Source organism: the organism of the source record quoted next, unplaced genomic scaffold, assembly GCF_019419815.1.
Source record: "Pyrus x bretschneideri cultivar Hongxiangsu unplaced genomic scaffold, Pyrus_bretschneideri_v1 Contig39, whole genome shotgun sequence".
Taxonomy (NCBI): Eukaryota; Viridiplantae; Streptophyta; class Magnoliopsida; order Rosales; family Rosaceae; genus Pyrus; species Pyrus x bretschneideri.
This window is the reverse complement of record NW_025999712.1, coordinates 56,434-125,462: the sequence shown is the minus strand read 5'-3', so window position 1 is coordinate 125,462 and position 69,029 is coordinate 56,434. Positions and strand designations below refer to the sequence as shown.

At 36.8% G+C, this 69,029-nt stretch overlaps 9 protein-coding genes and 1 non-coding gene across 28 annotated transcripts in view; all 10 read right to left on the bottom strand.

Moving 5' to 3' along the window:
- The window catches only part of LOC103963309 (protein NETWORKED 4B), a 4,931-nt gene extending 76 nt beyond the window's left edge, over nt 1-4,855 (bottom strand). The window contains exons 1-4 of the mRNA XM_009376117.3: nt 4,542-4,855; nt 3,320-3,381; nt 2,760-2,871; nt 1-2,138 (exon numbers count right to left, since the gene is read on the bottom strand). The exon at nt 1-2,138 is cut by the window's left edge and continues 76 nt beyond it. Coding sequence (XP_009374392.2) covers nt 241-2,138; nt 2,760-2,871; nt 3,320-3,334 — 2,025 coding nt within the window. The 5' untranslated portion in view covers nt 3,335-3,381; nt 4,542-4,855 and the 3' untranslated portion in view covers nt 1-240. The remainder of the gene's footprint in view (nt 2,139-2,759; nt 2,872-3,319; nt 3,382-4,541) is intronic.
- Nucleotides 4,856-15,693: 10,838 nt separating this feature from the next.
- Nucleotides 15,694-19,304, bottom strand: LOC103963310 (eukaryotic translation initiation factor 2 subunit beta). The gene is made up of 10 exons (XM_009376119.3): nt 19,173-19,304; nt 18,905-18,960; nt 17,987-18,095; nt 17,844-17,899; nt 17,708-17,762; nt 17,518-17,612; nt 17,265-17,410; nt 16,733-16,875; nt 16,447-16,532; nt 15,694-15,923 (listed from the first exon to the last, which is right to left on the bottom strand). Exons 2-10 carry the CDS (start codon nt 18,950-18,952, stop codon nt 15,846-15,848), a joined length of 816 nt encoding a protein of 271 aa, XP_009374394.2. The 5' UTR covers nt 18,953-18,960; nt 19,173-19,304; the 3' UTR covers nt 15,694-15,845.
- LOC125468659 lies at nt 16,179-16,263 on the bottom strand. Its single transcript, XR_007251042.1, has one exon. It is a non-coding gene; the product is annotated as a small nucleolar RNA SNORD34 (small nucleolar RNA).
- A 7,745-nt stretch (nt 19,305-27,049) lies between the features above and the next one.
- LOC103963311 (pathogenesis-related genes transcriptional activator PTI6) lies at nt 27,050-28,229 on the bottom strand. The gene has a single exon (XM_009376120.3). It carries the CDS (start codon nt 28,169-28,171, stop codon nt 27,254-27,256), a length of 918 nt encoding a protein of 305 aa, XP_009374395.3. The 5' UTR covers nt 28,172-28,229; the 3' UTR covers nt 27,050-27,253.
- A 4,580-nt stretch (nt 28,230-32,809) lies between these two features.
- On the bottom strand, nt 32,810-35,761 carry LOC103963312 (ubiquitin-conjugating enzyme E2 28). 4 transcript variants are annotated; one of them, XM_009376121.3, is made up of 5 exons: nt 35,619-35,761; nt 35,338-35,447; nt 34,736-34,863; nt 33,670-33,774; nt 32,810-33,212 (listed from the first exon to the last, which is right to left on the bottom strand). In XM_009376121.3, exons 2-5 carry the CDS (start codon nt 35,405-35,407, stop codon nt 33,069-33,071), a joined length of 447 nt encoding a protein of 148 aa, XP_009374396.1. In that variant the 5' UTR covers nt 35,408-35,447; nt 35,619-35,761; the 3' UTR covers nt 32,810-33,068. The 4 variants fall into 4 exon arrangements, with proteins under 4 accessions (XP_009374396.1, XP_009374397.1, XP_048420737.1 ...); XM_009376122.3 differs by having other exon boundaries at nt 35,338-35,415; XM_048564780.1 differs by lacking the exon at nt 35,619-35,761 and adding an exon at nt 35,543-35,613 and having other exon boundaries at nt 35,338-35,415.
- Nucleotides 35,762-36,975: 1,214 nt separating this feature from the next.
- On the bottom strand, nt 36,976-37,716 carry LOC103963362. The gene has a single exon (XM_009376178.2). It carries the CDS (start codon nt 37,714-37,716, stop codon nt 36,976-36,978), a length of 741 nt encoding a protein of 246 aa, XP_009374453.2.
- A 540-nt stretch (nt 37,717-38,256) lies between these two features.
- On the bottom strand, nt 38,257-42,011 carry LOC103963321 (probable inactive receptor kinase At5g58300). 2 transcript variants are annotated; one of them, XM_048564384.1, is made up of 3 exons: nt 41,572-42,011; nt 39,896-41,252; nt 38,257-39,129 (listed from the first exon to the last, which is right to left on the bottom strand). In XM_048564384.1, the coding sequence occupies exons 2-3, from the start codon at nt 41,172-41,174 to the stop codon at nt 38,504-38,506; spliced, it is 1,905 nt and encodes a 634-aa protein (XP_048420341.1). In that variant the 5' UTR covers nt 41,175-41,252; nt 41,572-42,011; the 3' UTR covers nt 38,257-38,503. The 2 variants fall into 2 exon arrangements, with proteins under 2 accessions (XP_048420341.1, XP_048420342.1); XM_048564385.1 differs by having other exon boundaries at nt 39,896-41,249.
- A 4,344-nt stretch (nt 42,012-46,355) lies between these two features.
- LOC125468139 (disease resistance protein RGA2-like) lies at nt 46,356-56,356 on the bottom strand. 15 transcript variants are annotated; one of them, XM_048564690.1, is made up of 15 exons: nt 56,003-56,356; nt 54,969-55,915; nt 50,002-52,639; nt 49,698-49,859; nt 49,525-49,594; nt 48,812-49,032; nt 48,596-48,672; nt 48,090-48,130; nt 47,922-47,994; nt 47,734-47,809; nt 47,532-47,631; nt 47,323-47,396; nt 47,101-47,184; nt 46,795-46,869; nt 46,356-46,666 (listed from the first exon to the last, which is right to left on the bottom strand). In XM_048564690.1, exons 1-4 carry the CDS (start codon nt 56,175-56,177, stop codon nt 49,852-49,854), a joined length of 3,768 nt encoding a protein of 1,255 aa, XP_048420647.1. In that variant the 5' UTR covers nt 56,178-56,356; the 3' UTR covers nt 46,356-46,666; nt 46,795-46,869; nt 47,101-47,184; nt 47,323-47,396; nt 47,532-47,631; nt 47,734-47,809; nt 47,922-47,994; nt 48,090-48,130; nt 48,596-48,672; nt 48,812-49,032; nt 49,525-49,594; nt 49,698-49,851. The 15 variants fall into 15 exon arrangements, with proteins under 15 accessions (XP_048420647.1, XP_048420646.1, XP_048420649.1 ...); XM_048564689.1 differs by having other exon boundaries at nt 47,922-48,130; XM_048564692.1 differs by lacking the exon at nt 48,090-48,130.
- Nucleotides 56,357-57,876: 1,520 nt separating this feature from the next.
- LOC103963319 (26S proteasome regulatory subunit 6B homolog) lies at nt 57,877-61,974 on the bottom strand. The gene is made up of 6 exons (XM_048564696.1): nt 61,365-61,974; nt 60,147-60,377; nt 59,778-59,936; nt 59,424-59,576; nt 58,888-58,971; nt 57,877-58,372 (listed from the first exon to the last, which is right to left on the bottom strand). The coding sequence occupies exons 1-6, from the start codon at nt 61,863-61,865 to the stop codon at nt 58,238-58,240; spliced, it is 1,263 nt and encodes a 420-aa protein (XP_048420653.1). The 5' UTR covers nt 61,866-61,974; the 3' UTR covers nt 57,877-58,237.
- Nucleotides 61,975-63,339: 1,365 nt separating this feature from the next.
- LOC103963318 (root phototropism protein 2) lies at nt 63,340-66,973 on the bottom strand. The gene is made up of 5 exons (XM_009376132.2): nt 66,756-66,973; nt 66,497-66,566; nt 65,843-66,220; nt 65,026-65,751; nt 63,340-64,202 (listed from the first exon to the last, which is right to left on the bottom strand). Exons 1-5 carry the CDS (start codon nt 66,815-66,817, stop codon nt 63,705-63,707), a joined length of 1,734 nt encoding a protein of 577 aa, XP_009374407.2. The 5' UTR covers nt 66,818-66,973; the 3' UTR covers nt 63,340-63,704.
- Nucleotides 66,974-69,029: the final 2,056 nt, after the last annotated feature.

The window sequence follows — 69,029 nt, the reverse complement described above, 5'->3', positions numbered from 1 at the left end:
GCAAATTTCTGCCCTCTCCACCATTTTTCAGGGCAAATTAGTGACTCAAATGGGTCCTTAAGACAGGACCCCTCTGCATCTATATGTATACTACACTACACAAACCTCACATTCATTCGACCATGAGAGATCATGGCCTATAGCTCATCACTCAGCTGGCCATTTCCGACCCCGATACAAAAAAAGGCACTCAAAAATTTATGTATTATACAAACGATGACAGCATGTTTTGTGTTTAGCTTAAGTTGCCAAAACTGGAATTCCCTTGTTTCCCATGCACGCCTGTCTAAGCCTACGGTATCCGTTCCTGTAATGTTCGAGCGAGAAGCATAGCTGCCTTATAGCTTCTCTTTTTTCTTCTGCTCCTTCCATGATCACAACTCTTTGCCTCTGAATCTCCTCTTCGAGTTCCTTTGCTCTTTCTGTCAGCTCCTCCACCTGTTTACGCTCCCCTTCAGCCCCGTTGAGCAGTTCTTGATGTTCCGTCTGCATATGCTGCAAGGTCTTGTTGATCTCATTGATCTGATCGTCTCTTGAACTCACCTCTGCCTGTAGTGTTGTGGCTTTGGTGCTGAGCTCATATCTTTCTGTTTTCATTGCATCAAGGGCCTTGTTTAAATTCTCCATTTGGTTGCTTCTCTCAAGGATGTCTGCCTTCAAATGTACGATCTCGCCATTCAGTCTCTCCTCCATTTCTGCTTTTCCAGACTTCATCTGTCTGATTTCGTCTTCCAACAACCGAGCACGAGATTCCCAGTCTTTAATTTGCTCCTCTAAACGTGTCCGTTCTAATTGCAATCGAGATATTTCAGCCTTAACCTGTGCTTTCTCGGGGAAAATCTTCTCCTCGGCATCAGACACTGCTATTTTCAAATCCATGACTTCATTATCCCTGTCTGTTAAACTATTTTTCAACCTTGAAATTCGTTCCTGCAGTTTGGACACCTCTCGTTTCTCTGTGTTGAACTTCGTTTTCCACGAAGAAATATCCTTGTTAGCAGATACAAGTTGACCCTGCAACCGTCGGATTTCCTCAGAGGCTTTATTACTCTCAAGTTGCTGTCTCAAACTTGCAATCTCTTTTTCTGAATGTTGAAGTCTATCTTTTGTGGCTCTAAGTTCTTTCATCAATGCCTCAATCTTGCTATCTGGGTCTTGAACTTCTCCCGACCCACCAACCCTTTTATGAATCTCTGACAATTCATCTATCTCCCTGTCTAGCTCACCCTCATGTATCTTGGCCTCTTTCGGTTTTGATAATTCAAGTGCGAGCTTAAGACCATTATTATGTTGCGGAGACTCTGGTTCAAGTGCAAGCTTAAGAACATTATTATGTTGTGCAGCCTCTGGTTCAAGTGCAAGCTTAAGACCATTATTATGTTGTGCAGACTCTGGTTCAAGTGCAACCTTAATACCATTATTATGCTGCGGAGACTCGTACCTTTTGAGCTTGATGTTCAACCTGGCAATCTCTTCTTCCGATTCCCGCAATTTTTCATTTGTGGTTGTCAGCTCCTGCTCATATTCTGCAATTTTTGCAGGAAATTCATCGGAATGATCAGGTTTTGTACCTGTGAATGAACTGTCTACACTTTCTTCCTGCAGCATCCGGAGCTTCTCCTTCACTTCACGAAGCTCAATTTCCAATTCAATTATCTTTCTCGTCTGCCCATGATCAAGACCATTTGACAAGGGAGTTGAATAATTGTTGACTGAAGAATCATCAGATTCTGGCTCGGAATCGGTTAATGAAGATGATTCGTCTCCCTCTTTCTGGTAATTATCTGAGCCGTTTCCACCAGGGCCAAGGAAGAAATCAAAGCCAGCAGCACGAGGGCCAGATTTCCGACGACCTAGTCTTCCAGGTTGGACATCAGGAGATGGCACTGCAGATGGGAGTTCTGAACCAATGTCAGAAAGGCATGAACTCTGGGATTGGAGATCTGAGGGTGCATTCTTCCGCAATTCTCCTGTCACATGATCATAACGTTCGGCCAGGGACCGGTACAAGCGATAAAACTCTTCAACATGAGCAATCAATTCAGGCCTCTTTTGATAATACATTTCTGCCTTTTTTGCAAATGTATCCCCATCCTCTTCAACCAGCTTCAACATCCGTTTGATGCTCCGATCCATCTCTGAGGAGAAAGCTCGTTTGGTCATTTTCATGAGAGGCATTTTGGTGAAAAATCGATTATAGCAATCACCACTTTAGAACTTTGACAAAAAAAATCAACTCTTTAGATATTTAAACATGCATAATTTGGAAAACCAACTTCCTCCACCGGTTTGGGTAGTTGGGGTTGAATAACCCCTATACCATTAGACCAGGAGAAGTAACACTAAAATTATACAACCGTAGTCCGATTTACCCATTTTAACCTTGCCTTCATTTAGAATGTGCAACAAGAAATCTTTGATAACGTATAAGAAGAAGAAAGCATTAGCTCAAAATAGTAAAACGAATCTGACTTAACCTAGAATTCCTCGTAAATAAGTCAAAACCAAATATAATACCGATGCTCGAATTTAGCTAGGTCAAGCTGAATGAAATCTTATAAACGGATTACTATTTTTTAAATTTAACCTAGGCGTAATATCTTTCATTTTCTATGAGAAACTAGATATGAAGCATAATATTGAGGAAATTCATCATTAGACATCTCTTTCCTATGCCTTTGTGGCATTGCATGCGACATCTTAAAAATAAATAAATACAAAAGTTACAAATTAGACCAAAAGAGGTGTTTGTTGCTCACCCTCGAGATTATCTGCAAGCCACTTAGAGTTCTTGGGACCGATGTGACTATCCCACCACCACGAATGAGACTTTCTTGATTCAAACCTCTGCATAGTCTTATTGGACTCAACCTGAAAGAACATCTGCTATTTAGACGCTTGACTCTACGATGCAAATGTTTCATTCAACACTAAACCTTCGTGATGCTAACAATTTGTGCTCTGATCTAGGTTTTGCATATATCATATTAGTATAAAAGTCACCAAAATGACATTCACCGCTAATAGTAAGCTTTCCTACTGCAATTTTAACATATTCATTTTTATTGGCATGTACCACTATCCCACCAACCATGTTTAAGTTGACAACACTCTTTCTATCCATAACATAATGCTGCAGCAGGGCTGATCTGTCATTCCGACTTAGTTTGACACGATCAAATTTAACTCAAATTCATCTGGACAATGTGATCATGGCATACGCATATGAATCGTTCGGTTCTCTAACTACAACAACATATCAGAAACTGCAGAATTAGCAAAGCTGGTGTTTGCTGGAATTCTGAATTTCAGTTCTTACCAAGGAGTTGGCCATTTGCTAATGTTGTTGAAACTTTGAGTTGATACTTTCGCTACAATAACCTGTGTCCCAAGCCCACATACAAATTAGTTCACAACATCAGTATTTACATCTAATGTCAAAAAATCGAATCAGAAGTTACACACTTCACCTAAATTGACAGAAGGAGCTCTCATACTAGGATAATAGTATAGATAAATTACCATAGATGTCTTTTTTCTTACTCAAAGATATTCTAAACTGCTCTAATCTATGGGAAGGGGAATTCGAACTTGAGTTGGTAAAGGTAGGCAAATGTCCGGAGAAAGGTAACGTTCTACTGTAAAACCAATTGGCTATATGGAGGAGAGTAACCCAACCTCTTGTAAGCCCTTGCAAGGTTTCTCTTTTCACTAACATAAGATTCTTTTACCTTCACATCTTGACAATGTCAACTGGCATAACTCATGTATGCTATCGTAGATGTCATTTACACACTTCATGAAAACAATGCCAGCAAAAGCTGGACTCCAAAGAGGGAAAAACAAGCCAAGTTCAGTTGGGCCTACAGAACTGGAAAGTGGGCCGACACACTGTTTTATGGGCCCATAAACTGTCCTAATAAAACAAGAAAAGGAATAAAGTAAAAGAAAGGAAAAAATCTGAATCTATAGGGGTTTGGTGGGGAATGAAAAGGAAAAAAATAAATAAATAAAAAATCTGAATCTGAATCCGCGGGAAAGGAATGCATATGTCGGAAACAAAGACAGTCCAGGCTCCAGCTAATTGCCCCACATCCCTCACCTTCCATTCCAACAGGGGTAAATTTGGTAGATGGAGAGTTAATAATTACTCAATTATATATTATATATAAATATCTTAATTTACCACCAAAGAAACAAGAAACAAGAAATTATAAATAAAAGATAAAAATTCAGCAATTATTATTGATCCTGAACTTGTAATCCAAATCAGAAGTGGCTGGAAATTGTATAGTTTGATTGTGAGTATACATGCATGTATAAGAACTTCAAGAAACCCGATAAATTGTAGACTTCAAGAAACCCGTGAACTTGTAAATTCTGATTTAAGCTAACTGCATGTATAAGAACTTCAAGAAACCCGAGAAATTGTAAATTCTGATTTAAGCTAACAAGCTAATAAAACCAGCAGAATCACATAAAGCAGCCATCTTTATGACCAAAATCAAATACCCAGATGGAAAATTCATTAAAATTCTCACCTTTGAGCTTTGTTCTTGCGGACTGAAGAGAACAGATCCCAGTGCTTGAAGGAAGAGAGAGAGAGAGAGAGAGAGAGGAGAGTGTTTGGGAAATGTGAAAATTTGGGTTTGAGGCTCCACTCCACAAAAGTTTCAAATGGGAAAGAGAGACAGCTTTTTTGTTCCCTTTTGATCTTGTTTGCTTCTTCTCCCAGCTCTCTCAAATGGAGCTGAGATTAGGAAAAGTTGTATGGAAAATAGAATGATTCAACAAAGTCAAAATCACTTATTTTTTTATTTGAATATTTTGGTATTTTTGGACAAGAAAATCAAATAAACAATTATGGTGTCTAATCACTTTGTCAATTGACAAAGTTCGAAGAGGCAAGGCACTAACATGTGACATGTGACCCTTCTCAACGTCCTGCATCGTTGCCCTATACCTGCCGTCCGTTTCAAAATTTACATTTTTTAAGGATATTCCTATTGATACTTTTTTTTTTTTTCTTGTTACACATTTTTTTTAATTATAGACGTCAGATCAAATAAATAAGAAAGATTAAATGACAAAATTAACAGTAAGTGTGTGACAAAATTAAGAAAAAATGTGTGAAAAGTAAAAAAAGGTATGTGAATAGCACCCATTCTTTTTAATTCTTTTGGTCAATAGTTTCAATTTTTCTTTTATTTTTGTTGGTTATTATTTTCTAGTTGACATAGAATTATCAAAATTCTATATGCCTCCTATCTTTATTGAATTCTTCCACTTGCCCTCACCGCCCAAAATTTTGATTTCTTCCAAATTTACATCAAGTATTAAGTTTTTGGTCCAATTGATGTGGACTCATTTTCCATCCCCATCTTTACTTAAGGCATCGTGGGATTAATAATCTGCATAATAATTTAATGTTGAATTTGTTCTTCACTAGAGTCAAATTTAATGTGGTTCAAATTTGTCTTTAGAGAAAATTAAATCTAAAACCTCTCACTTACAAGTAAAGAAGTATATCACTAATCTGTAGTACTAAATTATATAAAATGTCACATTTTTGTGTCATATTTGAGCACCACATGATATCCTTAGCATTACTATTTCTTACTCTATCCTCATCGATTAAATGTAGCCATCAGATTTTGTCTCTATTGGAAATCAGGAAAAGAAAAAAAGAGACATGATATGATCACTGACCAAACAATGGACAACAATTGTGTTAAGAAACATTATCCATAAGTCAGTCTCAACTCTCAATTATAGGAATTTTTGTTCCATAGCTACCTACGTAACACAACCCACTTGGTCTTCTAGTTCCTGCTTAATTTAATCACATGCAAAATGATTTATGAGATTGTCATAACTTATTACTTTGGTTTTTAAGATTTGATATCGATAAGAGTGGTCTCTGAGATTATCACCTTCATTTTGGCCATTTTGTGAAAAATCTCCGTTAAATTGAAGAAACCACCAATTCAAGTAGAGGAGTTGATTTGACAAAAAAATACCCTCAATTAAACGGAGATTATTCAAGAAATGACCAAAATGATTGACGGTGGATAATTTTAGAGATCATTTCTATCGATTTTAAATCTTAGAGATCAAAGTAAGAAGTTATACCCATCTCAAAAAGTACTTTGACTAAAAAGTTTGAAAGAAAATAAAAGATCAGATATTTATACATGCACAAAGCATTGAAACTTGAAAGAGATAAGGCCAGGGAAACAAAAACAAAATTTGAAGCTAATATGTCAGGAGGAAGATCAATGGTAGAGAAGGAGAGGACAAAGAGTGGAATAATACTAAAATACCCTCATCGTCATCATCATCACGTGGTTCTAATCCATGGCATAGGGCCTGGAGCTTGGTGCTGATACAAGATCAGGTGTCTAATGGAAGCTTCAGGCCACAAACTCACATGTCTTGACCTCAAAGGTGCTGGTATTCATAAACCATCCTCACTGTCCAAGACTATAACCAGCCTCTCACTGATTTCTTGTCCGGGAAATGAAATGGTGCGTATTGTGCATGCATGAGTTTTGCTAGAGACAACTGTTACTCACGTGAGTCGGCTGTTAATGAGAGCGAGTCACACCGTTAAACCCACGCTCATCAACCACTAAAAGTTGACACGACAAAAGATAAGCAATATAATGTTTGATGGTCTCACACGGCTAAGACTGTTCTCTTATTTTTCTGTTATTTTAAGGCAAACAAAAACACAATATAGCAAGGTAATGTATTCATATTCCATTTCGAATCATCATCTCTGTAATTTATATGGATTCATAAAAGATTTTATATCGTTTGTAAAAACGATGCATTCATATATTCTAATATTCTTTGGCATTGAATTATGTTTCAGGACTCAACTTTAGCTTCAATGCTGCCGAGGCCAGCACCTGTTATGTCGTTGAAAGAAGCTCGATTAGAAGGAAAAGAGGACTGCTGAATGTGTGCCGAGAGTATACATCAAGAACATGGATGACCATGCATGTTCTAAAGCCTGAGCTGGAAGATGCCATGATCAAGAGATGGCCACCGTCCCAAGTCTTTGTTCTCCACAGCGATCATAGCCCCTTTTACTCCACCCCCATTTTGCTCTTTGGTTTGTTGGTTAAAGCATTGGCTTCCATCAAATGTGCTTAAAATTTTGAATTGCAAGTTCTCGCTTAATTTTTGTCACGTTTGTTAAACCATTGGCCTTAATCACATAAGGAAGTTCATGAACTTTCAATTAGAATGCGACAATTGAGATGGAAATTGACCAATTTTAATGACATGGATTGGATCGTAGTTGTAATTTTAGGGATCGATGAAAACACAAAATAAAAAATTTCAGGTTTGTTGGAGAATACAAGAATCATGCATTTGGAAAGTTGACAAAATAAAATACAATAATATATAATGAATGATTTCACTTCTAATGATATTGATGCTTTTTGTTATAAAACTCCCACCTCAGTAATGTTGTACGTAAAATTTAGTATCGGTGCAATTAGTAGTAAGATAATAACTTTTCTTTTTAAAATCTTAACAAAATATGTGAACACGAATTAAAAGGAGAATATTATCCATATCCTTCTAAAGCCCAACTATTAGACCACTTGTTATTATCATCTCGGACACAAAGTGCCAAAATAGCTAGTTGTCTTATTTTGTCTTCTGAAATTTACACTTTGTTTTATTATCCTTGGTTAAATCAAACTAATCGATGTTGCTACATATATACTCAGCATATCCTGAAAGCGAAATGATCACATCACATCATTGTCTTGATCCTTTGGCCAAAACTTCATTTTTAGCTCCAATTCTAATACATAAATCGAGGGCTCGTTGATCTTATAAATGTTGCAGTAGTTCTGAAGTTCTCTTAGACTCAACCCAAATAATTATTTGGAAGAAGAAGAAGAAGAAGAAGAAGCACGCACTTTGCTAAGTGATGGAGATTGGTGGGAAAATTGGGTTGGTTTGGTTTTCTCTGGGGATTTTCCTTCTATTTCAAAATGCTCAGGCCTTCGGTATGTATTAATTCTCTTCTATTTCATCGTTATTTTGCAAATGATCTGAAATATAAAATTGTGAAAAAAGAGTTATATATTTGTAATTTATATTTGGAGTGAAACTAAGTAGCATGCATGCAAAACGCAAACTCTGAATTATTTGTACTGATGAAATGTTTGGTTTAATTTTCAGATAAAACAGATCCTACAGACAATGTAAATCTAAGTCCATTCTATGCTTGGAAAAGCGCTTACTACTGCATGAACAGAACAGTAAGCTCACGTACACATAGACATGCATGTATTACATCTACTAAGTTTTATTAACATGCATGTATACATATACACACACACATACGAAGTTCTATTTATTGGTTATTTGGTCAACAAAAATTTATGGTCAGTCATCCTTAAATATGATAGCAATGGTAGAAATTTAAACAATAAAAGCACATCTACTTATGGTGACCGTAGTTTCTGTGATCAACTAGTGACCAAGAGAGCATCTTGTGTTGTCTTCTTTGAAAAGACAGAGAGGAAAGTGAGAGAGGAGGGGAGGAGAGGGAAGGGGATTTGGAGGGTTGAGAACCTTATACTCTTTTCACCTAAATGAAGCAACCTAGAACATAAAATTTGACCTGTTTGATGGGTCTTTTAATTAGGTACCTTCTCAATGTTCGGCAAAGGGACAGCTGACATTCTCAGGAATAGTGGACGTGGCGGCAAATGAGTCCAGAGAATACTGCACCTCAGGTTGCTCAGCACACGCCTTGGAGGTTCTTAAATGTATCTACCTCTGCAAAAGGGACTTCTGGTTTCATAACAATGCCACTGTGCATGTCCTCATGACAACCATCATTGAGGGATGTGATAAAAATAATTCAGGTATTCTTTTTCTAGCCATATATCAACTTACACGATATATCAAGAAAGACAGAAACATTCTCTTACCCGAATGTGAATTTGAACCATTAATCAAATTAATGTTGTCTTAATTAAATCTGTAGTTTTGATTTATAGTTTGACAATATAGTACCGTAAAGAGAATATTATAATTGGGAACTGTTGAAAATGCAGCTATTTCGACAGCGGATTACAAAAGCGGTGGCATGAAGGTGTTCCAAAAGATGTACGTACCATTTGTTGCATCACTCTCAACCTTGGCCTTCATAGCGACGTCCAACATCATGTGAAGAGCTTTTCCTTGCATGCATGGACATGGAGACAGAGGCACGGCCATCTCAATAAGGATCAACAAACACTTAATTACTTCTGCAAATGTCTCAGAGATTTTTTTTGTTTCTACTTATTTTAATTATTGTAATATAATCGCGATTAAAGATCAATAAACCCATAAAAGTTTACTCTGTGTGACATTCAAATTACACACACACACACACACACATATCACTTGATGAGATACAGAATAGGCAGAGAAGTTCAACATATTAGAAACATTTCACCAACCAGCTGCTTTTAGTTGAGTGTTACTTCGTTTCGAAATTCAAAGTTTAAAGCTCCTCCTCCCAATTGATATGAAAAAAAAAAAACCCAAGAAGAAAGAGAACATTTTGCTTTGAAGGTATGGTATCTGGACTTGTACTTCCAGATATATATATAAATGACTTGTCCCTCTCAAGAAAAGAAACCAATGAAGAGGTTATAAACACAGAAATTCTTACAACGAATAACTGAAAAATATTTGTATACAGTAATTTGTATTGATTACTGTTTAGGTTATAATTTAAGTGGTTTATTCTTTACAAGAATATTCCTTAATTTGATTCAATCTTCAACCTACAGATTTGATCCAATCTTGAATCAGGGCTGAGGTTCCTTCAAGGGAAAGATTTTTCGGTATGACCGTCACATGGGATGGTACACCACGTGTCACTATATAAATGATGGGATATGTGTGTTAAAAAAGTTAGTAACTTAAAAAATAAAATTTCTCCCTACTTACATAAAAACATGTGATATACCATTCGTATTCCCATCACAATTAAAATTTTCTCCCTTCAAGGACAGTCAAGACTTAATTTTGAATGAAACTGGATCACAAGTAGTGTCATGTGGTGGATTATTTACAGCTTCAGTGGTGGACAAATCATCACAGTATGTTTGATGTGCTTGTTGATTCCCCATAAGCTTGATGAAGAACACGAATGTGAGTACTTTGGTGTTTGTCTTGGTTAGAGAGATTAAATATTAGTTTAGAATTCCCGATTTGAATTCCGTAATTTATGTGATTGACTTTCTAATTTGATTTACTTTGAGCTAATGATTTAATTTAGCTCTTAATTAAATCATAATCATTGAATTAGGGAATTAAACCCTAATTGATATACTTTGACTATATTAGGGTAACTTGTCCCCTTTTGCTCTTAATTTGATTTGTTTTACGGAAGTTTCAAATGCTGACATGTGTTACTGTTGTTAACTAATCCAGTTTTGACGAGTCACATGCCATGTGTGTAATTTAGTAAGAACTATAATGTGTGCCACTAAGCCATAACGGTTCAAAATTTAATTTATTGGTGATCATTTATATCGATCATCGAGGATGCCTCAGATAGGTATTACTCTTTCATAGACAAGACAAAATCTTTGCCGATGTCGGCATAAATCTTCATAGGCCTCCTCAGCAAAAATACTTTTTTTATTTTTTATTTTGAGAACCAGCAAAATCACCGGCGGAGGCAAGTACAAGATTCCGGCGGGCTATAGCATAGGGAGAGTTTTAGTTCTTTAAGCTTAAAAGTACTAATTATTTGGGCTATTTTATGACTTTCAATTTTCATGGCCTACCTCACAAATGAAAATTTTGAATCCTAGAGCTGTTTTCAGGAAAATAAGAGTTAATAAATATTAAATAAACTTATCACTTTAACTAATACTAAAATAGCACAAATGTTTCTTCATTTTATTCATTTGAAAGTAGAAGCCTAAAATAGACTATATATTTCTTGCTTCAAATTATAACTTTTAGGTTTACTATTATATAACTTTATGTAGACAATAAAACAAATTGAGAATTTATTTCATAATAATAATTTTAACTTAACCTACCCATTGAATAATTAGTGGCTCCGCGATTGAGTAAAATACATATTTAGTAGAACGTGCTATGTAGAAAATACAAGTCTACTCCTAAATCATATTTAGAAAAGCCAAGTTTATCCTATTGGGTGTTTTGATTTTGTTAACTTATTATGAAAGGAAGAAATTATAAAGGAAAATTAATGAAAATGGTTTCAAAACTTTGAATTTTAACTAAAAATCATCTAATAACTTTATTTAATAATAAAGACAAGAGAAAGAAAAATAAATAAATCTAACGAGGAAGCCTCAGATAGGTATTACTCTTTCATACACAAGACAAATCTCAGCCGACGTCGACGTAAATCTTCATAGGCCTCCTCAGCAAAAATATTTTTTTATTTTTTATTTTGAGAATATGCAAAGTCATCGGCGGAACCAAGTATAAGGTTTCGGTGGACTATAGCATAGGGAGAAGTTCTTTAAGCTTAAAAATATTAATTATTGAGCTATTTATGATTTTTAATTGTCATACCATACCTACAAATGAAAATTTTAAATCTTAGAGCTGTTTTTTAGGTAAAATACGAGTTAGTAAATGTTAAATAAACTCATCACTTTAAGTAATACCAAAATTTAATAGTAATAAATTAAAATTTCCATACCACACATGATTCTTTATTTTATTCAATTGAAAGTTCCGAGGTTAAAAGCCTAAAAAACAGATTATAAATTTCTTGCTTCAAATTATGACTTTTAGGTTCACTATTATATAACTTTATGTAGGCAACAAAAAAAAAAAATTATTGAGAATTTGATTTCATAATTATAAGTTTAGCTTAGCCCACCGCCAAATAATTCATGGCTCCACCATTGAGCAAAATGCATATTTAGTAGAACATTCTACGTAGAAAATACAAGCATACTCTCAAATCATATTTACAAAATCCAATTTTATCATTTTCCCTTTCGATAGTTTAGAAGAGTGATGTACATTTTTAACCCTTTGGGTGGTTTAATTTTATTAACTTATTACCAAAAGGAAGAAATTATAAAGAAAAACTAATGAAAACAACTTCAAAACTTTAAATTTTAATAAATAAAAAAACTTATAACTCTATTTAATGATAAGGGGAAGAAAAAAACCCCCTAATGAAGCGTGTGGAAAGCCACCCAACCCAGCAGAGAATGAACTCGTGCATTGCAACAACTGCAAACGTTGATCAGGCTTGGTCTAGGCCCATTGGCAGAGTGATCGTCCAGGGTCCAAAAAAAAATTTGGGGCACCAAAATTATTTGGGCGGTATATTTATACATATTTTCATTAAAGTATAAATTTATAGAATTTGGTTTGATGACAAAGAAATTTAACTAGAAGTGGCGGTTTTGTCATTTGAAAATAATGAAGAGGTTGTTTAAAATCAACAAGATTTCCTAAGTTCGAAATGCTATATACGTATTTATTCTTTTTAATTTTTACGAAAAATTTGTTTGGTTGTTAATTTATTTTTAGTTACTAACTAATAGCTATGTGGGTTGCTATTTGTTTGAATTCAAGTCTAATCTTCTACAAAGAGTAATAAGTAGACCAAATTTTTAGAGCAAATTTACAAATCATATGACGTGTCATCAAAAGGTTTAATTTAGTGCCCATTCATTACTTAAACATATTAATTAAAGACTCAAAAACATCATTATTTTTTGAGTCTTATATTGACAAAGTTAGTAAATAAAAAAAAACACATCACGATTTATACAAAAACACTTTAAAAGTTCAGATGGAAAACAAAACTTATCGTTTATCTATATGTAAGCTCGGAGTTTTTTGGTTTCCTTCTCTGGATACAAAATATATTAGTCTTTCTGTGTTTCTAAATTATTGAGTTTGAACTGCTTTTCTAATTATAATTTTATCGATATCTTACGTATGAAAATAAATAATTTTCTTATATGAAGTTAGGGCATATTTTTTTACATTGTCCCGGACCTTAAAAATCTCTGGACCAACCCTGATGTTGATCCCTTTAATTGAAAACTAAACTCAAGTCGATCACTCTAATCTAATATAACAACACTGCCGAAGAATTGATCCTGAAGTAAAAAATCCTTTCATTGGTGTGAGCAGGCCGCCGGATCAAATCTTGAAGATGCGCACAATATAATCCTTCAACTGAAAAATCTTCAATTTCTCAAGGAGACCCCTTTTAGTTCTTCATAAAATGAAGGAAGACGAACATGCAGAACGATGGGATAATCGCACTAAACAACATACGGAAAATACAGTTGCAGCAAGTTGTAGTAGCAGAGAAAGATATTTATAAAAATTATATATATAATCAATTGAATTAACAAAAATACATAAAAGATGATGGAACATTAAAACGTTGAAACCAAAGGAGGCAGCTTAAGTTGAAGAAAGCTAAGAAAATTAAGAGATTCAGAGAAAATTTGATGAGAATCGAAGAAAATTAGAAGAAAAGGTGTCTGGAAAGTGAGAAAGTGCTGAGGAAATTCAAGAAGATAAGAGAGATGAATAGTCGTTTGACTTTTTGGAGATATACCATATTTAGTTTAAGAAATATTGCATGTGTTTAGTTTTGAAAATAGTGTAGCATGCGTGTTCAATTTCAGAAATAATATAGTACTCAAGTTTAGTTTTAGAAATAATTAGTGTTCAGTTTCATAAATAGTGTTCAGTTTCAGAAATAGTATAGTACCGTTCAGTTTCAGAAATAATGTGTTGATGGATGCGCTAGTCCCCGTGTCAGTTTTTATTACAATTTTCTATTTTATTTTTTTATTATATACAACTTCTATCCATTTCATTAAAATTTAAGTCTTTTTTTATTAAAATTTAAGCTATTTTCATTAAACAAAGTTATATGATGACTTTAGTTAAAATAAATTTAGCGCAAACCCTTTTCAATAAAGCTCACAAATTACAACTATTTAACCGAAAGCAAAAAAATTATAACCATTTGATGGGTGCATGTTTTAATTATCAAAAATGCTACTTTTACCAACCAGTTGTACCATATAGTATAAATAGATGGTAAGTGTAGCATTACTCTTTAATTATTAATTAGGCACCTGCTCATTTGCTTTGGCAAAGGGCCAAGTATGGAAGGAACAGTGGATACTGCAACTCAGGGTGCACAAAGACACGCCTTGGAAGTGCTTCGGTTGCATCTACCTCTGCAAATCGGGCTTCTGGTTTGCTAACAAAGCCACTGTGTATCTCCTCAGCAACACCATCATTGGTGGAAGTTACAGTAATATTTCAACAGGTATCTAGCGAAGCGATCAACATCGTCAAGATATATTGTGAGAGTAGTGAAATGTCCGTTCTCTTGTCAAACTGTAAATCCGGAAAAAACTATGAATCCAGTTAACTTTTGCTACAAAATGTGTAGTTCAAGTTGACAATCAAACAATACAAAGCGGTAAATGGCTTGGATTTTTTATAACATTAACTGGGAAGTGTTGGAAAATGCAGCTATTTCGACACTGGATTACAAAAGCTGTGGAAAAAAGGTGTATCAGAAGATGTACATACCATTTGTTAGGTAGGCTAAGCAAATTTATCACTTGGTGAGATACAAAAGAGGCACCCAACTTCAACAATATGGACATCCCTAAACCTGCCAGTGGATTGTGACAATAAAAAAGAAAAAAGGAAAAAAAAAAAAAGACATGTCAATGAATCGGATTTTAATTTGAATCTGATGGAAATAATAGAATGTGGATTGAGGATTTTAATTACGATATGAATTCAATAAATTTGATTTTAAATGAATTTGTATAAGAATATACTTATGCATAGTATTAAAAGTAAGTTTTTTATGCATTCGAAATTCACACGTTTTTTTTGGTAATAAAATATGAAAAGTTCAAATTTAAAATAGGTGAATATAATAAAAGATGAAGTTACTAATGATATTTAGCCTTTTTCATGTCTTAGATTATATTTTTATGTCTTCAATCATATTAATGATCCGATTCGACGTGATTTCATGCTTATCGAATATGAATCGACAAGTCAAATCTGATGATCCAAGTACGTGATCCAATTATAAATAAATGTAAATATGGATTAAGGATAACCGATTCAAATTTAACACGTGACATCCTACTGACTGGCTCTTAATCGGATCAACAATTTCTTGCGAACTGGATCGCTTTCTGCTTATAGTGGGATGCCGCCATCCCTCCTTCGGAAGTGATCCTTCGAATTTAACTATCGTCCACGTTGAAGAAATTCACGAATCTGCCGTGAAGTAGTATCGGGACGTTCATTTTTCTGCCGGTTTTTCGTAATTTACAGAACAAAATTGACTTCGACTCTCCACTGCTACCGAATTGGCAGACGAATCTGACCAAACATGAACTCATGTTTCCAGAATGGAGAACCAATTTTCCATTGTGCTCCCCAAATAAGAATGCCAAGAGCCCTTCGAGCACTCGTCTCGCAATCCAACTCCCCGTCCCCATCTTAATTTCGACATGGGAGTGACCGACTAAATTTCGAGAGAGATGAAGAAGGAAGAACAATGAGGATTGGAGAAGATGATACATCGAAGTGATTGCTAAACACAAACAATAGAGCACCATCAGCAGAAGCTACGTTTAGAAAGGTCACTAAGCACTAAGAAAAGATATAAATATGAAACAGTGCAAGAAAATTCTCAACATCCGAATGTCACAGGAAAATTGTTAGTGTTGTAGATAGCAAATATGCAACTCGAAAACTCAATAACCGCTAGTAAACAACGAGTCGACAACAGGCTAAATTTATGTCCCGGCGTTCCTTCGCCCAACCCGAGCCATAAAACCAGCTTTAATCGGAGCAACTGATCGTCCAGAACCACACTGCAACAGAAAGAATTGTCAAATAAATTATCAAATGAAAGCAAGGCAAAATATCTCCAAATCAAGAATTGTAAAACTGGAACGATCAGTAGTATATCCCTATTATTAACGTTGAAATTACGGGCAGATGAACTTAAACGCCATAGCTATATATTTTAAGAGTAACGAAAACCCCCTGAAGAAGAAAAATAATACTTCACCCGAAACCCCAAGGGTTTAGTCCCACCACCCCTTTCTAAACATATCACTTTCCCGCGAGGCCTCGGAAATAATTTAGGTTACTCTATCATGAGAAATAATCTGACAATGTAGGCAATTCTTTAGATCATCATAGGCCTCTATAACAATATATTATGCAGCAGCGTAAAAACACAGAAAACCTTCTTTATTTTCTTTTATGTTGTGCACGAACAACTTTGTATAAATTAGAACCCAAGGGGGATGCCAGATAGTCGTAACCACCAACATTAGAAAACCAATGGCCAATCAACATTAGAAAAGGCTATAGCAATATGATTGTTACCTTCTCGCATCTGAGAAAGAAGAGACGATTCTCCTTTGAAAGTATAGTGTCTGGACTTTTGCACCCAAGGCAAATGACATATTCATCTGGAAGAAAGGAAGTTCCATGAGTAAAAATGAAAGAATAATTAAATGTGCGAACAGACTGAGCACATACAAAAAGATAGACATAACAGCTAAGCATGCATAATAAGTAAGGCGTATGCAGAACACTCTCCCATCGAACCACTCCAGATTAACAATTGCAATAAAAATAAATAAATCAAACCACAGAACAAGGGACTTACTGACATATCGCCGCAGTATTCCTTCGAAATTTTTTGGGGCAAATCTTCCCTTAACAACCAACCTCTGCTGTCCATCAAGTGATCCACTAGTTCCCAGTTCGGCAAGCAAGAAAGCCATGACGTGATCTGGTTGCCTATGCATCCTGAAATTTCAAGATAGAAGGGTTTACTCCTTTTAACTAAACAGATGAAATCAACCATAGCTTTAGGAAATAATTTGGTAATATGATAAGTAATATTTTCATGATTCTAACATTAGGCTCATCGGCTAACAATGTGCAGTCTATATAAACGCCTTCACATATGTCAAACAGTAAGCACATTTGATTATGAAAACAAGAAGCAGTTGTATACACAATTGTTCTTTGCCACGAAATTGTTTCGGAGACCTTTCCTCGGATTAGTACATAAAAAGAAAAGCAAAGAAACAATAGAAAGAGATTAATGGACAATAACTTAAATAAGAAGAACAAAACAGATCAAAGCAAATGAGATATAAACAATGGTTTTGGTTCAGGGAACTGAAACCTACGTCTTGCACAGATCCATGAAATTCACAAAAACCGTTTTCTTTGTGCCCTCACGAAGAACTTGTGGAGGCCTCATCACTGTCCTACGCCTGTCTCCAGCCAGATCAGGGTTATTTTCGCGAAGAATGTTAAACACCCTATCAAGAAGCTGCATGCATTACATGGGTAAAATTAATAAAGCATACATGTGTAGAGGTCAAGGAACCATCACTGTACTATGAGAGAGTTGTAATTTAAATGATATAATTTACACACTTCTTCATAAGTGTAATCACGATCACTCCCTTCCCAAGGATATGATGGAGTCTCTAGAACAATCCCTTCTCCTTCCTCATCCTCACCAGTGCGCTCTAAAAGGCCAAACATATAAAATCTCAATCAATTTTTTTGGAGACACAAAGGTTGCAGGCATTTCATAAGCCTAAAAAACTTATTAAAGTCTTACCATTCAAATCTTCCACTGGGTCACCACTCTCTTCATTCAAGATACTGGTCTCAACCTATAATCACAGCAACCGCCAAAAATCATTATTCAGAAAAAATATTCAGATTGTAAACAGTGGAAAATCTTGGTAACTTACTGGCTTCTTCTTCTTCTTTTTCAAACCAGTAAACGTACTCTCCTGCCCCTCAGAAACTGCAATGACAAAAAGTACCAAGTCTCAACGAATGTACTTGTAAAACAATACAGCACAAATAAAAAATGGTTGTTCAATTGAACCACCTGTCAAGGTTTCCGTTTTCTCGGCCAACTTGTCCACAGAATCATCAGTAGTATCCTGAATAACAACCTTCTTCTTTTTCTTCTTTTTAGTAGGATCAAAGGGAGCAATCTGCACAAGAGGATGAAGATCACAACAGTTAGCTCTACCACTCAGAACCACAAACTTCTAGACGGGGAATCGCAGCAACCTTTAAAGAATGCAAAACAATGTGGATAACTTTTTCCTCTCTAAGTCTAAGATGAATCAGCACCATTTTTTTCCATTGGATTTTTATACTAAAGGCACACTTCATGGAGCCGCTACCATAACATAATCTTTATTACATCAATACATTTTCGACTTCTGTTAAATTTATTGCAATAAACTCCAACCTGCTTTTCAACTATTACCATACTAAGGAAATAGATAAGATTGGTATTGTACTACAATTAGTTGCTACCAAAGGAAAACTTAGATATAATTCTCAGGTAAACCTTTTAAAGAAAAGGGCAAAATCTATTCCAACTTTCGTATTGCGAAAAACTTATATACAATATTCAATAATAAGGCATTGAAGCCGAATTTATTATAAGAATACTCAGATTAACCATTCAGCAAGTCTTGAACAAAAACCACAACAATACCATATCTATCTCAAATTCCAAAACAAATGTAATGCACAACAGGTAGGGAATCAAATTTTTTTTTTTTTTTTGGGGGACAAATGATAGCGTTAGTGGGTTAAATTGTTAAATGTTAGGGGGTGCACATGCATTATTGTTTTCCGCCACTGCGGTAAAGCACCATCTAAAATATATACAATAATGCTATTGGAAAGAACACCGAAAAGACAAATATTGCAAAAGAAATTTAACATGTATTGCATAAACAGGGCAGGCAGTGGAAATTCATTTATTATTGCAAGAATCTGAACATACATCTGCTACCACCTCGTCCTTCACCTCATTCTGATTGTCGTCCGCCATAATGTTTGCTGGTAAAAAAAATAAAAAAATAAATAAAAATCAATCCCGAACCCAACAATTTCAAGAAGAAAGAAAAACCTCAGAAATCAGAAAAACCCTATCAGACATCCCAAATTGAAATCCCCGTGCGATTCCAAGAGAAAAAACGAAGAAAAATTGGGGATTTTTGAAACCCTAGAACAAGTAAAGACGGTGGCGATTGGAGAGAGGAACTACTGACATGTAGCGGAGAGCTGGTTTCCGTCTTCCGCTGCGGGTGTGGCTGCGACTGAGTGTCTTCCTGTTTGGCAGGGAGATGGAAATGGTATTTATACCTAGAAAGCTAAAGGCCCATTGAGCCTTGGGCTCTGGGTTTACTATTCTTTGTTTCCATTTTTAATTGTTTGTTGCTCGGCCCCTTCGGTGATTGGGACTTGGCCGCCACCCAAAAACCACTTCTTTAATCCTTCTGCATGATTCCAAGCAATTTTTGGCTTTCTTTCTTGTGTTTACTTAATACGTATGGAATCTAATAGTTGAAAATCAGGATTGAGATATACCGATTCTCATTTCTTACTTCCTCTATTTGTATTCTTTACTGCTCTCATTATGTAAGGGCTCGTGTTTTTAAAATGACTGAAAATAAGTTTAATGAAAGTGCTTTTGAAGCTAACTTTTAGTAAAAATGCAAGTGAATAATGAAAAAGCACTTAAAGTGCTTTCTACAAAAGTACATAACTGGTGATTCTTGCATAAAACATTTTAAGTGCTTTTGGAGGCTCAAAAACAATTTCATCAAAAATATTTTCGGTTATTTTAAAAGCACATATAAACAAGTCCCTTGAGTAAATTTTTAAAAAATAAAATAAGAAGAGTGTTGTCGCAATCTGGCCTCTCCATTGTCACCTCTTGTAAGCCCGAATTGGAAGACTTCTTTGCTCGAAGAAGAAGGTTTGGGCTGGTTTCACATAGACCCACCATTTTGTAAGCCTAGTCCAGCTCGATGGAGTCCTCTTTGTATTCGCTTGTTAAGCTCTGTTTGTAAAGGAACGAGTTAAACAACAAACATTAGGTTTGCTAGAAAAATGGGTCGAGCTTAAGTTTTGGTTTGAAGTTCGCGGGCAACTCATTTCTTTTTGTGAGTTTGGTTTAAACTTGACTAGTTCATTAAAGCTAGATTTGTATGTAAAGGTTAGCGTTCTTACTGAAAATCTTCAAATTGATCACAATTCTCTCATGAGTGCACATCTTAAAAATAATGAGTTGAATCGAGCCAACCATTAGCTCAAGGTCGGTCCACAAATAAGCTAAGAAAAATCAAGTTCAAGCTTGAAAATATCATCCGATCAGAACTTGATTGAGAGGTTCGATCATAAAACCAATTCTCTTTCATCTCGAATCTAAGAACTCATGTTGCTTGAACGGGAAGACTAAGTTGCCCCCCACCCTCCACACCGCCCCCCAAAAAAAACCAAAAACCACCACCACCTATTGAACTTCTTCAATTATTTTCAGATGAAACGTCACAAGAAAGGCATTTCAGACAGTATGTTCGAGCCTAGAATCATGTCTTTTCTTTTGCATCAATGGCCATGAATGTTAATGAAAATTTTGCAAATGCTAGAAATGGAGCATACACATTTAGAGCACCGGGTTCAATCTACCACAAAATTGGACCCTTTTATCTACTACAGGAAGCAGACCAAGGTTTTTATAGATTTATATATATGAGACAAGTTCTAAGGAAAATAAAGCACGTCTTAGATCAGTACAATCCATATGTGCTTATATTCCGCCATAGTTCACATCATCAAGACAAACACTGGCAAGGTTATTATAGGGAGCAACCGTCAACTCATGATCAATATAATCTTCTAACTGTATGTTTTTTCGACGATGGAGAAACACATAAAATGTGCTTTTTCTAACCCGTAAGTGTTTATTTTCAAATTCACCTTTTTTCTCCTTCCCAATATTTTGTGTGTTTTTGGAGATTCGGCTTGATTACTCCATTTTCCCCTAAATCCAGATTTAACCGCGATGTGTCAAAATTTTGTAGAACTTCTACAATCTCACATGTATGAGGTGAAATACTGCAATCGATGACAACATAGTTTAGTTACCCAGTGACCCTTCTTTTACCGTTGAAGTTTGAAGGTTGAAAAATCTGAATAAATCAAAATTTTTCCCATCAATAGATATGTTTATACGACCGAAAACTTGGTAAAAGGACAACACCAACACTGTGGAGCTTGCTGCGTCGATTATTATGATGCAAAATGGACTGGGAAAGTTCTAAGAACCTTGAACATCCAACTTTCTGTCAATCGATTCGAGGTCAAAGCTGCTTGTTTCCTCCTTCGTTTTTCTGCTTTTTCCAACAGCATTTTCACCTTCCAATTTGGCCTTTTCCTCCAGCACTCGTTGGAAATTTCTCGCCGACCTTCCTTCAATTATTTTGTTCAAACGTGAACGACTTGATCAATGGTCGGTCTTTGTTTAGTCCAACAGTGTTTTAGTGGTGGGGAGAAGAGCTTTTGTTTTCACCAAAAATCAGTAGCTTGGAAAAGTCAATAGCAAATTTACGACATGCCTTCAACTTCGACGAACCTTCCACCTCTTTTTTCGTTGTCTTCGATTTCCAAGCAAAAATTATTACATATATGGTTCGGAGTTGAAAGAATCGAAATTCCATGGAATTTTGGAACCCTAGAACGGTCCAACTAGTAAACCAAGATAACCCAACAATATTGTAAGTGAATATACACTAAAGTACTATGCAAGTACCATACATGGGGAATTCATGTAGAAAGGTTCTTGGGTACATCACTTGGATTGGGGTTTGTGTGATAGGGAGTGAGACTAAAAGTGAGTCAGAGTTAGTATGACAAATCAGAAGAAGTGGGTTAAGGAGGATTTTTTGTGTCTGCGTTTATACAGACAGGTGATCTGTTAGCCAAATTCCAAAATTTCTTTCATACATGGCAATATATAGGGCACTACGTTACAAAATTTATATGGCAATATGATGTGAGGGAAAAAAGCTTAAATGTAATGACTTTAATACACTATCTTTCTATATTTTCGCGACTTATGTATTGTACGGATTTCATACTGGCTTGATAGAAATGTCGAGGTGATATGGTATGAATTTATGAAACCCGTTACAACTAGGTTTTTGCTGAGGCATTGCTTCTTGTACAAGTCAGCTACTAACTCAGAAAACCCTAACCCTAATTAAACTACCAACTCCGGTACGTAAGAAGGTCTGCAATTGTCAGCTCTAAAATATACTATTCGATTTAATATAAATTACTCTATATATTTAAATTAGTATATTCGTAGCTCCTTCAACACTGTCATCACGAGCTGCATGCCTGCGTACAAAAAACAATTGGAGCCATAAATTTTGAAAAATCAAAACATTTATAGTACTGAAGTACCCCACACCAGCACTACCCTCCACTCCAGGAACATCATGCAATATATACAATATACAATATACAATATATATTTTATGTCCTTGTTCTTATCTATATTTTGCAGGTGGGTCTTCACGGAAATCGGCCTAAATATCTTAAAATTTTGAATATTGTGGCTGCTTTTATGTTTATGCATGACACTCAAGACTCGGTCCAATACTGTCTCTTGTCACACTTTTTTGTAGACTGCATAAATGTCGAGATCTCAATTTAGGGTTTCTGATAACATTCCAAGAGTTCACTCCAAGAGTCTTTTTTTTTTCACGGGTTAATTAATGCAAGGTTAACATATACAAATACTACATAGGTAAGCTGAATTATGAAACAAAACAAAGAGTTGGTTTAATCTATATACTACGCAAATTTAGAAATTTGAAGTAATCTAATAGTATTTAATAAGGACTTTAGTGTGGTGAGCAAAAATACACTATTAACCTTTGAATTTGAACTTATTGTTTTCTTCATTTTTTGTGTCAAAAAAGAGATTAAGAGAAAAATTACACAATGTGCACCCTGATATATGCAAGTTTTTTCCTTTTTTTTTTTTTTTTTGGCATATGTAAATCTTTAGGGGCAGTGAAAAGTATATGTAATAATTTTCTATAAGCGGCAGAGCCACTAAGCGACCAGAATGGTCTCTGTGCTATTCTGCCATTTTTTCCTCTTGTTATTATAATATAGATGTTATTATTGCATATCAGTCTAGTACTTTTTAAATTTAAGTGTGTTCTCAATCCAAACTCTTCTCTATTCCAGGCCAGTCTCATTTTTCTCTTCATCCCTCTTATTACAATATAGTCTTCACTTCTCCTCCTTATTCTGTCAACTTTTCTTTGGTGTTAATAAACTTATATTTAAAAAAAAAAAATTCTTGTTTACTCTTTACCTGATATTTGGGTTTTGGGTTTTTGTAATGTTTATATTTCTCTCTATTGAATTTAGGGTCTTTTAAATTCTATACAAATTACTTCAATCTCTCATATTTTGAATTCAAATTACTTATATATGTCAAAAGCCCTCCCACACATAAAATTCTCACTCCGTCGTTGACCAAAACAAAGGTACTATAGCATACATAATTAGAGAGTGGTCTCGTGCGTTCCACCTCAATTGTTTGATTAGAAGAAAACATATATATAATCCTGCCGACAAATCTTGATCTCCATATCTATACAACCAGATGTCTTTCTAAGCGAGCAAATGATTTATCTACGAATATGATTACGAGGGGTGGATCTTAGCACAAACTCGTACTTAATGGTAAATTGGTAAATACAATCCTCTATCGGATTTGAATATAATATGGATAACTTATGATTGTGGGATTATGTGAGAACAAAGTCTCATATTAGTGAGGTATCAAATAATGCAAGGGTTTCTAATACTTTTCATATTGTCAATTGATTTTACAGTGGAACCTCAATTTTCATCATGGTATCAAAGCAAGTTATCCCATGTGAAGTTCAACGGCCACACGTGATCTATGTCACTTTATTTGTGCTGTTATCGCGCTATGCTTGAAAATTCGCCACACGTGAAGTTATCTGTTGAGAGTATTTATTCCACATTATAAGTAATTTGACTACTCTTCATAATTGGTTTTATGGTGAAACCTCAAATTTCTTGATGGTAACGGAGCATGTTGATTCAAGTGTGAAGTCCAACTAAAACAAGTGCTCCAAGTCCTCCAATTCATGTTGCCCACGTGTTTGCCTTGAAAATTCGCCACACGTGAGGGGTGTGTGAGAATGTAAGGACAAAGTTCCACATCGACGGAGGAACAAATCATGCAAGAATTTATAAAAAGTTGGCCTATTCTCCATATTGCCAATTACTTTTACGGCGGAACCTTAACTTTCTTCAATGACTTCATGGGTAAAGAGAGATTAGCGAAATTGTGACCAACCTATATAAATAGAGGATAATAAATTGTCAATCTAATTGTTAAAATGTAGTCGATTTAACAATTATAACCACGCTACACCTTGGTACAAATTTGAACCACTGGAAAATCGGAACTTAGTATCCATGGTTATGCTGTGAATACTGTGCTGGGGTTTGGGCACATAGAAAATTCATTAGAGAGAGAAGAGTAATTAGGAAGCAAATAGTGACGAATTATGACAAAGATCTGCAGAAATTAACTTTTCTAGAACTAGTACAATATTACGTCAAACATTTTTATAAATAACATGTGGAGTGGACTTACCGCACATCAGAGGAAAAAACCGAACAATTAAGACCAAAATCTGTTGGCAATAAGGCAACTACATCCCATATAATTTGGGATTAAGATTGAATTAAAAAATTTAATTAATCGCTATTAGTGGGGGGGCGGCTGTGGATGGATGGGCCAGATTTGGGCTTTTGTTATTTTCATATCTGTTTGGTCACCAACCAGTAGGACCCACCAATTCCTGCTCATGAGACTAGTTCTCTGCTTATTGTGCCTTTTAAAGCACGCAAAAAACCAACTTTATTTGCCGCTCCCCAAACAGTCCCTAATCAAAATATCCATTACCATTCCAACGTTGTAGCCGCCGGTAGCCAGCTTTATTCATGTATTGGAATGATACCAGTCCATTTGAGATCCCATCATGCATTAGTGTGACCCCAAGGCAATAGCCAATAGGCTATTATTTTGCCACTAGTGACTAGCCACCCATTCAATGTGGACCCTATGGCCCACACACTAGCCTACTTGGCTCATATTTCTCTTTGTTTTAGTCGTTCTACAAGTTGGGATATGGGGAATAATTTTCACACCCTTTTTTTCTGTGGACGTGAAGAAGAAGAAAATGATTGTGCGGAAAATCACTCTTCTAAAATGTTTATAAATGCAATGATGCAAATCTTAAACAACAAAGAATGAATTGATTAGGGCTGTTGATACTCAACTTGTTTTAACGTCTAAAGTGTTTGGTAAATGATGAGAACGCGACTTCTTTCAAAAGTTAGCAGTAGTTAACCTGTGTGGGGTCATAATTTTCCAGGGTCGGAGTAAAGAAGATTGAATACTCGTATCTCAGAAGTCCAGTCATAGGCTCAACAATCTCCGATGCGGAACTGACTAAACGGGCAAATGATGCCACCATCATCCTATTCTGGAATCAGTGAGCTAAGTCTAACGACTTCGCTAAGATTGATTATGCTTGTTCTGCAATAAATAAGTAGATTTTCTATAATCTTGGAGTTCTTACCATCTAAGGATTGGTGTGCCCGCAAATAATCTCGCTCTTAAATCCTAAAATGATGCAATATCTACTTCCTAGATAAGAATTCTACTATCCTAAAAGATTATCTCTTCGACCAGTATAAATATACTCTTTTAGAGTTCATCTATGGTAACATAATCTTTGCATACTCATTCTCTTACCCATTCTTAATATTACTTACTAACTTGATCGTCATATAACTTTAGACTGTCACATCCCAGTCCTTAGCTTACTCACAGTTGTATGTTCTTTTACAGGTAAACGAGATTGGACATCTCCACCACCCATAACGATGCGCATATTTAGTTCCAAGAACCTGAATTCGAGAATTATTACAGCCAAAATTGATACTACTTGATGTTTTTATTCTCCTACGAATTACTCACCAAACTTCTACTTTTACTCACTAAAATCAACAAAAACAAAGCAACTAGATTACTTGAAAAGAAAACTAAAAGAAAAAGCAATTAGATTTTGTCGTTTAATTTTGATATTTCTAATAATTTGATGTAGCCCATCAAGAATATCCGACAAAAGCCAAACTCTAAGAAAAAGACTAATATTTTCTCTGTCTCAATTCCGAAAGCAATTGACATGAAAAAAAAAAGTACGAAAAACACGTGTCTTGACTGTTGAGGCTTCCAAGTGTGCCACTAACAATAGTATTTTATTTAAGATTTCGGTTCAATTGAATATTATAGGACCAATCATAATATTTAATTCAGTAAAAGTTTTCGATATTTAATTATGAAAGTTTTAGGTTGGATTCATGTATGTATAAGCAAAATGTTTGATTCATGTAGATGTTAATAGTAATACGTATTTATAATGGACTACTGTTGTGGTATTACAATTTTGTTGTTAGTATTAATGGACTCATGTGAAAATGCTTTTAAAATTACTGAAAATGTATTATGTGAATTGATTTTGAGTTTCAAAAGTGCATTGGAAGAAGCACCAGATATGTATTTTTTTGCAAAAAACATTTAAAGTTTCTTAGAATGCACTTGAATTTTTACTAAGGACGATTTCTAAAAAAAATTTCACCTAAAAAATTTTCAATCATTTCAAATAAACTTCCAAACGAGCCCAATATCAAACAAATGAGTGAATGACTCTCTACAAATCACTATAACGCAATTAAAATTCAAAGCTTTGTAAATATAGGTTAATATATTTCTTTTCAAAATAAGTGAAATGTAATATTTAACATAGAGAAGAATATATTTTTCAACCACCAATGTCCAAGAAATTAAAAGCACCATTTCATTTATGATTTTTAATTTTATTCCTTTCCCCACTCCAATAGTCTCCAAACTTCTATTCTCAATTGACAAATATCAATAAAAATTTATAATAATCCGTCTTTAATTACAATTAAAAACAAATAATTTAAAATAAAATAAAACTACAAAATCGAGTTCTCACAAAACCGCCGTATATATTATTGATAATCGGCTATCCTCGTAGTCATTGTATATCACACTCAGTAGGGCATTTTCGGTATTCCATGCACTGCTTGTGCCACTCTACAAAACTCACTTCACTTGAATTGCAGCACAGTCCCAAGTGAAATTACAAAATAATCCTGCCCAACTGGAGTTGACACGTGTATCGTACTGGGTTCAACTTACGACGTCAGCTAAGAAATCGTTTACGTCAAACTCGCCGAACTCGTCACGCACAAAGTTGTTACTCGACAACATAATATCTGGAAAGCTTAACGGCAAGTCGATATCAAACACGAAGTCGTCAACGTCTCCGTAAATAAAACCATCAAACGGCGTTTGCTCCTCGTAACGGAGGACAGAGGTGGGCGACGAGAGAGCCTCGCTGGACGGTGGCAATACGCACCCGCATCCCTCCTCCGCAGCTGGGACCACCACATCGGCAACGACTTTCTCTTCCGTTGTAACGGCGTTAGAAAAGTTGGTGACGGCGTCTGGACCCTTGAGAAGGATGGCAGCTCTGTCGTAAACACTGGCGGCTTCCTCCGCTGTGTCGAAGGTTCCGAGCCAGACCCGTTTTCTACGATTCGGATCTCGGATCTCCGCAGCCCATCGACCCCAAGGCCGCCGGCGTACGCCTCTGAACTTTTTCTGGCGCGATGCATCCATTGCCGGCGACTTCGACCCGGTTCGCTTCACGGGTTTCGGGTCTTTCCTGACCCTCTTCGACTGACCCGAAGAAAACGACGACGAAGACGAAGGAGAGGAAGAGGAAGGCGAGGAGAGCTCGAGGCTGATCTGACTGACATGTCGTTTGACTCTGCGTACGCCGCTGTCTTCGTCGTCGCTGGAGGAGTCGGTGGCGTCGGCGTCCGTGAGTATGATCCGGACGAGCTTTGGCGGGACTGGGTTCGGGTTATCGGGTTCCTGGATCATGGGTTTTGTCACGGTGGTGATTTGCTCTGAAAATTTGACCGCAGAGTGTGCGGACGAGGTGGGTTGGAAGGTTGTCATGGATTTAGAGGCGGAGGAAATGAAATTGGAGATGCGGGTTTGGTCGGAAGCAGCAACATCAAGAATCGACGGCGAAAGCATGTAGAAAAGTTAGTACTACTGAGCTGAAGTGAGTGAGGTTTTGAATTTGTAGAAGGTTGAGACAGAGAGACAGAGAGAGGGGGTAAAAGTGAGAAGTTTTTTGGAGTGGAAGGAAGAAGAAAGAGCAAAAGAGAAGAGGGAGGAACGGCAAAGGTGAGCTGTATGGAGGCTTTTGGCAGAGAGTGAGCTACTGATAAAACCCCTTTGCAGGTTTGGGAGAGAAGGAAAACGGAGAAAAATGGGAAGGGTAAAGTATATTTATAGTGCATGGAAGTCACGGATGGGATACACATAAGTGGAAATGGTTTGGTTTCCAAATTTAGTTGTTATTCTCAGCGGAATTGGATACTCTCCGAGGCAAATCCTCGGGAATCTTTTGATCCACTAAAATTGGTTTTTGAATTTTGATTCAAAATGTACAATTATTATAACTTTTAGGAGTTCCCTTTTTATAACCATTAGATTAAAATCTAACGGTTCATGTTATTGGATCAGGAGGATCCCAAAGATTTACCTCGGAAAATATCCAATTCCCTTCTCAGCATTATTCTTAAGAAAACATACAACGCCTACATAAACTTTAGTGAAAATTAATTTATCTACCACTTATTTTCTGTTTAGTGTCGTCCGACTTTATTTTTAATTAAAAGTTTTTACTCATACTTTTCAAAATACGTGTTCTCTTTTGTTTTGTTTTTACATGTATAGGAAGAAGAATAATCTTTTTAATGTCAATAACAACTCTCAAAATAAATAGTGGTGCACAGAGAATGAATGTAAAGTGTGAATACCAATTCTATTTTTCTACAAGTGAAAAGTTGTACTCAGAACTTCGAGTGCATACGTGAAGACACTTAATTAATTAAGCTACAAACTATATTCAAAATCAATAAAACTAAGTCGTATACAAAAATGTACTGCTTTCTTTCACCGAAGTTCAAATTACCCGCTGCGACACCTGTTTGTTATGTTTTATATTTCTGGTGTTTTCTTTTGTTTAATTTAATTTATATTTACTTTGACTCAGGGAATGGGTGTAAATTATTCTCGTGAGAGTGAGGGGGATTATGTATGTGAGCGGGTCATGGGTCCATGGGTCATGGTCTGGAGTGTTAAGCGGGAAAACAAACCTGCTTCCAGCTGGCTCTGTTGACGTGTCAGTTGCCCTCTTCCTCAGTTCCTCTTAGGCCATTTCCAACCTCTCGTTTTCATTCCACAAACAAAAACAACCCCCCACTACTCACGCTCACAAATTGCCTAACTTTTCCTCCAATTAGTCCTTCCCTCTTTGATTTTTTCCTTCTCCAATTTAATATTGAAATTCTACAGCAAAGTAGAGTTTCCTCAGCCAACACATCTGTGTATATATAGTGTCGGTAGATGCATAACTTTTCTCTAAAAAAATCCTGAACAACAAACTGTTTTTATAAGAAAAACTAATGAAAATGGCTTGCAAACTTTGAGTTTTAACGATAAGGACAAAATAAATGATAAAGTGAATTGTATCATGATTGACTTTTTAGTGTAAAAATGTGGTTTTTCGTTAAAGTGAACAATACTGAGAGCTTTTCGTTAAAGTTCATTTTTTTATATTGTGTACAGTGGCAAATACAAGATTCGAATCTTGGGTCTTCCCATATTAAAGGTTCAAGTTTTTTAGATAGAATCAGAGCAAATAAATAAATAAAAATTCAGTTTATTCACTTAGGTACTTCGTCGAACATTTGATGAGTAATATCGAGAGAATTTGTTGATCAGTGTTGTCCACGCAATCTGTCGAGATAATGCTTAACAAGTATTTACATCAAACACTTGGTTGATAGAAAGGGATCCGTGCAAAACATTCGGAGGGTTCTCAAAACACCTTGTATGTCTATTTTCTGAACTCAGGTGGTGTCTATATACAATAATGTTAAGTGTAAATAGTTTACACGTGCATCGTAAATGATAGTTATGCTCTAGTAATGTGTTGTCATATGAGACCTATATGTGTCTTACTAAATGAGAGGATGTACTTGTATTCTGCTTAAGATAGCACAGTAAGTTTTGCTAAATGAGAGAAAGTAACTTGTATTGCGTCTGATGTACACATAACGAGAGTGATGAATACAAAGAGATACGATTGGAGACACAATGCTAATTCACGTTTTACATGTTTGAAACCGACCACGCGGTTTCTCTAGTTAGCATGTAGCTCTTTTTCTCTGCCTTTTACTGTGTTTGGCAAACAGTTAAAAACATGAGTCTCCTTTAAAATTTGATCAAACAATTAAAAACATTAGACAACTCTTTTTCTCTAGTTAGCATGCAGCTCTTTTCCAAGCTCTTGAAATTTGATCAAACAGTTAAAAATATGAGTCTCCTTTAAAAGTTTTAATAACTTTAACCGATGAATCAAATTTTAAATATCCGAATTGATAAATTTGGTGGATTTGATGGAATGGATTAAAGGAATATCCCTTTCCGTATGGTATGTTGGTGGTGCGTCTCCAAAAGCATGCTGCTCCTTAGACTCTTTTTTCCACCTAGGAATCGGGAAGCAGTGGCTTTAACTTTTTACTGTCCACAGCCTCTGCAGCGTATATGAAACTGTTGAGTTTGTGTGCTAAAAATTGAGACTCAAACGGTGTCTTTTTTCTTCTTCAACGCATGGGTGATGGACTGATAGGTGCATGCCAGGCCATATATATCATGATCATCGTATACAAATATCAGCTTATGGACCCAATTTTAATTTTCTTTGACCCCATCAAACCTAATCCCTTTACCGAAAAAAAGCCTTATTCATTCTCACTTATTATTCGCGGGTTGAAAATATTCAGTAGGACAGTCGGTTCTGTTTGATCCTACTTTGTTTTACACTTATAATACTTTTCTGTTTTTCTTCATTCAGCCGCACACTGATACTAGTCGTAACATTTAATTGCTTGTCATTGGACGGTCACACAAGTCTAATCACGTGACTCCATTACTTCAGATTCTCTTTATTTTATTGTACGATGTCAAATTATGATTTTACTTAAAAATAAGCGGCTCGTTATATACAAGAGGTCGAGCTGCGTTCACAAAAAGAAGACATCATTGGATTATTTTAATCAAGAGTTGGATTGAGTCAAAATAACATAGGTAGACCGTAGAGCAAGGGAATTTGTCAAAACCTATTAATAATTATATATGTAATCCTACTTTTCTCTTCAACCTATCACACCTTGTGGCGGCATTACATACATAGAGATAGGTTCTAAATTAAATTAAATTAAATTAAAACCACTTAAAAACGTCGAAAAGTTGATAGGGTTGGTTTATGCTTCGGGAGGAAGCAAAGGCAACGATAGACCCCGAATCCATCAGCCAGCACGTGAGAAAAGTGAGCAATCATGCATGATTAAGGTTGGGACAAAGAGACTGGTGATGGAGGTTCGTTGCTTGTCAGCCAAGCGATAAGTTAATCAAAGATATCTTAATTTGGCCCCTCAAAGTGCACACTTAAATTTAATGGGGAACTAAAATCGGGTTAATTTCCGGCAGTTTTCGATGACGTTTCTTTTAAATCATGCATGACCTAACTCCTCCTTGTATTATTAGTTTAAGAATCTAGGACTGTCCATGTTACCTAGGTATCGAGAATCTATGACTCACATATTAAGAGGTGGATACACGTAACGTCAAACGAAGGTTATTGTCCTTACTCGCACTTAAGTTTAACTATCATGGGAGCAAAATTTTTGACAATTCTTCAGAAATGGCAATGGGCGAATTACGGGAGCTAAGGATGGGGTGGGGTTTTCCCGGCCGGGGGGGGGGGGGGGGGTGGGTTTTGCTTGTGTGGTGGTGAAAGAAAGGGGTGTGTGCTTCGGCTACCTCTTTACTCCAACCGACCTGTAACTTTTTTCATGCACCTAAGATATCGTGTTTTAAATCTCTCGCTCAGCATCGGATGTATTGAAGTTTATCTAGAAAACTTTTCACCTAATAAAAGTAAATCTAGAAGATTGATATTGGAACTTGAAAAGAGAAGAACCCATGATGCCACGTGGCTTCTAGACATGAAAATTCAAACGGAGCACATCATTCGGTGCCAAACCTTGCACCACCACAACCACAAGTGCCCATCGCTGTGACTCGTTCGCATCCAATTCACAAGTTCTGCGCTTTATAGCTACCAATGATCGCGACCCCATGTAAGTTGGACAGATTTTTCCGATCATAAAAAACAAAACAAAAGAAATATGAAGACAATATTCCATATCGCAGATATATACGACGTTCCCTTCATCATAAAAGAGCTTAAGAAGCATCACAATATACGCACGAAAGGAATAGTTCTAGTTGCTCTAAACTCGGGAAAGGGACTCGAACTTGGGAGCAAGAAAGCAGGATATTTTATGGCCACTTGGCCTAACCCATGTCCAGTAACACATACAAATGGATTCAGTGCAACACATCGTTTCATGTTTGGAAGTGATTCTAAGACGGACATAAGTGCCACTCTTCTGAAAGCACGAGGGGCGGTAGTTCTACGGAGAAGCGCCTCTCATGTGCTTCTTCCTTCGGTCCTTCCAAGGATCACTTCCAAACGGGTTCTTTGACCTGAACACAAAAATGGCTTTCATTTGGATGGTGTTTAACTAGGCACTCTAAAGCAATCGTGCACTTAAAAAGCATTATTTCTTCAACAAACAAACCATTCACTTAAATATCATAGCAACGATACATTACACTTGTTTTGTCCTTCCATCTCGAATGCCTTCAAATGAATATTCACAAATGCGAACTTGTTCCTTGATCAACTTTAAGTCTCACAAATAGATAACTTTTCAATATTTCCAATGTTCACTTAAAAGGGGATGGAGTTCATGCATTTGCAAGCCTTTAACAAATGCCGGAACCTTTGGTTTTACCCCATCGCGTACTTCTGAGTCCAACTGCGAGCAGTGGCTTCATATTTTGCCCTGTCCGTCTTGTACATGTGTGCAATTTCGGGGACAAGCGGGTCGTCGGGGTTGGGGTCCGTCAGCAAAGAGCATATGGACAGCAGCACCTGAAACACAAGTTCATTTGATAGACATTACAACCCATATCAAAAGAAGTTACGGAACCGGATTTAGTGCCTTTATCACATTAAAAGGAATCAACTTTAAATCCATCCCAAAAAATGACGACATCTCATCCTATGTTGAGCATACCATGTTACTTGCTCTGTAAAATGATTAAATCTCATCCTTTTTAGGCACAGCCACATGCTTGAGCTGTATCACTCATTCCATCTCGAGTGATACAACAGGACATGGAGTGAAAAGTAGGATCACGAATGATGAGTACGTCTCACAGCACCAGTTGCAAGTCACATGATGCAACAGGGCTTGGAATGAGATGTAGGATCATTAGGATGCAGCCACAGGACATCTCCTTTTAATCTGATAAGGGGTCATAAGCCACAGCTCTTGTAGTCCCACACACAAGACGAACTCCGACAAGAAGAAAATAATTACACAAACCTTGGAAATGGTTAGTGCCGGGCTCCATTGTTCTTTGAGAATATCAAGACATATGCTTCCATTGCTATTAATGTTTGGGTGGAATACCTTGGTCCTAAATGCAACCTGAAATGGAACTTGAGTTAGACTCTACATTCTACACTATCAAGAGACGAATTCTGAAACAAACACAAGTAGACCAAAAGCATTAGACTACGCACGCAACTTGAGTTGGCCTCTAAAATTCTACCAGAGATAACTAAGAAGCCAAAAACATAAAACACCAGCTATAGATAAGATGATTTTACAATAACAAGCTTTTGTCGTACAATTTTAAAAGCATTCTCAGATAAACATGATTCATGAAAAACTGAGGGAACAGAGAAACACCTTGCCACTTTATTGAATTCAGAAACACATATCCCTGAATATCCGGAATATCAATTGTGAATAAAAATAACATTTTGACATTAAAATCAAATAAAAAGAAGAATTACTTTAAACAAAGATTCAAAACAAAAGGCCACAGCGGATATACAGGATATTTTGGCTAACTGAATGTTGATGGCAGACGAACCTAAAGCCCCTAAAGGAGTAAACACTTTGTAGACAGTTTCTAACTTTGTATTATATAACACTCCCACTAACAGACATAAAATCGAAATGCGATATCAGTAACCAACCCTACTTCAAAATGCAATCTCTCTCTCGCACACACACATCCCTCCCAACCCCCTCCAAAACAAAATACGGGAGAAGAAAAAAGCTTAAATATAATTATAATGCGGCCTGGTACATCATGAATAACAACTACTTAAAAATGAACCGTGTCCAATAAATGCACCTGCAACTTATGGTTAAAATACAATTCGACATATGATACACATGAAAATCCCTCACATAAACTGCAGAGAACATTTTAATGGATCACCTGCATGTATGAGTAGATAACTAAAGACTATGTGCAGGTATCCATATCACCCATTATACGACTCACAAAAGCTCATGTTTCAATAATGATACTGTACGGAGGAACATGACCACAACAACATATAGAAACATGAGGACCCGGTTTTTCTATTTGTACCTTTGGAGGCTTGAATGGATAATCTGGAGGGAAATGAATTGAAACTAGAAAAACACCACCCGTGTATGGGCTATCACCAGGTCCCATAATTGTCGCCTGCCAATGGAACATGTCCTCGGCCACAGGACCTATAATCCATGAAAGAGAAACCCGCAAGAAGAATGTATGCCAAGTTCAGTAAAGTGATCAAAATATGAATACACCCGAGAAACATAAGATGCATGAGCCAGCATACTAGACCTATACAAAACCCGCCACAATGCGAGAATATCCTACCATCACTTTTTTACATCAGCTAAACCATTAAAGGAGGATGGTTTCGCTCCCAAATGGACCATCCACAAATTTGCTACATCTTTATTTCCCAATCGATAAAGCAAAGGGTTAAAATTTCAGTTTTTTTTCTTTTCTGTCCAATTGATGAAAAGGGGGGCCAATATTTTGATAAAAATGGGAGCTGGAAACAGTTGAAATCATCGAAAAAAAACCCCGCTAATTCGCTGCAATTGGGACAACCATCTACAATTCTAAGACAATTTTATATATGGGATCCAAATTTAACAAAAAGACAAGGGATTTGTTCAAGGAAAAGGAGCAAATACCAGCACTGCATGAGGTAGGGGGGTCCTTCTGCAAATCCTTGAGCTCCTTCAAGATACGTTTAGATGCCATGACAACACCTACAAACACACACAATCACACAAAACACAACCTGAAAAACCCAAAAAAATAAAAACCTAATCAAAACCAGATCGCGAGCCAAAACAAACCCTAATTTCCCACAAAATCACAGACAAAAGCGGATACCTTTATTTCATATAAATTAAAAGCAAAAACAAAAATCTCAGAGTAGTTGAGAATTGGATGAGATGGGGAAGAATACCAGGAGATTGCGCGATTGGGATTTGACAGAATCCGAGTTTGAAAGAAAATGAGAAGGTCAAAAATTGGGGAAATCTATTTTTGTATCACATATATAGAAAAAGATAAGAAAGAAAAAAGACCTTTCTAGAATTTTCTATCTTTATATTCCAAGTTGGCGTGGGAGGGGATCCATGTCCTCCTCCGTGTTACAACATCTTCATTTGCAACATCCTTCGTACCCTCCACTTAAAGCTAATTACAAAAGGAGATATTTTTCTTCACCGATTGATGTTGATGCTCATCACCGCATTATTACTGTTTTATGAGTTTAAATTTTAAGATTTTTATAATAAATGAATACAAATATTAAAATTTAAACTTCATCCAATAATTATAAGCTGGTTGACGAGCATTATCACCATTTGAAAGTGATGAGCAAAAATTTACTCATTGCAAAATACATCCCTCACATTTTATTTTGTTTCAGATCAGGCACAACCTTTCGAATTTTTCACATTATTGCCTAAAATATTGAAGCGTAGGTATGTTCAAGTGAACCCAAGATTGCTTGTTTCAATTGAATTTGTCACTTTATGTGTAGGCTTCTCCGAACTCTTTGCTTTATTCAATTGGGTTTTTGGCTTTGTGGTTCCTCTCTTTGTTCTCGTGTCTTTCACTTTACCTTGTTCGATGCAATTTATTTTGATTGCTATGTAATTGGGAATTCGGATTTAATTACAAATAATTGGGATTTTGTAAGATTCAAGTAGGCTTATAATTGCGTTGGGTATCGATTTGTGTGTTTGCTGAGACGGGTTTGCAGATTGAACGGAACGGAACGACAATATCGTGTGTGATTGTGTTTCAAACGGCTTTTATCGATTAGTCAACATATAATTCTTCTGCGTATTTAGGCCATAACTCATAAGGTGATGAGGAAAGAAATCAAAACAAAAGCAAAATACAGACATTCATCTGCAGATTGCACCCCCTTACACAAAATGTAATACATTTGATCACCTTATAAGACTAGTATTTAAAACCTTAAACATGTTTAATGGTTCTAAACAAGTTTCTCAACACTAATGAAAGATCCAGCACCACAAAAAGAAGGAAAAGCTTTTAAGATTAGACCTGATAGGCTAATACATAACAAAACAATCAAACCTTACATATCCAATCGACGTATGATATATGATGGCTCAAACCATTCTTCCCTCATCACTATTGGTAGCCGTTTTTCCTGCACCACTTTGAGTCTCTCTGGTCTCGTCTAAAGTAATCCCACGATCATGTCAGAGAGTTGAGGGAAAACGCGGGATCTAAACTAGTATCCGTAACATAGAGAACGCGGATGGAGATCATCGAGGATTTTGTTATATAGGGATAATCTTATAATCACATTTAGCCTTGTTTCCGAAATCGATTTCCCTTTGCTTGGCATCGCAGTTTGAAATGATGGGAATGTCGTTAAACGGAATTCCTCCAATGGGGAAGCTAACGCTTCCGGTCATGGCTAAATTCAGTGTCATGTCCCTATTTTTCATGTCGATCTTGAGTTGGTCTGCGTCGTCTTTGTCAATCTTGGATTTATTAACCCTAACAGTTCCATTCAAGGACTTGGTGTTCTTGTGGCCCTGAGTAAACTGAGAAAACTGGGTGATACCTAGCGGGATGTGCGCAGACGTAACCTTGATCTTGAAGGCGCCATACTTGAGCTCAGTTTTGTCGTTCTTGTTAAAGAACTCCACAAGAAAATCTACCTTTCCCTTCAAGACGATGTTATTGTGGTTTTTAGTAAAGTTGAGGCTGGTGGCGTTGAATCTTCGGATGTAGATTGTTGGGAGATACGAATGGAAGATGGCCACGCAAATGAAACCAATAATGAGAGCGAGAATCACAATGGCGAAGAAGACCAGGCAGCACCATGCGCAGCAAGCGTAGCAGCCTGGACGAATACGCTTGGGGCGCTCATGGTCAAGGTCAGGAACCGGATAGGGCTGTTCGCGGACCTTGCTGGGAGCTGAGGCAGTTTCAGAAAAGGCAACATGCCGTGCACTGCTGGCCTTTGATTGGTTGCGGCCAGGAGGTGGTGGCAAGGATGAACCGTCTGCCATTGTTGGAACTCTAGCTAGCACCTCCTTGCCAGATCACGGAGGATAGCAATCGACGATAAAGGTGATGAGTTTTTGAACGATCTTTCATGTGTTTAGAGAAACATAGTACATTTCTTGGCTGGAAACTGAGGACCGCAATCTATATACGGAAAATCGGAGTTGGCATGCAAAGGAAATTGGAATCGCCAGACTAGGAGAGAAACTGACCTACAACGGAAATGCAACCCCTAAATACATATATATACCCTCCTACTTTCAAGGGCCTATAACGTGCATCTCCGTAAGAGTAGCTTTAGACCAGGTGACCAACATTTCTAACCACATTCGCTGTCTCATAATGTGATGATGTGTACTTTCAACGTCAATTTTATAGTGATTAAAATGTGATTATAGGAATAGGAAATAATAATGGAAACGATTTCCGCACGCCCAATGCTTATTTTTGTCACTTGATTCTCTATTTGATTTATTCAATCCAAATGTTAGAAATAAACTTGAATGTGCAGAAATCATTTCCTTAAAACAAAAATCAGACAGAACTATTGAATTATCAAAGATCGTCGATTAATTCATTATGTTAAAATTCAATATTACAACAAATCAAGAAAAGAAAATACCCCACCTAAACTACTTAGAAAAATCTCACAATTGGACTGATCATAAATTGCCACTCTACAAAGCCATGCATGTAATTGAATAATGCTTGGGAAAACCTTAAGAGGCATGTACAAAAAATGTACAGTTCTATCTTGAATTTCTCAGATCCTAATAAAACAAGTTTGAGCGGTCAAGGAGTCTGCACAGTTGAGTGCTTTGATTTATTCTCTTCGGAAGATGGCCGGTTCTCTGAGTCTGATTGCCGGATTTCTTCAATCATTCTAACAACTTCTTCCATGCTCGGTCTCATATCCGGAACCTTGGCCACGCACGCCATTGCAATTTGCAACATTTGAACCATTTCTTCTTCAATGTTTTGGTACCTCATCAGTTCAACGTCAAACACCTCTGCGGTCCACTCCTCCCTGACCACGGACTGGACCCACCGAGGAAGATCAACCATATCATCACGCCCCGGTGACTGGAGGGGAGCTTTTCCAGTCAGCATCTCAAGGAGGACGACACCAAAGCTGTACACATCTGATTTATGAGAGTGCCTGCGGGTTTCAATCACCTCTGGAGCGCGATAGCCTGCACTCCGAGCAGTGGCAGAAACATTCATGAGAGGAGTCAGGCCAACATCAGAGATGCACCCATTGAGGTCTTGGCTGAGAAGGACATTTGTGGACTTGATATTTCCATGAGTGAATTTTGGACCACCCACAGAATGGATATGAGCAATTCCCCTCGCGGTGCCAAGGGAAATCTTTACCCTCGAGTCCCAGTCTAATGCAGTTCTTCCACCTCCTCGGTTTCCTGCCATAAGATTCAATAAAAATTGAGTGTGGTGCACAGGACAGTGACTTCAACATACAGCTGAATTTTCTCAAAAGGTCATCTAAATAGCCTGTCCTGAATAGATCCATTACAGACTTTTGAAAGAAGAACTAAAAGTGATTGCCAATACAGAGAAGAAAAATTGAAGGTAGCAAGCTGCTTTGTACACTTCAGTAAACTGAAAGCAGTTGCTGAACTCGGAAATATGTAGTATCTTTCGTATTGGTTATGGGGATAGAAAGTAGAACGGTAACCTGATCTTTTATTACGCATAACAGATGAGCATGTTTTACCATCAAGCAAAAAGGAAACAGAAATAGTTAGGAAAAGTAATAGGTGACTTTCACTGTCAGTAACACTGGCTGAAGAATGGGGTATCACAATGCCTCCTCCTATGAGGACTAGAAAACCATTGGTCCATTAGGCATACGGAGGTCAAACCAAAATTCACATACTCGTGGGATGCATGCAGATGAAATGCATCCGAGTTGCAAAGCACGTAATTAGAACTCTGAAATCCCAACATAACACCATCATTATCGAATATGCTGCTCGACTACGTTGATGAAAACTCCTTAATTTAAAATTGATGTTTCTCTACAAGTATTCTACAGAAACTATATACTCTTCACGGTAATTACCTGCATTTTCTCTTAGATATGCACACAAGTTCTCACTTACAAATGGTGTGTTTATTTTTATGAAAGAGATATAAAAGAAAGAAATGGAGTAGTGACATGCATACCATGTAAAAGCGCAGATAAGCTCCCATTTGAGATATAATCATAAACTAGAAGCTTCTCGTCCTTTGAGTAATAATAAGCACGGAGTGGAACAACATTTGCGTGCTGTCCAACTCTTCCCACAATCTCCATCTGCTGTTCAAAATCCCTCTTCCCAACGACCACTTCCTTCAACCTTTTAACTACCACTGTTGTTGCCTCCTCTAAGACCGCCTTGTATGCAGTACCATAACTTCCCTTTCCTAACACTTCAGCTGAAGCCCTCAACAAATCATCCAGATCAAAATTGTAAGAACAACCTTCAAAGAAAACTAGTTTGTTCTTCTCGGGTTCTTGCACCCCACTCCCAAACTCCTCCTTGGGCTTCTCACTCCTTCCGCCGGTAGAAGACTTCCCTTTCAATACACTAGTTCCTCCGTTGTCTTTCTTCTTTAAACAGCAGAGAACTACAATTAGGCCTAACAGCAACAGCAGAACAGACCCTCCAGCTGCAATAGCAATGACGTATCCCAACCTGAGCTTTTTCTTGGAGCTCTTTTTATGAGGAGCTACTGGTGGTGGTCGATTGGAAGTAGGAGGTGGCGGAGGAAGGACGAGGGAGCAAGGCTTAAGATGCCCTCCACATAAAAGTGAATTTCCCACAAAGGATGACTTGGGGAACCTTTGAAGGGATGATGGTATAGAGCCATTAAGACGGTTGTAACTTAAATTCAGACGCTTGAGCTTAGGTAGGTCGAGATGAGGTATAGGTCCGGAAAGGGTGTTGTTCTGGAGGCTCAATCCTGTGAGTTGTGTCAAATTACGCATTGTTTCTGGAATGTTGCCTGTGAAGGAATTAAATGATAAATCCAATACATTGAGTTGAGGTGAAAAGGAGGTAGGAATGTCACCAGATAAGTTGTTACGTTGCAGGTATAAGCGCTGGAGTGCAGGAAGGGAGGTGACATCAGAAGGAAGGACACCGCGGAGGAGATTAGACCGAAGGCTAAGAATCCGGAGGGCATCTAGCCTACCAAGGGTGTTTGGTGGGACAGAGCCCAACAGTCCAACTCCAGGAAGTCGGAGGGAAATAACCCGGGTGCCATTTGGAGTGCAAGTGATGCCAACCCAAGATGTGCAGACAGGGGTAGCAGGGTTCCAACTAAGCTTTCGACGATGGGGAACAGCGTCAGCGAAGTCAATAAGTGCTTGCCTATCGGAAGTCAGGTCAGAGAAAACCAGGGGAAGAAGAATGGCAATGCCAAAAAGGAAGTGAATAACTAAAAAAGGACAGGACTTCATGGGGAGCTGTTAAGACCAAAGTCTACGAAAGTGACCAGAGAAAAACCAAAATGCAACCTCTGCAGGGCTTACAGTCTCCTGGTTCAGCAGGAAAACGAAAAAATGAAGATTAGGTAGACAATAATACAAAGCATTTACATTAAGTAATTTGACCAAATTAAAACCTAATCCAACGGTCACAAGAAAAGTGGGTTTAGTCCAACGCAACCACATTGACTAAATTCAACATTTTAATTATAGTAAAATGAAAGAAACTGAGAAAATCATCGATGGGTTGAGCAGAAGTTAAGTGGAAAACCTAGCAGTAAGGCATTCATGCAAGGAGATAACACAAGAAAAGCACTTTTCACACTGGCAGGCATAGCAAGTTCAGATCTATAAGCACTTTTTTTTTTACCTGCATTTTGCAGCAGAGAGTGCAGTGAGAGCTGAGGAGCTGCCTGAGCTGAATAGCATAGGGTAAAGCTCCTTCCTTGAAGTAAAAAGCTTCAGATCCAATCCAGGCATTACAGGTTTCTTCTGAGATAGCCACTCACTCAGCAGAAATATGGGTGCAAAAAAAGCACAAAAGTCCGAGACTTTTGAGAATTTGGTGGGATTTTAAGCAGGAAAAAGTGCTTCCAATTTTCTTACCAGACAATTGAGCAGAAGGGAAAGTTCAAAGCTTGGTTTTTGAGATTGATAAAAGGAAAATTTAGTGTTTGAATTGAAAAAGTGGAAGGGGAGAAAGGAGAAGGGAAGGGGAAAGAAGATTAAGGAATGAGTAAATTAGAGGGAAAAAAGAAAGGGGAGATTGTGAGCACTGCACTGCCCTTTGTGTGTGTGTGAGCTGTGTGCCCATTTCAAGACCAGATGCCAAATCTTAAGTGAAATATCATATAATTAAATATAATTAAATTTGAAGGTAGAAATAAGTTTCAACTGATATGTCAATTCTATGTGGATTGACATATGAGAAAATGTGATGTCTAATAATTTTTAATTATTTATTATGTGAGTCTCATTAATGTTTTAATTATAGATCTTGAAAATTTATTTTAATTGATATCTTTTTAAAATAGGTCTTCCAAATATCATTTGTAACAAAAATAACATATCGTTTGGAAAAAAATAAAATTTAACATTGTCAACCATCAAATTAACATTGACATTTATTTTTTGACATCTCCTTTAAAGATGGTCCTTTAGTCTACTTAGAGAGACAAAGCCTAGCTCAAAAGAAAAAAAGGATATCCTCCATATCCTGGGGATCCCAGGGATCTTTTTCCACTCAAAAGTACCACTGCTTTTTTTTTTTAGGCTTAACACGTTATTTTATTTTTATTTTTTTTGTTGTTGTAAAACAACAATTTAAACTTTTGTAATTTACAAATATATATATATATATATATATATATATATAATTTAAACTCAAGTACAAGAGAATTAAAGCATCTTTTTTTTTAAATTACTTTAATTTGTGAAAAGAGATATTTAAACACAGCTATAAAAGAATGACTATTGTGTTTTAAACATTTAGTTAGTTGATTTAACCTACATCTCTACATGAGAAATGTTAAGGAGACTCTCGAAAAAAATTGGATTCTTTATAGACTCTCTGTCACATCATATTTTTAGCACAATGTTTTATAATATTAGTATAAAAATTAACGTTAAGCTGTAAGATGATGAGGGTAACCCACTTTAAAAGTCTCATTGGCATTGCTCTTAAATAGTATCATGGTATATAGTAAAATTTTGAACCGATTTGCTTTTCAATTCAAAGAATTAAGACGTTACTCGCAGTCTTCCTAGCCGTTACCATTATACTGCTCTTGATTGTTTTCTCCTTCACTCTTTTGAGAAATTGTTGAGGTAATACACGTCAGTTTTTGTTTGTACGTCCAGAAATCTTCTTCACGCTACTCATATCGACTCGGCAGGGGAACTTTTTGGGTCAATTAGGTAGGGGAACTTGAGTAGATGCAATTGCATGGATGCTCTGGCTAACAATCATTTAATTGTACCAATATGACTTATTGTGGCCGAAAAAGTAGCTATTGTTTCATTTCAACGAAAAATGTTTACCTGTGTTTTTGAAACGTTACGTTGTGTAATACTTTGATTATTATAATATAGATGAGCGATATGGTTAATATTTCCAACTTCAAGTTTATATATAAATAATAAATAATTACATGTGTCATAATTATAGTGACCTGATAACTCTAGACGGTGCTTTGAGTACAAAGAAAAACCTCTCCATTTCAACATTCAATTTTCAAATTCCCGTATTGGTAGGCTAAACCAGCAGCGACAGTAGCTCCGTCAGCTTCCTTTGGTTCATCATTGCCCTGTGGGAACGGGCGCTTTTTTGGTCAATGAGGTTTCATGCTGCAGAGGACTGCAAGAGGGTTTTCAAAATTTTGAACCCGCACAAACACATACATGTGAAAAGTTATAATGTCAAGCTTCATCAATAATACCATTTCCCATTGCATATAGTCAGATCTCTGATAGAGAATGTGGGTATAAATAAGCAATAGTGACTCTAAATAGGTCACAAAAACTGCTAGCTTTCTATGAATTTCATATGTAATGTATGTATCTTTATGTTTGCTCTCAAAGGTTATTAAGTATTCTCGAACAACTACAAAGTTGGTATGCACAAGAGAGAAACAAAAGCAAAACCCAGGTTTCAAGAACCGGCCTCACGACTTGTGCAATAGTTAAATCGAGACAAATATCTGTCTTAAAAATTAACCATGTTTGAGTTGATTGAAAATCAAACTTGAGCAGCTGCTATTAAAACACTCCCAAGTTTTCCACCCATCTAACCCATTGGGGTTATGTGTTAAAGTTATGATGATGATGATATTATGACTTAAATTAAGACAAAGAAGTTACCAATTTAATTGAAGGTTGAAGCCAATGAGACATGGGATCTTTGATGGAAGAGTTGTGGATTGGAGGGAGGGAAACCTTGATTCAACCACTACCCCCACCTTTTCCATTTTATTGCCAACCACCTTAACCTACCATTATTACATTTTAGGTACTCCATCATCTGCATGCTCATCAACGCCCCATGCCAAGTGCAAAAATTCCAAAAAAAAATTCTTAGCTCATCACATGAAAGAAGATACTTTACCTTCTCACCAATTAAGTAAGACTAGAACTAAAAACTTATGAAAATTTAGAGGAAGGGTTCAGTCATACAACCGGAGGCCGAAATATATTTCTCTTTTTGGTATCTCTCTCGTGACGAGAAAGATAGAGAAACAGAGATATATCTCTAGTTACAAACAAGATCGGTCATGGTGAAATTGTACATGCATGGTTTAAAACATCCAAAACAAGCTAACTCTGCAACAACTAGATAATGCCAAAAGAAATTCATGCACGAATAAGAAGTGGTAACCCTTCTCACGATCATGATGTCTCAGTAGCAGCACTTTTCAAAGGTTTCATGATTAAACATACATAATATTATATACCTCGTGAGTTGGAGAGGGACTTATATACCTTTAATGAGATGTATCATTTTTGTGTCGATCTCACTCCTTAAGTGACTTAACACGTAAGAGCTGAAATAACGCATTATGGGTGAAGTACGCACAAAATGTATACCCTATAGGTAAACATTTCTGCCTAGTTTGGGTGTGAAAGAAGAATTTTCTAGATCAGTCTCCTAAAATATTGTTAACCTAATTGTTTTGTATTTATTATGTTTGTGAAAGTTGGTTTTACATGGAATATTCAAAGGTGTATTATAATGTACTAAAAACACAATAGAATAGACAATAGCACTTGAATTTTAGTTTAATTGTTTTGGTCATAAAATTAAACTTTGTTTTTTAAGTTTCCACTTGTATTATTTAGTCCCTCATTCTCCCAGCTTGGCAGACAATCCAATTTAATCATGATCTAGCAGCTAATCATGTACAATTAATGTCAGCCTTATGGTATATGTGTTGAAGCCTTCAACTAAGGAAAATGTTTGATCTTTATATGTTCAATTGTTACGAAAGAATATTAAGCAATTGGTATCATTCTGACTTCTAACTTCTCGTGTTTGCTAATACACAAATAATAAAAAAAAAATCCTAGGTGGGGTACATCCATCAAATTCAATTCAGGTTTGAGATCAACAATACATAAACAACAAGGTATCATCCTGATTCATGATTTCTCCTAATAAATTTGCCTTTTAACTTATGACATGTTGACTAACTATAAGAAATTGATAACATTTCAATTGTTGAATTTTCAAACGTTTACTAACATATAAAGAACAAAAAATTAAGTATTAGTTCAATTTTCAAATCCCCTATACCTAAACAATAATTTACCATTTTAATTCATGACTTTCTCGATTCAAGTAAGTAAAGTGTTCACAATGGAGCATGCAATGTGTGAAGAGGCAGAGAGGGAGAGGAGAGAGTTGAATGCATGCAATAAAATGTACAAGCTCAGTCCCAGAAGTCCCATGACTGAGAGTGAAAGATTGCCTACTGATGAGTGAGCTGCGCCAAATGCCAGCATGCGGCCCCAAACATTTGACACAGAATATCCACCTTTACAAGGCAAGTACCCAACTAAAACATTTCAAAAATACAAAGAAAAAGTTTGGAAATTTCTTCACTATTACGTATCATTGAAAGAAATTAAAAATAGAAGATTTAAACAATTGTAAAAAGTAAGTTAAAATACCTTTAGTATTGAATGATATGTAGCATTGAAGTCACACCCAAAAGTTTGAGCCAAAATAATATATATGTGAAGAGCAACTTCCATAGCATTATGTTCACTATTACCGTGATATCTCATGCGAATTGTACAACATTATACATAAACATACACACAATTTTATATCATTGATATAAAAAATCACGATAATAATGTACTCGACTTTCCTCCTATATATGTGGTAGGTTGACCTCATTGAAGATGTGCAAGGAACCATGAAATCTAAGAAGAATGATGTATTAAAGACTGAAGTTTGTAATGACAATTTGGTCTAATTTCTTTGTAAACTCTCTACTTTGCAAGAGCTAACACATGGAGGGGTCCTTTTAGTTAAATAAAAATCAAGGCTCTTTGTTTGCACTTCACACCATCTTTCTAGTAATCAAGGACATGATCCATAAATTATGTAGTGTAGGACCTTTTTGCCTTGTTTATGTTTGAAAGGAGGAGGAATAAACAACATTGAGTCATCATTTTCAAAAGAAAGAAAAAAGTTGCATATAATCCTTTGACTCTATATACAATCATGAATAACGAGAAAAACTTGTATACAATCGAAATGCTACTTCAACAGCAATATCTACAGCAGGATTACTATCGAACGCAGACTGTCATTTGTCTATTATCCTAGCTGAAACCCTAATCACCATCAAGAGGTATTGTAGATGGAGGACCGGCACTGAATGAAATTTCGCTCCTCCGGGAGATCTCCAATGAAGTCAAAGACTAAATCTGCATTGTGGAAGTCTTCTTCAGCTGTGTACCTGAAACCGGAGTTTGAAGAGATGAAGTGAACATGTTTATCAAATTTGAAGTATAATCTGAGATATCAGGAAGGTGGCATATATGGAAGCACTCTTCTTTCGTTCATATAGGAAAGTAAGTTACCCACTTTTGGTTATGATACACTTCATTCCATCAACTGTCTGCTGCAAGGCCTATGCTGACGTCATCGGCCACAACACAACTGCAGACAAATGAAAGACATTGTTTTTTATCCTAGAAAGTTGGGGTAGAGAATGCACATGTGTTTGTAGAAGTAACTTGTTGCAGCTTGAATTTTCTGCTTAAAATAACAGAGGCTACTTCCTTCATATCCGCAATGCACAATTTATTATAAACACGATTAATTCTCGATGATAAAAATGTTAATCCTTTATAACGGCATAAGAAAGTGGCTCAAGGGAGACAGTATTACCTTCACAGCCCGAAGAATCTGTAGAATACTGTGGTGTTGAGACAATGGTAACAGGACGAGTGACCCAAAGTATCCAATATGGACCTACACCGACATCATTATCATCATCGCATAATGACTAATAAGTACATGGTGAATATGAAATGGAGAAAACCTTAAAATGGGAAGAAAAAAAATGTGTGCTTAGATTGTTCAATGTAAAATAAAAGGAGGAAAGAACACCTTATATACTGGAGCTGATTTTACAGACGTTCACATCAATGCAGGGTACAAAGGACGCTAGGAAGCCCAAGCTTCTAAAGATCCACACAACACAAAAAATCAACTGAATTCAAATCTCTGTGCAAACACATAAGGATGCATTTCGATTTGGCGACGAGTATCAAACAAAAAATATTGATCCAGTTGTAATTGACAAGATAAAAGATTACCAATTTGTATCCAAATTAAGGTTTGATGATAAGGAAACACGATTGAAGTTGAAGAATGATATTGATCCATGCATGAGTTTTGATTGGATTCCAATTCTGCCTGTACAAAGATAACACACCAAAACAACTTAATAAAAATATAAACAACAAATTTCAACTTTGCAACTGATAGTAAAAAGCTTGGACCTGAAGATTCATTTACCTAATTTCTGCAATAGTATGTGTACATTCTGTTCATCAAGTTCACAGAGACAAAAGCCAACTGAATCCAAATCCCTCTGCATACAATTTAAATATCTGTTCAAAAGATACAAGTGATCATAAAAATAACAAAGATTCAAAGAGAAAGCAATTACAGCAATTTTACATAATATATGAACATGGTTTTACCAGCTAACAAGTCTTGGAATAACATTTGCTCCACTTTCCTCATTATCCAAGAATCAAATGACTAAGGGAAGTGCTACAATGTTCATCGGGATAAAAAGTCATTAATCCATGATTTTAATTTGGGACACACCAACAATAATATCTCTCAATACTTGCAATTCAACTAACTTTCTCACAGAATCCCAAAAAGTCTCAAGATCTTGAATGTTCTGCAAGGAAAGACACAAAAATCAACAATAATATTGCTCTAAATAATTTGGGTACTCAACAGTTCATCAAGTTACTCGAGCAATATCAACTACAGACACAAAATCAATAGTATTCAAATCACTCTGCATACAATTCAGATATTACAAGTAGCCCCAAAACTATCAGTCCAAAATCTTCATAAGAGAGCAATTACAGCAGTTCTATTTATTATACCAACATCGTTATCCTGAAAACAAGTCTTGAGATAATATAGAGTTATAGACAAATTTCCTCATTGTGCAGGAATCAATGGAATAAGCAAACTGTAAGAGGTTGAAGCAACAAATGTGGTAAATCTACCACTACCATTGTGATCAGGATAAAAAGTCATTAGCATGCAATGGATGAAAGGATGAAACAATATCTTAAACAACAAACACCACATTTCTGGAAAGAAAAAAAAACAATATCTTATGCATCAGTACCTGGACTCTGTTTGCACCTACTGCACTACATCATTCCAGTTGCGTAGTTTCAATCCGAGTATTGTCACAGACCTCAACTGATCATTTAAAAGAAAAGGGAGAAGGATAAACAAATTATGTTATACTAGTTTAAATTTGAGTGTAGTACTAGTGGAGACACGAAATAAAAGAAGAAACGTTAGCTCTATAATTTGATTTCAATAATTTAAAACTTACTTGTGAAATATGGAATGTGAGAAATCTTAGGCCAATCTGTGCCGCTGTCCCTGGTGCATCTTTCCTCTAAAAGGGGATGACATCGAAAAATAACGGAGAGAATGGAGGCTGTCTAAACTTGGAAGACTCTCTAAATTCGCGATGTCTCTTATTGTCAGCATCTCAAGAGAGAGTGGGAATTGCAGGCTTGAAAATTATTGAGTAATTGAAGATTCTTTTACCTAATTTTTGCAATAATGGGGTATTTGACATTTCATCAAGTTAGTCAAGGGATATGAAATAGAGATAAATAAATCAACCAAATTCAAATCACTGTTTATACGATTCGAAAATCTGTCCATAAATCACATGTAACCATAAAAATATCAGTCCAAAATCTTCATAAGGATAACAATAACAAACAGAAGGTAATTGCAGTAGTTCTAAATATTATATGAACATGGTTTTACACGATGACAATTATTGGCATTACTCATCTAACACTAGTTGGGTGCTGGCAGTGTGTGATTAAACAAGATTCAATATCGTGATGGGTGATCAAGCTAGTGGTTCAGTACTCACACAGGTGAACTAAAGAAAGTTAAAATATTGATTGATGTTGCAGGAATTAAGAAAGATAACATGTAAAGGAGAATGCCCAAGGCCTATAAAAAGAGGTATATTATTGAGAAATTAAGGTAGAGCGAGAGAATTAATATCGTGTGCATCAGTACCTGGAGTCAGTTTACAGCTATCGAGCATCATGAAAAACGCCACAGCATACCAAAAGAAATATAGATGGCACTGGGAAACACACAACATATATAGTAAATAACAAGTCAACAGTAGAAGGTGTTGATGAATTAGAACTAGAAGAGAAGAGGAGGTGTGGCTTTGAAAATCTTACACGACTTAATTTCAATGCGCGAGTTTGAGCCATAAAATTGGAATACAAGTAATCTCGGAGAAGTGTGGCCTTGCACACCATGAAATTTGGTTTTCCCAATACACATTTGTTGTAGTATCGCAAGGCGTTGCATAGCTTCAATCCAACTCTTGTCTCAGAATACTGATCATTTAAAAGAAGAGGGAGAAGGATAAACAAATTATGTTATACTAGTTTAAATTTGAGTGTAGTACTAGTGGTGGAGACACGAAATAAAAGAAGAAACGTTAGCTCTATAATTTGATTTCAATAATTTAAAACTTACTTGTGATATTTGGAATGTGAGAAATCTTAGGCCAATCTGTGCCGCTGTCCCTCCTGCATCTTTCCTCTAGAAGGGGATGACATTTATTAATCCACAGGGTTTGTAATTTGGTGAGGCGTTGCATAGCTTGGACACTTGGTAAATTCATCAGATTCTTGCAATCTTGAAAGTAAAGTTGTGTAAGGGATGTAAGGCTACCCAACCATTCTGGCAAAGTCTCCACTCCCTCAAATGAAGATATGAACAAAATTGTTAGAGAAGTGAGGTGTTGAATTTGTTGAGGCAGAGACTTGAGCTTAGGCCAACCCTTCAAGTATAAGCTTGTAAGATGCATTAATGATCCAACTTCAAAATCAGGGAAGGAATCGAGCTTCTCCCAGAACCCACCGATAGTCAATGTCTCCAAGCCAGTGGGCCACTGTAGCCCCGTTGGCAGATATTTTAGGTTTCGCCAATTTACAATCCACAAACTACGGAGAGAATGGAGGTGGTCTAAACTTGGAAGAATGTGTAAATTAGGCATATCATGTATTGACAGGGTCTCAAGAGAGAGTGGGAATTGTAGGCTGCTCACCCAACTTTCGAATCTTTCACAATTTCCAATCAACAAAGTACGGAGAGAATGGAGGTGGTCTAAACTTGGAAGAATGTGTAAATTAGGCATATCATGTATTTCCAGCGTCTCAAGAGAGAGTGGGAATTGTAGGCTGCTCACCCAACTTTCTAATCTTTCACATAAACTAATATGTAGTCGTCGAAGGGAGGTCATGGTGCGCAAGTCTGAAGTAGATTGTAGGCTAATGCACTCCTCCTCCTTCTCAGCTCTGCTACTTTTGACACCAAACGATGATAGCTTTGGGCAACCCCCTATCTCCAATTCCTGAAGAGAGGGACACAGTTGTGGAAGAGCAGGTAAGCTTGCTAATTCACTGCAATCCCTGATTGTCAATTTCTGAAGAGAGGCGGTGAGGGACACATTGCCTTTCATTTCAATTGATGTCAGATTATTGCATTTCCGTATTCTCAATTCCACGAGAGAGGTCCCTACACTCAATGGGCCTGATAGTCCATTGCAATTCTCTATACTCACTTCCACGAGAGAGGCCCATAAACTCAATGGGCCTGATAATCCATCGCATTCCCATATTCTCAACTTCTCAAGACAAGGAAAAACCACAACTTTTTTTCTTGACATTGTTGGTGCTTGCTTCCATTCATTTAGATCACCACACTTAGAAATATATAATACTTTTAGCGCTGGAAATAAAGTAATTATCTCCTCACTTGTCGTGGCTACATTGTGGACAAGATCATAACCATAGAACTCAGCTCCAACACATTTCAAGTTAGCCATTCCTCTAATAATAAGCTCCGTAAGATTGGGTAGATGACCGAGCGGTGGGACTACTTCACATTTGTTGCATTCACTTAACTTAATCTTCTTCAAGTTGTTGAGCAACCCACTCATCATCCACGTTGGAAACTTATCGCCCATGAAGTTTTCAATACTTAAGCTTTCCAACTCAAGATGTGGTCGGAGGCCTTCTAGGACATCTTCCTCCACGTTGTTGTCAGTTGTTGACCTATCTGCAGTCCAATTGAAGCTCAAATGGTGTACTTTCGTCTTATCCTCTAACTTAGCTTTCTTTGCTTCTTCTCCATTCTTTACGTGCTCCAAATTACAAACAATTAATTCACCCTTCAATTGTTTCAAGCCAGCCAACTCTTCAATTCGACGACCAATCTCATTACCCACCGAAAAGTAAGGTAATGTTCGAAGGCAAGTCAACTGTCCTATCCCTTGTGGGAATTTGATATCCTCATCAAAATAAATATGTCTCAGGTTGATCAAGTTTTGCAGTTCTTTCGGAAACTCTTCAAGGGCACAATTCACTGCTCTTAATGTCTGAAGGTTATAGAGCTTGCCTATAGATTTGGGGAGTGCTTTGAATCTTGTCCAAGAAATGTCAAGATACCTCAAGTGTTTCAACCTTCCAACTGAAACTGGAAATTCTTCAATATTAGCGTCACTTAAATTCAAGACACGTAAAGCTTTGAACCGTGGAAAAATGTTAGCAGGAACTTCACCGTTGTCCGAAAACAGCGACCGCAATTTCCTAGCACTTCTTGTTGCGATATTTTCCAGTGTAGAAGTAGAAACCCGAGCAACATGTCGAAACTCAAGTGTATTATCTCTGCCACATAAGTCTCCCATCAAGCTTTCAGATTTGGACACAAGTTCTGCCAAATCGTGCACAAGATCATGCATCTTGCATTCGGTAACAATGCCATTGTCACCCATCGTAGCATCTTGAAACAAGGAGCTCTGCAATAGAATATCAAAATACTCATTGCCTGTGTCCTCCATATCTTTACTTTCGTCATGCGAAGCTCGGAGTAGTCCTTGAGCCATCCAAAGTTGAATCAAGTTGTCTCTTTCAATTTCAAAGTCTTTCTCGAACATTGAGCAATATGCAAAACATTGCTTCAATGATGGTGATTCTAAATTGTCAAAACTCAACCTCAGGACTGGCATAATTCCATCTTCTCCTTTCGGTAAGTTGTTCCATATTCTACTGTTTTTAAACAACGACCATTCTTCAATGCTTTTTTTAGTGCGCAAAATGCCTCCCAAAACCTGTTAATTGGATTAGAGAGTTTCTATCACATAATTATCTACGGGGTACAGTAGTTCAACTGAAGTTGATGGAAAAGAAAAAGAAAAACAAGGAATAGTTTCATTTAATTTCAAGAAAAACTGGGAGTAGTTTAGATCTAAAATTGACTTTAAACTTTAAACTATTAGATTGGAGATGCCCTAACAAAATACCAATTTAAGTCATAACAAAATAATTCATCCAATAACAATGCAAATGCTTTAAACCGCTTCAACTAATTTAACTGATTTTTACTAGACTTGTTCCTTTTTCTAAAGTTTTTGTCCCTCTTGGAAGACCAATGTAAATTGAATCTTCAAATTCGAACACAATTCATCATTTTGCAAATAATATAACTAAAATTCAAGGGGCTTAGACCTGTTTGTTTACTACCAAACAAATGAATTTGAACGACAACCATGAAAATGAACGGTTCCATATTATACTGTTTTTCAAACGACAATCATTCTTCAATACTTTTTTTGGTGTACAAAATGTCTCCTAAAACATGCTAATTGGATTAGTGAGTTTCAAAGGTGTCCTAAAACAATGTAGAAAATCGGGACTTGTATAAAATTTGGAAGTTTTGGCTTCCTTAATTATGAATCCCCTTGCCTAAAAGGACAAAATCTAAGCCATGTGCAAAATTATATATTAGCTTCCATTATTTTTGGTGTTTGACGAATTTCCCAAAGTACCCATTAAGTAGTTAAAACTTAAAAACACGTTTTATTCTTGATTTGTTGGGATAATGAATTAATTTTATAGGATATTTGGCCAATGGTCAATAAAAACTTTACTAATTAGCCATATATCAATGGATAATTTTATTTTTGGACATAATTAATGAAATATTTATAATAATTATGCATAGGTCAATAGAGTATGCCACGTAAGTTTAAACTAGTTATAAAATAACTATTATACCCTTCTCTCTTCACTTTATTCCATTCCTTATCTCTTTCACTCTCCTTATTTACTTCATTTTCTCCCAATTTTCTATCCTGTCTCTATCTCCCCTTTTTTCTCCTCCCCTTCTCATGTTTATCTCTCCTATCCATGCCTCTCTATCTTTCTTTCTCTTCCATCAAACCTGAACAAATAGTTCGATTAATCTCAGTGCTGTGAAACTTCCCCATTACCAAACACAATCACAATGGCGAGAGAAAAAAATGAAATTCCAAAAAAAGTGCAACAATCGGCAGCAAAAACAAAACGCAAGCAAAAAAAAAAAAGAGATGTAATAGATATCCAGCAAATCTTCAAAGGCTTTGGACATGGAGATTGTCTTAAGGGTATTGTCCATCAAAATCCTCTTGAATTAAAGGTGCGTTTGCAAAGAGTTTTGCAGTTTGCAATTCAAAATCAAGAAACAGACACCTCGTGTGTTTAAATTTAAATATAAAAGGTTGCACAAGTGCGAAGCATAGGAAATGAAAAAAAACAACCAGAAAACACACCCTGCAACATAGTGTCTAAATCACAACGTAAAAAGAAAAGAAGAAAAAAAAAAGAATCAGGAAACAAACACTGCATTATAGTGTCTGAATAAAAATATAAAAAACAGGAAACGAACATTGCATTGTAGTGTTTGAGTCTAAATGTAAAAATAATATAAAAAACAGAGCAGGAAACGAACGTAGTGTCTAAATCCAAATGTAAAAATTAGGAGTTGCATGAGGTGTGAAAAATAAGAGGTGTGTGTGATAAAAAAAAAAAAACAAAAACAAAAAAAAACAAAACAAAACCAGAAACTAACACTGTAACGCAATGCCTGAATCCAATAAAACCAAAATCAGAAAATAGACACTTCGTTGCAGTGTCTAAATCCGTATTGACTTATTCCAAAATATGAAAATATGAGAAAATGATTGTCATTTAAAATGGATGCCAGTTACAATAGCATATTTTGTAATTTTTGTTTATCTTAAATGTATTTAAGTATCACAATACATGATTGATGTATTTATAATTAACAAAAATATGATTGATATATTGTTAATATTGTAATTTTTTATTGATTTTATACCAAATCACCCAAATTTTATCTAGTTTCTGCCTCGTTCAAATCAATAAGTTGCTATTGTTGGTTTTGGTAAAAAAAAAAGGTTAGAGACACCACATTTTGTATACTATATAACATATAAGTGATGTGTATGTGCTATGTCAATTAATAATTTTAGTGAAATTTTCACACCATCTAAAAGGTCATTCTACGTAATTGTGCTTTAAAAATTCAAATTCAATTCAACCATTTTTCAAATAATATAAAATAAGTGCAAATCTCATGTTATATATAATAGTACGCACCTTTGCCACCAATGGAACACCACCGCAATTTTCAGCAATCTCCCTTCCAATTGTATCAAACTCAGGATCACTGTTATTGGTGAAAGCTCTATTTTTCATGATGGACCAACATTCATCCACAGAAAGTTTTCCCAATTCATGTCGCGGAAGTAGCTTTTCTGAGATTGATGCGACTTTATCTTTGCGAGTGGTGACAATAATTTTGGATCCTTTAGCAGAACTAAGCTTTGACAAACATTCCATGAAACTCTCCCATAGTTTGGAATCTTCGTTCCAAACGTCATCAAGTACGAGTAAGTATTTTTTATCTTTCAACTCTTCATCAAGTGACAAAAGCAGAGTATGCTGATTATCTTTAGAAGGAGCTTTTCCCCGATTAAGCTGTTCTGACATTTGATGTAGGATGAAATTGACGTCAAAAGCGTCGGATACACAAATCCAAATTTTTTTTTCAAAAAACTTGTGTATCGAATCCTCATTGTAAACTGACTTGGCCAATGTTGTTTTTCCGAGGCCTCCCATACCCACAATCGCCATGACCGCAAGATTTTCTTCATTGTATTTGGAGTCGGTCAAGGTTGTGACTATTTTTGACACATCAGCTTTCCTTCCAACGGGTATTTCATCTTTGCCAAAGAATGCGTTGGTTTGTCTATCCCATCTAATCCCCTGAGAGGTTGCATCTGTATTCCTGGAAACTAGTCCAAGAGGAGATGCTTTCCTCTCGAGATCCACCAAGGATGCATTGATCTTCTGAATTTTATGCGCCATTTGAAGACGAAATGCAAGTGGATTGGAGACTGAAAAGAAGTTCAGAACCTTTCTCTTCATATGGTTTTGGATTTCGACTTTACGCCGATCAACTTCGTACTTGAATTCATCCAAGACATCCTCAGCATCTTCAGCTACGCCTTTGAGTTTCTTCACCCAGTCCTCTATTGCCGGAGCTGTCAGAGAATGAAAACAAGTTAAAATACCTTGTCATTGTAGCATGTGTGCGAGAGATTATAAGAGAATTCAAAAATATATACTACCTTGTGGTTTGTGGGCAGCATCATTCAATAAAAGTTCAATGCTGGTGAATGAGTCTCCAAGCTTTCGAAGTTCAGCTTTGAAACCCCATGCAAGACTGAATTCTTTCTTAGCAAGTGAAAGCACCTTTTCCAGTATTCCCTCCGCAGCAAAAGTAAGCACAGCTTCAGCTGCCATTCCTACAATTCCCCTACTCCGCTCAGCTCAGCTAATCACAGTGCTTATCTTCTCTCTTCAATACAAATTACAATTACAATTCAAGAGCAATGGAAAATGATATGATAGACAACAGACGCCGGTAGGTTTAACTTTGTATAACGTGAAAAAGTGGTGCATCGTCCAAACAATTGATGATAGATAATAATTGAATGAGATATTATTCCTATCAGAAACAAATAATTGAGGATGGAATTACTTTAGACGTGGCTCCTCCTTGTTCACTTGTTCGGTTGTGCGAAAAATTTAACGTCAAAAAGAGGGTGCTGCATGCAATAATTGAGGGGTACATTCTTGGATCTTCTCCTGAGCTAATTGAGAGGGTCATCCTCATCAATTATCCTGGACCGTTAGATTTTTATCCAACGGTTATAAATCAGGATTTCTTTTAAAGTTATAATGATTGTAGCCGTTGGATAAAATTCAACGGCTCAAGATGATTGATGAGGAGGATCCTCTTCATTAGCTCAGGAGAGGATCCAAATCCATTCCTAAAAAGGATTCTCTCTGGATTCATTACCTGAGAATTTAGAGATTTTCATCTTTCAACTGTTTATTGTGTATCGTGCAATCAATTTTTATATTCCAATTCTGCTGAATTAGTAAACAGCTTTATAGAATTCTATTCCGATTCTAGAATATTTAAGTAAACAGCTTCAACAGGAATCCAATTTTGACTTCTCCTCATTCTAACTCCTCTTCAATTCAATTCCTCATATTTTCATTACTGTTACATAAATCCGTTATAAATTTAATCCCTAGTACTCCTTTTTCAATCTATACCCCCATTTTTTAAATTTAAATTCTCACCCTTTCTTTCTCTGTAGGACAGTTGGATCGCACAACACTTTTTTTCTTGTTCAAATCAATAATGGAGGGGTAGTTTCCTGTAATAAAAACTCATTGAGGACAAGCTTACTTTAGAGGTGGCTCCACCTCCTTCAGTGACTCGATTGTGTTGGATAAGTATTTTTTGTTTTTTTTTTTTAAATACGAGTCGGTAAGCCACCTAACATAATAAAGGTATAGTAGTATGCATTTTTTAGCCTTTTTTTGTTATCAGTTTGAATTCTGATACACTAAAAACTTCTCGTCCTGATTCAGTTTGCCTTCATTTTCAGCAGTTTCTACATCCTTGCTTGATAAATTGGCAATTGTGAATTTAAAAAAGAAAAAAAAAATATATATATATATTTATATATTTGTGAAGAGTAATCGTGCTGGCAATGGTAAAATAGGTGAAGTTGACAAAGACAATTACTATTCAAAATAAATGATAACTGTCATTTGGCTGCCCTTGCCCGATGGGTGGAAATGCTTTTAATATAGATAATATCCTATGTATCCAATGAAAAAAACTTACACATGCTACTACATTATTAAATGAGATATCACGTGTGCGAGAATCCCATTTCATTCCACGTAAGTTTACTCTCCTATAATCAAAGGTAAATTTAAAACCATACTGCAATACTTTGGCTTAAGGCTTGAAGACTAAAAATGTCTGGTTAACACATCCCCACTGTCATTGAGTTGAGAGAAACTTTCCTGTAATTAAGATGTCATTATGTCGATATCCCAAATAAATCGAGCACTACCATGCGGACTAGTAATAAACACATCGCAATGCTTAATTGGGTAGGGATAATACCACAACATCTGTGCCGAAAATATGAATAGCAAAAGTGCTGCAAACTGTGCCATCTCTACAAACAGTAAGAATGGAACGTAAATTTCAGTATGCTTTGTTACAGTTTTCCCTAAACAATTCTCCAACTAAAAATCACCCACATTATCCGAAAGACACAGAAAATAAAACAATTCCATGGCTCGATATCATACATCATCACCGCAATAATTCGGAATGTCGTAAAAGGCATCCCTACATTGAGCTGCAATTGTTCAAAGGAACCAATACCTCCCGATGCGGCTTGCGTGGTGATTGTGACCAAATTAAACATAACAGAACATTTTTTAATCAACCAGAGCAACAGAACTACTATGTGAGCTTCCAGCACCGATCATTTGTAGAATTCAAAGTCAGTGTCGGGCTTCTTCACGTTGGTTTGGTAACCCTTCTCAAAGTCCTTTGGGAGTATGACATACCGGTTCTTCCGGACTGCATGCATTCCTGCTTCTTGACATATAGCAGAAATCTGTACAAACCGAACCATTTACAACAGTTACTAAAGACTCAATTTTTATAAGGAAAGACTAAAGATCTGAGACCACCATAAAGCATCAATATCTTTACGCTCGGACACAGAATACTGCAGGTGAAGTCAAATAAGAGAACTCATATTCAAATTTATACCCATTCGTATTGAGGTCTTTGTTATCAACCATTAAAAGGCTAAATCCAACCCCATTTGACGATGGTAAAGTCTCCAATGCTAGCAACATATACAGATCCGTCCCATATAAAACATGTATATTCTTAAGAATCTTAACATCATAATTCTTCTAAACAACTATCTGTCTAACACCTTGACTGTTAAAAAGAGCATGTATATTTCTATCGCCATAATTGTTGTAACCAAGAGCTTTAAGCAAATATTAGTATTTCAAGATAATAGCACAATCCCAACAGCATAACAGTAACAGGATTTAACGTTGGTAGAAGAATTAAAACTATAAGCATATTCTCTCCCAAAAGAAATTAATGTCTCACCTCAGCAGCACTGATTTTGTCTGGCCGAGAGACATAATCTTCCAAGTCTACCTCATCACTCAAGTTCATTTTAGCAGTGCAAACCTGCAAGACAAGCGGGTACATTAACATTATATTGTTTGCTATAGCTTGCAAAAAATCCACATGAGTAAGACATCACAATTGCAGGAGAAAATATAGAAGAAAACACGAGTAAGACATCACCATTGCAAGAGAAAATATAGACAAAAAGGTAAATAGAAATCTGATGCCAAGTTTCATAACTATGGTAAGATGTAAGGTTGACATAGGATTAAATGGGATAATCTCATGTAGACATTGGGTGCAGGTGTGTTTTGAGCTGCCCAACTCCTGTTCAGTCCAAAATTAAGATATAAAGGGAAGTAACTGGTCAACTGATATGGATGGCACAGCACGGACACCGCAGAAGCTACAAATCTTATGCTAATGAGAAAAAGGAATACCTCACAGCTTACAAACAACATTCTACGAGTAATAATTCTTTTGTTGAAAGATACTTAAATATGTTATTTTACCTGGAAAACAAGTCTTTTCTGCCTCCTATCGGGCAAAGGAAACTCAATCTTTCGATCAAGCCTTCCAGGACGTAGAAGTGCAGGATCCAAGGTGTCTGCTCGGTTAGTAGCCATAATAACCTTAACATTCACTGTCTGGTCAAACCCATCCATCTGCAAAAGATATCAAGCCCAAATCAACTTTGAGAAGAGAAAGCAGAAAAAGAATGTTCCAGGGTTAAACTTTCGTTTGTCATTTGTTCAAATATTTTCTCCAACCCCATAGCAATGCGTTGAACATCCAAGTTCTGGTTGATTTAAAGTTTTAGTTCATTCGGATTACTTGTTCTTTCAAATCAAAACCTCCAGACCTACCTGATTAAGGAGCTCCATGAGGATTCGCTGAACTTCTCTGTCAGCTCCAGTTTGAGCATCAAACCTTGCAGTAGCAATAGCATCCACCTCATCAATAAAGATGATGGCAGGAGCATTCTCCTTGGCAAGACGGAAAACATCACGAACCATTCGTGGACCCTTGACAAATAAATAAATAAGTGCTCACAATGTTTCTCATTTAGTGAATAAACATAAATCCACAGATAGTGAGGCAACAAGAGAATATCATAGTGCCCTCACAACGCTTGACCACAATATTTGCTATTCCAACAATCAAAAGGATATGTGGAACGTAAGAAACAAGATAACACACAAAAACTAGATAAGTGATCTTATATAAAAGCTTACCTCTCCCAAATACTTCTGAACAAATTCTGAACCAACAACTCTGATGAAGGCAGCAGTAGTATGATTAGCAACAGCCTTTGCTAACATGGTTTTACCAGTTCCAGGTGGACCATAGAGTAATACACCACGTGGGGGATCTATTCCAATCTGTTTGTATAACTCGTGATGAGTAAGTGGCAGTTCTACTGCTTCCCGAATTTCTTGCTTCTGAATGTCACATCCTCCAATATCCTGATACACCATAAAAATAAAAAGGACAAAGGATTATCATTATTATATTATGATAATGCCAACATGTCTATGGAGTATTTAGCTAAGAGGAAGGAAGATGCAAACACATAGCAAATTGCTTTTATTACATGGAAACAACTTAGATTGGTTAAGTTCAGTTCTTAAAAAAGGGAACTGAACTGAAACATAGTACTAGTCTACTACTTAATCATATTAAGTTATGAATTTCATTTAATTTTTTTTCAAAATTCTTTTAAACAAGGGCTCTTCAATCTCTTATATTAAAGTTGTGCTTAGAAAAATTCCAATATTGATTCCATTATTGGATGCTTGATGGTGAATTTAAGAAAATATTAGTAACAGGCAATGTACTCAACAATTCGACATTTTAAAACAAGAGTTAATTCTCATAACAAACTAAAACAACATTCGGGCAATGTACCAACCAGTTCTTTCAAGTAAGGTATAAATTAGAGAAAGATTAATGAGTTTCGTAGTTTAAACAACAATCACCGAATAATAAAAGGCAGTCCATCTCATGCTTGAAAAGACTCTATCAAGCCTAAAGCTTGACAATTTTATGCATAGACAAATGATTAGTTTCCAATCTTAGACTCATAGAACTTGAGCAACGGATAAACTTTTGGGCTCCACTCACATCCTCCTAACATAAAGACACTTGAGCATAGAGAATCAACTCTCGACGCAGTCAAATGACACCGATATATGGTTAGTTTTTCAACTCTCAGACGCAGTCAGATGACACCAATATAGGGTGAGGTTTTCAGAACAGCTAACTTTATAGCCACAGTTCTCCTCAAAAGTGGCACCTGAATATCGTTAAATTCCACAAACCCAAAACCCTTGTAGTAATCTATTTACACCAATTAAGCATTTAATGCAAAAAATTCATAGAAGATAGTAAAAAACATGAAAAAACCCTAAATTCAGTCATAACCCTAATCACATCGATTGGGCATAACTTACAGAGTACGTGACGTCGGGCTTCTCAGACTGGCTGAGGAGGGAAATACTCGAGTCGGCCTCCGGAGGCAGAACATCGACGAGGGCATTGGAGTGGCGGTGCAAGGCGACGGAAGCGGAAGGCTTTAGGAGCTCCCGATTGATGGTGCTGAGAATCCTAACGTAGTAATTGGACCCAGTGGTGGAGCCCACGATCCCGTTATTCTGATCGACCATCTCCATGAACTGCCCGATGACGAGCGGCACCGATTGGATCCTCTTGACCTCCTCCTGGGCGCGGAGGAGCTCGCGCTTCAAATTCTTCAGCTCATCCTTGACGTACTCCTCCTGGATGTCGATGAACTCGAGCTGCCTCTGGTAGGTCTTGAGGCGGCTGTAGAGATCGTCCTCGTCGGAGGCCTGGCTCTGCTCGGTGTAGCCCTGGAGGTCGGATCTTATGGAGGGGATCGATGCCGGTGGCTCCGGCAAGGGCTTAGGATCCAACACCATGGCTGACCCTGCCATTGTTGCGCTCTCGGAGGGTTTAGGTTTGGTGCTTCGCTATGGAGAGGAGAAGCGACGAGAGAGAGAGAGAGAGGAGAGACGAGAGACGAGAGAGAGGAGAGACGGGAGAGAGAGAGTGTGCCTAACGAAAACACAGTTTCGACTCTGAATTCTTTCTATAGCATAGCTGATAGTGTAGAGGACGACGTCGTTTAACTGTGTTGAAGAACGCCGTTAGCTTGGGCTCTTAAACGAGCCCAAACAGGTTTTGGATTACCCTATAATCTGGCCCAAAATGGCTAAAACCGCATATGATCATCTTATATTTTAGTGAAAGTATTTTTAAATTCGAAAAGCTTTTTATTAAAAACGCTTTTAATTATTTTAGGGAATTGTTATTAGCACTCCAAAAATCTCATTCTACACTTCAAACTTTCTATATTAGAAAAGAAAAAAGCACTTGCGAGGAATGTAGAATGAGATTTTTGAAGTGCCAATAACACTTCTCTTATTTTAAATGCATCTAAACATAACCTATGTTTTACTATTAAGGTGGTCTTCGATTAGGCCTAAATTCACAATGGAAGATGATTAACAAGGTGGGGGGTTAGTGGTGATCACATTTTTTAGGTTCTTCAGAATCTTGGGAAGTGCCCGTGCACATCGCCATTCCTAGTTGTAGAACCTCCATCCAAAGATTCACCCTCCATGTAACACTTTGCTTGAAAAGCAGCCAGATGAGCATAACAGGAGAAAACTTGATGTTAGAATTTGTTGTAATGTTAGACTTTTGTTTTATATCTTTCATTTTGGTCGTTAAATGATGATGCACGTATGAAAGGCGGACACATACTCTCACTGTTTTCCTCTTTCTTTTTCTTTTTTAACAATAGGATGGGGAGAGAGTTTTGAAACCATGAGTAGTGAGTGTTTTTACAAGGGCTCAACCATTGAGGCAATACACTATGCCAAGTACCCTATACTCGTTGATTTTAAAACAGAGCCAACCCTGACCCAAGGCGAGCCAACGACCGCCCCAGGCATCAAAAAATGGAGGGCACACAAAATATTTGGTATTCATTCATAATATAATTATACTAAAGAAGTGGCACTAGTTGCACTGATTTTCGTTAACACCCTTGAATAAGGCGTCTTGGGTTCAAATTGTACAATCTATGTTTTTTTTTTTCCCTAATTTACAATTTCCAGTTTGGTTATAAGTTTTATACAAAAAGACTTAAAGAGCTCAAATTGAGGACAATCATCTATCAACTTGTAAACTGAATTTTTTGGGTGCCCTTCTCCCATTACAAAGTAAACTGATTTTCTCGTCTTTTTGAAGTATTGTATTAGAAGTGTTCTCTAATTGTAACGTTATTAAAGGCTATTTTTTACGTTTTATAAGAACAAAACAATCAAACAAATAAATTTTTTTTGAAGTTATGTTAGAGCACTTATTTTGGCTTCCGAGACTTAAAAAACTCAAGACATGCCCTTTTTAAAATTCATATGTTGCCAATCATATTATATATTCTACATATGAACATTTGTAGCTGCACAATTGGACCAAATAGTCCAAAGTTAAGACATATAAATCTCAACAAAACAACAAATTAAAAAGATTAAGGAAAAAAAAAACAAGAATTAACATCAGCACAAAAAGCAAAGACTTAGATTAACTAAAAGAGTGAGTCCAAACCAACAAGATCACTATTTTTTTATAGTCAGGGAAACTCTTATTGTACGCAGCCTTATCTTGTTTTACAAAGAGGCAATTTCCACGACTTGAACCTGTGACCTTTCCGTTATAAAAAAAGCAACATTTCCATTGCGCCAAAACTCCCTCGAAGACTTAATTAATTAAGAAATAGAAAACCTTCTCCTTCTAGGCTTGGTTAGATCCACACCCTCATCCATGATATTCGATGTGTCCTTCGACCCTTGCTTGAAGGGATTCAACTTCCCCAATTTCTTCGACACAGACGAGAAAAATGTGGCCTTTTTGGGCCCGCCACCTCCTTTACCAGATGACGTCGTTGCAATCCCTACAGAACCAGTCTTCTTCAGGTCCGTAATGTACATCTTCATCTTCAACAACTCCGTTCTCAACTCCTCGTTCTCCCTCGCCAACGACACGTCGTGTTGCACCTGACTCCTCGTCGTTACTGCGTCTTGCACGTCATTTTCGTCCACCCCGCTCCTCAGCTTTAGCTGGTCGTAATACAACGCGTGCAGTACGATTTGAACTGGGAGTCGTTTGTTTTGCGAAGCGTGGACTCTCGCTTCGTATGACAACTTCAATGCGTCCATTACGCTGCACACCTTCTCCCTCTCTATCTCATCAAGGTTCGGATGAGCCTGCATATTAGTAATTAATCACGATTAACACATAATTTACGATTAATTAACAATAAAGTGCAATTTTATCTACAAACTTTGGACGCAAAGTTAATGTTATTAATCAACTAAATTACAAAATGTTTACTGAAAGATATATTTGAAACAAAAATTCTACTAGGATCACATAATTATATCATAATTTGCATCATATTTCTAATAGAGATGGATCCACATGCGTTGGCGAGTCATATCTCTATTAAAGAGATTATATAAATGATGGTACAAATATGCGATCAGTGTAGCATTACTTTATTTGAAATTGTGATAACTAAAGTAAATCAAATTCAGATTTTGAATTCAAGACAACATACCCTGAGTGGTTTTGATATAAGTTTTGTTAGCGAGATTGAAAGATTGTCTTACGAGTTTTTCTAATACAAAACTTGAGCCTTGGAAATTGTAACTCTAAGGAGCTGTTTGATAACCTATTTCGATGAAAAAATTGAACTCTTGTTTGGTCTACTTTCCAATTTTATTCCAAAACGTGAAAGCGCAAGTCAAATTTTGAAAATTTACTAAGTTTGCATCTATTAAATTTCTAGTTTGAAAATCAAATTCAAGGATTATTTAAATTTACGAGTTCAAGCAAATTCTCAACTATGATCCAAAATCAATTAAAGAAATTCGAGTTAATAACATGATGGTCTAGTGGTCTTTTTACTCGAAAATAAATATTTTAGATTTCGATTCCTGTCAATAGAAATGTAATGTGCGACTTAATCTAAAATAATGGTGCATGTGTAAAAATAATTAATCAATTCGTAATTAGTAAATTACCTACCTTCAAGTAAATATCAATGGCACGATAGAGATCGTCGTCGACTTTACGCGCGCCTTTGGGGATGAGGTTGGCAATGCCGTTGAACTTCGAGATACTGAGCTCAACACACGTGGCGATCTCACCAAGATACGCGTCGACAGTCTTCGCGACTCTGATCATCTCCGCCGAGCAAACCTCCCTGAAATCAGCGGCGTTGAAGACCGCGACGCTCTTCTCCTTCTCCACGAACTCGGAGATAATCCTCCTCACGCTCTCGAGATCGAAGAGCCTCTCGCCGTCGTAGGTGAACGACAGCACCAGGAGGTCGTCGACGGTCACGTGCTCCAGGACCGACGAGATCCGCCTCTCGAGCTCGGTCTTGCAAGTGCTCGACGCCTTGACGAAGGTCGCGGATCTGAGAAGGCAGCAGAGGAAGTTGATCGGCATAGCAGCTTTCTCAGTTGGTAAGATCGCGACGATCGATTCCAGAAGCTCCCGTTGTTGGAGTCTCAGTTCGGAGTCGTCCGAAGCGGCCAATTTCGCGGCGGGTCCAGAGCGGTCTCGGACGATATCTCGGAGCCATTTCTCAGCGTAAGTTATGATAGCGCTGGAAACGGTCAATGATTTCCCGCCGCGCAGCTTCATCGCGGAGACAACTCTGCCGAAGAACTCAATGTCCAAAATCGACAATTCCTCTGTCCACCAATTCGTCGGCGATCGACTCGGAAATTTTGCTTCGATTGAGACCTGTAATCAACAATTAATCACATAATTACGATCAAAAGAATATCGTTAGACCATAATACTGCATAATTAGAAGTTAATTACAGTTAAGTACCTTGGAAGTGGCGACATCGACGCATTTCTGTACGATTTTGAGGTCCTCCGCCATGGGAAGGAGGTCTTCGCAGGACTTGAGCACGACAATGGCGCCGGAGAGGCTCATGAGAGCGACTTGAGATAAGAAATCTTCAGTGCGGCCGATGAGGTTGTTGTCGCAGTACTTATTGGTCATTTCCAAATACTCCGCTGCGCAGCGGAGGGCGGCGACGTTGTGGACTGTGATCTCGAAGTTGACGCCGTAGCAGAACTTGGCCGCCTTCTCGAAAGTCTCCGGGCCTCCGGGAACGTCGGAGAGATCGATTCTCGTTAGGTCCGGTTGTTTTGACTCCATTATCAGTTTCCTTATGCGGTTGCTTTTCGCCACAAGCATGAACTGCAAATAGAATAATTAAGTTGGTAATTTCGTGTAGTTAATTTGTTAATCACGTTAGTTAAGCATGCATGCACTCGAAATTGAAACGAAATCGCGACATAAGCACAATATCAACACATGAAACGATGGTTTCAAGCTCGAAATCTCGAACATAAGCACGATATCAACACGTAAAATATATACATTCGAACAGAATACGAACTCAATAGAACATAAGTACGTTAAAAAACATGTAAATTCGAACGAGATTGGAACTCGATCTAGTGAATTTAATACCTTGTGTAGAGAGAAATTGGCTTCACCAACTTGAACCACAACATCTGACGGGATATCTTGAGAGAAAATCCTACAAACACACATAAAGATGAGCAGAAGCTTGTTAATTAGGTTTTAAACAAAGAAATTAGTCGGCGTGCATGCTGTATGGATGGATATATGTCCGGCCGGCGATGATTCGATCTGAGTGACCGGACCACCGCCGTGCCGAATCCGGTTTCCTGGCAACATGCAAGAGAGGGTTTGATAGTTGTAGTACCATTGGCCAGTGCGCTCCATGGCAAGGGAGAGCCTGTTGCTGCCATTGAGAGGGGAAGCCATGTGAGGTGGGAGGAGCTTGGAGCTGCTGTGCAGAGAGAGAAGAGAGAGATTATAAGGTCTCTGAATAAATGGGTCACAATGGCGGGTTACATAAAGAGCTTTTATTTACCATGTTTTCTTGGATACTAGCTAGAAATTATTGAATCATGCATATAAGTCTTATCTAGGATGAATGTACATTGGGACCAAGGTGGTCCTAGAACTATTTGGAGTTCAGAAAATATATATACGAAGGTTTTGGGAGGACTCTTTGAATATTTGGTATGAGTTTTTTTTGTGCCCACGAAGTGTTTGATGTAATGTTTGCTAGACATATCTCGACAGGTTACGTCGATAGTCTAGACAAATTCTCTTAATATCATTCATCAGATTGTTTCGGCATATGTTGATATCGTTGACATATTCATGACTTGATTTTTGACCAACAACGACAAGTTTACCAAGTGTTCGACGAAATACCTCAGTGAATAAATTGAAATTTTTTTACACGCTTCACTTTCCATTTCTGTCCAAAAAAAACTTAAACTTTTAACAATAAAACTCTCAAGGTTCGAATCATAAATCTGCCATTTATCTTATACTTATCTTTAGTTATACAACGACTAGCTTGACAAGTATTCCATTTTAAGCTATAGTTTTCTTTTTCTACGTTGCTTGTCCTAATTCTAATTGTCACTACTTGACAGAATAGAGCTGAGCATAAGCATATCACGTATTATTTGGTCATTTCCCGTGAAAAGTTGTTGGTTTTCCCTATTTCGTAGCCTTTTAATCATTTAATCTCTTTGGCTTTGGAATGGATTTTGGATTTCAATTTGCTCTTAGCTTATACATCTATATTTCGATGTGGGATATGCTTAACACACCTCTCACATATGACGTTTTTACGTGGATAAATCATATTGGGTGACATGTGAGATCATGTGGAGCTGTAGAGTTTACCTCATAGATGATCTGTTGTGATATCGCATTGGAGTGGATATCGAACGCAAAACTAGTTCTCAAGAGGTGGAAAATTTCAAAGATTTTAAGTTATTTTGCTGGACATTTATCCTTCGGTATTAGATATTTCGAACCCTTTGCGATATGCTTTATCATCGCACATTAATTGTGAGTTTGCAAAGAATGTCTCACATTAGACCGTTAAAAAACTTTGCAAGCACGTATAAGAAAATTGAGTTATTCAACAATTGCTAATTGATCAGTTTGGAGTAGAACTTTTAGCTTTCTTTATAGCTGGCTTGACCACATGTGACGCTCAACGTCCTTCGTATATATTCTAAGTTGATCACACATGACATTTAAAAACCACACGTACTCCACATCATCAAGTTTAAACTGTTCATCTATGCTAGCTAGGTAAGACTCAAAATTGCAAGTACGCTTAACATCCTCGAATATTTAGGAATAATGTAGTGCATAAAATAAGCATTCGATGTCGTTTTAGAGGAATTATGGTGGATGGGACGTGTTACTGAATCTTGGGACCGAACTTAAGGCTAGTTTAGTATTGATGTGCTTTGAAAAAAATCTGCTTCTGCTGTGCTGTGAGAATAAGCAGCTGTGAAATAAAGCAGTAGAAACAGTAGAGTGTTTGGTAAATTTTTTTGTAAAAGTGTTTTTGAAAAAAAAAAAAAAAAAAGCAGTATTATAGTGTTTGATAAACTTTTATGTAAAATAGATGTGAAAAAAACTAGTTTTTCAAAGCTGGGTTTTATAGCTTTGTGTTTTTGGCTTTTTTTCACCCAAAACTGTGAAAAAAAGCTGAAGCTGAATGTTTACCAAACATAAAAAAAACTTTTTTTAATAACCACTTTTTTCAAAATCACTTCAATACCAAACTAGGGCTTAATGGTCCGGTCTCAATGCATATCTCCGCCACGCAAAACACAAGTGACTAGGACTCGCACCAACGTCGACTTCACTAAACAACTGGCCTTATTAGGGCCACGTCATCATGCGGTCTAATTTGTACACTCCGGCGGCCTACACGTCGGGCGGCTGACATGTTGGCTGTGAACAGGACATGCAGGATAACGAGGTGGGCTCCCACAGGAGCTACTTTGAATCCAAACAGCCAATGATGTGTGCACGCGTCGCATTTCCACCCTTTTTGAAAGATACATATGTCTACCTGCATTATTTGCTGAAATTTTTGGACATTTCATCCAGCATTGGTGGCCCTGAGTTTGTTTACCAAGTTATGTTACAC

Bases quoted from the DNA above. Each gene is read 5' to 3' on its own strand.
- LOC103963310 (XM_009376119.3), bottom strand. From the start codon at position 18,952: ATGGCGGACGACAATCAGAATGAGGTGAAGGACGAGGTGGTAGCAGAT. The intron at 17,763-17,843 runs GTAAGTTACCAA...CTGTGATTATAG, and splicing joins AAAAGAAGAAGAAGAAGCCA to GTTGAGACCAGTATCTTGAA. The intron at 16,876-17,264 runs GTAGGTTTCAGT...TTGAAATTTCAG, and splicing joins TTCATGGATCTGTGCAAGAC to GATGCATAGGCAACCAGATC.
- LOC103963311 (XM_009376120.3), bottom strand. From the start codon at position 28,171: ATGCTTTCGCCGTCGATTCTTGATGTTGCTGCTTCCGACCAAACCCGC.
- LOC103963312 (XM_009376121.3), bottom strand. From the start codon at position 35,407: ATGGCATCTAAACGTATCTTGAAGGAGCTCAAGGATTTGCAGAAGGAC. The intron at 34,864-35,337 runs GTATTTGCTCCT...CATGGATTATAG, and splicing joins CCCTACCTCATGCAGTGCTG to GTCCTGTGGCCGAGGACATG. The intron at 33,213-33,669 runs GTTTGTGTAATT...CTTGTGTTTCAG, and splicing joins CGGCACTAACCATTTCCAAG to GTGCTGCTGTCCATATGCTC.
- LOC103963362 (XM_009376178.2), bottom strand. From the start codon at position 37,716: ATGGCAGACGGTTCATCCTTGCCACCACCTCCTGGCCGCAACCAATCA.
- LOC103963321 (XM_048564384.1), bottom strand. From the start codon at position 41,174: ATGAAGTCCTGTCCTTTTTTAGTTATTCACTTCCTTTTTGGCATTGCC. The intron at 39,130-39,895 runs GTATGCATGTCA...ATCTTATGGCAG, and splicing joins CTTATCTGCGCTTTTACATG to GAAACCGAGGAGGTGGAAGA.
- LOC125468139 (XM_048564683.1), bottom strand. From the start codon at position 56,177: ATGGCAGCTGAAGCTGTGCTTACTTTTGCTGCGGAGGGAATACTGGAA. The intron at 52,640-54,968 runs GTGCGTACTATT...TCCAATTAACAG, and splicing joins GTGTTCCATTGGTGGCAAAG to GTTTTGGGAGGCATTTTGCG. The intron at 48,673-50,001 runs GTAAGTTTTAAA...TTAAATGATCAG, and splicing joins TCACATTCCAAATATCACAA to TTGAGGTCTGTGACAATACT.
- LOC103963319 (XM_048564696.1), bottom strand. From the start codon at position 61,865: ATGGCAGGGTCAGCCATGGTGTTGGATCCTAAGCCCTTGCCGGAGCCA. The intron at 59,937-60,146 runs GTAAGCTTTTAT...TTATTTGTCAAG, and splicing joins TTCAGAAGTATTTGGGAGAG to GGTCCACGAATGGTTCGTGA. The intron at 59,577-59,777 runs GTAGGTCTGGAG...TATCTTTTGCAG, and splicing joins TCATGGAGCTCCTTAATCAG to ATGGATGGGTTTGACCAGAC.
- LOC103963318 (XM_009376132.2), bottom strand. From the start codon at position 66,817: ATGGCTTCCCCTCTCAATGGCAGCAACAGGCTCTCCCTTGCCATGGAG. The intron at 66,567-66,755 runs GTACTACAACTA...GTGTGTTTGTAG, and splicing joins ATGGAGCGCACTGGCCAATG to GATTTTCTCTCAAGATATCC. The intron at 64,203-65,025 runs GTAGGTAATTTA...ACTAATATGCAG, and splicing joins CCATTGATATTTACTTGAAG to GCTCATCCGAACCTTGATGA.